The sequence below is a fragment of the Lycium barbarum genome, chromosome 6 (assembly GCF_019175385.1).
Source record: "Lycium barbarum isolate Lr01 chromosome 6, ASM1917538v2, whole genome shotgun sequence".
Lineage (NCBI taxonomy): Eukaryota > Viridiplantae > Streptophyta > Magnoliopsida > Solanales > Solanaceae > Lycium > Lycium barbarum.
Window position 1 is genome coordinate 11,621,048 of NC_083342.1, and position 72,089 is coordinate 11,693,136.

The window sequence follows — 72,089 nt, forward strand, 5'->3', positions numbered from 1 at the left end:
AATCTAAGTATGCTAAACATCCTTACAAGTCAATTGAAAGGAATTCAAATTCTTTAGACTAAATCACACAGATATATGTGACATGAAGTCAACTCCATCTCGCGGTGGAAAGAAGTATTTCATTACTTTCATTGATGACAACACTCGTTATTGCTATGTTTATTTACTTAATAGTAAAGATGAAGCAATTGAAGCATTCAGGCAATACAAAAGTGAAGTTGAGATTCAACTTAACAAAAATACTAAAATGATAAGGAGTGATAAGGGCGGCGAATATGAATCTCCTTTTGGAGAAATTTGTTTGGAATATGGCATTATTCACCAAACAACTGCCCCGTACTCTCCACAATCCAATGGGATTGCAGAAAGAAAAAATAGAACATTAAAGGAGATGATGAATGCCTTACTGTTAAGTTCTGTTTACCCCAGAACTTGTGGGGGAAGCTATTCTTACGGCTAGTAGAATACTTAATCGATTTCCCATAGCAAAACACAATCTATTCCATATGAGATATGGAAAGGAAGAAATCCTAGCTTGAAATACTTCAAAGTGTGGGGGTGTCTCACTAAGGTACAAGTTCCTAAACCTAAAAGGGTGAAAGTAGGACCAAAAACCATAGATTGTGTTTTCATAGGATATGCCACCAATAGAAAAGCATATCGGTTTCTGGTTCACAAATCAGAAAATCCCGACATTCATGTTAATACGATAATAGAATTAGATAATGCAGAATTTTTTGAAAACATTTATTCGTATAAAGAGAAATGTGAGTCATCTAGTGAAAGATCTAAGTGACCTCGGGAAAAGACAAAGGAAAGTACTCCTAATGAGGAGAACCCAAGAAGTAGCAAATGTCAAAGAATATCTACTTCCTTTGGTCCAGACTTTTTGACATTCTTAGTAGAAAAAGAGCCTCAAACTTTTAAGGAAGCTGTCTTCTTCAGAAGCACAATATTGAAAAGAGGCAGTTAATAGTGAAATTGAATCCATTTTAAGTAACCATACTTGGGAGTTGGTTGATCTTCCTCCAAGGAACAAATCTTTAGGTTCTAAATGGATTAAAGAAAAATGGAAGATGATGGCACTATTGACAAATATAAGGTAAGACTTGTTGTCAAAGGTTTTAGACAACCAGAAGGCCTTGATTATTTTGACACATACTCGCCGGTAACGAGAATTACATCTATTCGGGTGTTAATAAGTTGACTGCTGTGTATGGCCTTTAAGCTCATCAAATGGATGTTAAAACAGCCTTCTTAAATAGAGATTTGGAGGAAGAAATATACATGGAACAACCTGAAGGGTTTGTGGTTCCTTGAAAAGAAAATAAAGTGTGCAGACTTGTTAAGTCACTTTATGAAATTAGACAAGCACTGAAACAATGGCATGAGAAATTTGATCAAACAATATTGTCAAATGGATTTAAGATTAATAAGTGTGATAAATATGTCTACATTAAGAACACTCCAAATCATGTGGTCATTGTTTGCTTGTATGTTGATGACATGCTAATAATGAGTAAAGACATTGCCGACATAAATGCTACTAAGCGTATTCTTGCTAGCAAGTTTGATATGAAAAACTTAAGAGTTGCCGATTTAATTCTAGGAATTAAAATCCACAGGACTCCTCAAGGCCTAGCATTGTCTCAATCTCATTACATCAAAATGGTACTTGAAAAGTTCAAACATCTGGACTTCAAGGTAGCATTGACTTAAACCATAACTTTGTGAGAAATAAAGGTCAAAGTAAGTCTCAAGTGGGGTATGCTCGGGTGTTGGGAAGTTTAATGTACATCATGAATTGTACACGGCTAGATATAGCTTGTGCGATAAGTAAATTAGGCCGATACACAAGTAATGTCGACCAAACTCATTGGATGGCAATGAAATGAGTTTTGGGGTATTTACAATACACACAAGACTTAGCTTTGCACTACAATTTGTATCCCGCAATAATAGAGGGATATTGTGATGCAAATTGGATCACCGGATCAGCTGAAATTAAGTCCACAAGTGGATACGTTTTTACCATTGGTAGAGGAGCAGTGTCTTGGAAATCATCCAAACAAACGTGTATTGCCCGCTCTACGATGGAGTCTGAGTTCATAGCTTTAGACAAAGCCGGTGAAGAAGTTGAATGGCTCCGGAATTTCTTGGAAGATATTCCATTTTGACACAAACCTTTGGCACTTATATGCATACATTGCGATAGTCAAGCGACAATAGGAAAGGCTGGGAGCGTTATGTATAATGGAAAATCTCGTCACCTACGACGAAGACATAATACCGTTAGACAACTACTCTGTAGTGAAATTATCACCATTGACTATTTAAGGTCAAAGGATAATGTGTCGGATCCACTTACAAAAGGCCTAGCTAGAGAGGCGGTTGAGAAATCATCAAAGGGAATGGGACTATGGCCGAGGACAAGTCAACATGGCGGTAACTCTACCTCGAAGACTGGAGATCCCAAGATCTAGGTTCAAGGAGATCAAAGAAAGTTATGATTGGCCGTTCAACATTGTCAAACAAATTTTTGGTCCATTCTCATGATAAAGACAATGTTCAGTACCAAGGATAAAACATTAAGGTTTTTTAATGGTTTCTAAGTTTGATACAGGATATATCAAATAGTGTTTCTAAAGGATTACACGTTTAGAACTCACCTATGTAAGTGTGAAGTTTAAGCCGCTTCAAGGAGAATTCTGTAAGGCCAATTCTCTATGCATTTACGAGACCAGACGCGGTTCATGGCTGAAACGAACACAACAATGAGAACCAAATACTGTTAAAGGGTTAATTGTGTGACATGTGGTTGTCTAGGTATACACCAAAGTTCGACGGTTCAAAGATATCAAATCTACCGATTGATCGAGTATATCCGACATGTGTTCACTATGGAAAGTTCAAGGGAAACCTACTTATCCAGATGCAATTAATCCTTGCTTGCAAATCACACAAGTTTTTCATGCATCATATAGCCATTCCCCATTCATGTACGGGATTGTTGCGATTTAAAGACATGAGCTTTAAATATGAATGTAGTGTGAATTGGAAAATAGTGGGAAAATAAAATGGAGGGAAATGAAATTCAAGTAAAGTTCACTTTGCAAAGGCAGGGAAAACACTTCTTGTGTGCTTATATATAGAATCATCTCTTCTAGCTCTTAAAGAGTTGAGAAGAGGGACTCCCTTCGCGCTGTCGTAGTCGCTCGGCTCGGCTTCGGATTTGGATTTGGTCAAATGATCTGATTGATTAATAATCTTTTTGGAACAAATTTATTTTCCAAAATCCAGTATTTATTTTCCTAAATTCTTATATTTTCCACGAAAATTTAATTTATTTTTGCGGAATTTAATTTTCCAAATGGTAATATGGAATTTAATTTTCCAAACGGTAATATACCGAACAGACACTACTGAACATCCATTAACGAACAGGCATGTTTTCCCAAACCGTGGCTATAAATTTCGAGGTTATGCCTCATTTTCCAGATACTGAAAAAATTTCCAGAACAAACAAAACTGTGTTTTTACTCCCCCTCTCTCTTCTGCGTTCTGCATAATTTTTCAAACCAAAAAATAAGTGTCCGGTGTGATTTGCTGCCGATCTTTGAGTTCGCCGAAGTTCTGTAATTTGCATTGCCGCTATTACAGAATAGTTTTCCGTTCTATCCTGGGAGAAATTAATCCAGTAACCTTGGAAACTGTGAGGGGATTAGATTTCTTAAGGACACATAAGAAACTTGTGGGCTTGAAAATTTCTACTTCTTCTATTTTCTATCCTTAACATTTTTTCAGTCTTTAGATTCTTAAAACAGAAACTGGTTTTGTTAAAATACTATCTTGAACACATAGAGATAACACTTCGCTTATGATCACTTGGTCAACAATGATGACTAATTCCTTAGAGTTTTCTCCCTCCGACGATATTTCTGACTGCCAAAATGATTCAGCTGCTTCAGCGGCCGCCTTCTGAATATCCCTGCGGCCGCTGAAGCCGGGACGAGCAACCTCCAAGCTGAGTCAGTAAAATTCAAACAAGCAGACCTGCCTCTCAAAGCTATTACCGCCACGTCTTGAGCTCTAGCAGCCATTTCTGGAGTTGGGAACGTGCCAAGCCAAATTCTTGATTTTTTTCCTGGTACTTACTTCGCTAACCCACTTCTCAGAATTTCTCCTTCTAACTCTCCTGTAAATTGGATGTCGAGTTTCGCGAAAACTTCTTCCTCCCTGCACGTCTTTTCGGGTTTTTTGAAGCTAGTAACATAACTTCCTCATCAGAGGATTTAGCTTTTCCACAGCTGCTATTATTAGAGGTTGATGTAGAAGAAGTTGGTACTAAAGGAAGTGGATCGAAATAGAAGTCTCCGAAAATGTCCATTCTTGTAAATGATGAATGAGGAAAGTGTAAAGAGTGGATGATTCAGCTAAGGTTAAGGTTCCTTGTTGAAAAAGAAGTGTGTTCTATATATATTGTGACATTTATGAAAAGTTAGGTACATACAGGGGCGGCTCAACGAAATTCGTGGACTAAAGTCAAACCTCTATAAGAGGCCTTAAATTTACCTAATAAAATTTTATATATATTTATTCTTTTTTTTTTTTTTTGGTATACAAACCATTTTGTACCTATTTTGATTATTCACTCAATTACATGCTAGCTTCACTATTAGAAATATTTAGTAGTTGTATTCACTATAATTTAAATAAACATTTGTATAAGAAACATATATAGATGGTTACTATGATATTTTTATAACTTCTCATAATCTAATAATTTCAATTTTGTATCACTGAGTAGATGTCAAATAATTTCATACATTTAAAACAATTCAAGTCTATTTTGAAGTTAAAAAAATTGGTTTAATCCACTATTAATAAGAAATAATCAACTCTAGAAGAGACTTCATCTTCTTAAAATTTTCAAAGTCGTGAGTTTGTTCACTTTTATATATTGCATAATGTTTATTACTCCCTAATTTATGTGAATGCGTTTGACTGCACACGTAATTTATGTGAATGTGTTTGACTGGACCCGAAATATAAGAGAAAAAGAAAGATTTTTTAAAAATCTTTTGGTTTAAAACACGCCACAAAAAGTTGTGGCTATAACAACTCATAAAGGGCAGAACGAAAATTATAAAATTAAATTTTTATCATATATGAAAAGATGTCATTCTTTTTGCTAACTGAAAAGGAAAGAATGTCACATAAATAGGGACGGAAAGAGTATAAAATTGAAATTATTTATTTCAATAACCTCTATCACATTTCAAGAAAAGAAGTATAAAATATAATCTCTTTTATTCATAATTTTTATAATATATAATGAATATATAAAATTAAAAAAATTGGGGCCTTCATTTTTGGGGGGGCCTAAAGCAATTGCTTTAGTCGGTTCCCCCTCCAGCCGGCCCTGGGTACATAGAGTGTTATAGTCTATAGATGATATAAGTGAAAGTGTTGGATATATAGTGAGTGTTGAATAAGGTGTAAAAACAAAAAACAAAAAAAGCTTATACGGTTGAGACGCGAAGGAACACGAAGTGTTATCGGGAGCAGGCTGCGTGCCTTGTGGCTTAACTTTGAAAAGGGAAAATTACTATGGGTCCTAGTTGGTTCTATTAGCCCATTAGTTAGGGGTAAAACTAAGGGGTCGTTTGGTAGCTGATTTAGAGGTGAGTTATGCAGGTATCTGCATAAGTAATATTACGTTTGGTAATTAGTTAGGACGTAAGTTATTCATGTATAAAATTAATTAGGTGTTTGATTTGCAATTTAGAAACCCGCATAACTAATACATGTATAAGTTACGAGTGAATCTATGCATTATTTTATGTAGGATATAAGGTGGAACAATTAATATATGAATAACTAAATCATGCATAACTTATCCCTGCATAAAATAATACGTAGATTCCCTCATAACTAATCCTAACTCTAACCAGCTGCCAAATGACCCCTAAAGGTTTTTACACAATTGGCCACTCGTTCAAAAATAATTACAACCACTAGCCAATATACAAGAAATACATATTAATTATATATAAAATATGTAGAATTTTTATATATTATAAATAATATATAATAAATATACATTTACTGGCTATTATTTAGCTGAGCGGCTACACAATGTAAAACTTCAAAAAACTTATTTGCATCTAGTGTTGACATATAATAATATTAACTTATTATTTTTAAATAATTTAATGAGGTAAAAATATATATGACTTGTCGTTAACTATGATTAAACAAAAGCTATATCTACAGTCATAACCTCTTTATAACGATATTATTTGTCCGAGTATTTTTTTATCGCTATAGCGAAATACAGTTATATATAGAAATAGGAGCAAATTTATGTATATAATTTGGGTCACGTGAACACATGGTCACTCAACTAAACTCGATATATTATGTGTATAATTCTGAACATATATCTAATATTAACTGAAGGAACACATGATCAAGATAGGTTGAGTGGAGCATTGGTTAGGGGATATGCTAATATCCTCAAGGTCTCGGGATCAAACCCCAACTCCTGCATGTTTTTTTTTTTTTTTTTTTTTTGCTTTTATTTTCTAAAGCAGCCTTTTAACCTTCCTTTTTATATTATTCTAAATCCTTTTTTTTAATAATTCTAAGTAACCAAAAGTAAAAAACGTGTTTCTTTATTATGTTACATCAGATGATTTTTTCCCTTTATTTCTAATTTACCAAGTCCCAAAAGACAAAAAAAAAATCAAAAAAACCCCATGGCGCTAAGCTGCAACGATGAAAAACAGCTTACTTCTCAAAAAAATTTAATTAATTATCTTTTGCTTGCCAAGTTGATGTCTCTATAAAATTTTATATCTTATCTTAAAAGCAATTGTGAACCCATCATTTTGAAATTCTAGATTTTTCTCTGTATAGAAACATATAACATAACATAACATAACATGAAAAAAATGTTCCAAAAAACAAAACTTGGTATTTTTAGTGAAATGCCATTATAGAAGATGAATATATATATATATACTAGTGTCATTTGGCCCGTGCTAAGCCCGGCCCCAAACCAACGTTAAAATTAAATTTATAATTTTTTATATTTTTCTTGCTCTTACTTTTTTTTTGGTAACATCAGTTGGGTTCTTTCTAAAGACTTCTAAAATCTTAAGGTACAATAAGGTATCTAAAAGTTAAAGAGAATATTTTTCTTAATTTATATATTAGACTTTTTAAAAACAAAAATTACATAAATGCATGCATGAAAGCTCTTATAATTTTTATTTTACTAATTTTTTTGAAATTATACTCTCTGATGATCTAGATTAAGCTTTATCATATGTAAAATTAATTTCATTTGTTTCTTTAAATTGTACTCATATTGGCTAACTTATTTTTTGCAAAAGCACAGTATTCAACTAATATCAAAAATATTTAATGCTACATTATTGTTGTATGATGAAATTAAAAAAGTTAACTTATAAACAAATATAAATAGTTAAAAGCCTTGGTATTGCAGGATACTTTTGTAGATTTCTTTCAAATTAAAGCCCACAATTATAAAAAAATGAAAAGTCAATAAAACTAAATTGGTCTTATGTTAAGCTATCTCTTTTTCTTTCAAAAGATGCATGTTAAGAAATAACATTTATTCCGCTTAATTTAATGAACCTTTTTATGAAATCGATATTGGAATAACCTTTTCATGTTAAACTTAACTATTTTATCCTAAATTATGTAAGCTATTAATTATCCATATTTTGCAAAATATTTTAATAATAAAAAAAGTGAGAAATATACTTTTGCAATTGTTTACTATTATTACTGTTTGGAGATTGTATTTTCATTAACAATAGTTTTTTTCAAACATCTGCAGAATATATATGAAAATAATCTTCTATAGTTCCTTTTTTAATATAATTTGAAATAAGTTTAATAACATTTCACACAAAAGAAAGACTCTAATATGTATGATTAATGTGCTTTGTGGGTCTCATTATCACCCTTTTGTATGTCATCATCACTTCTACTGATATGGAAAAAGTTCTTAAAGTTCTTAACATTTACCAAAATGTGTGATAATTTTGTAAGTCATTATAACTTTAATTAGGGGCAAAAGAAACAAAAAAAATCATGTGAGGACTATAAAAATTGGATATTCTCCCTTATATATAGTAGTAATATATATATTATAGAAGAAACAAAAAAAATCATGTGAGGACTATAAAAACACGATATATATATATATATATATATATATAAACACGCATATCTATTGATTAAATGTAATTACTCCGGGAAATTTTTACCTTACCCCAGATGGTTTTAACACAAGTTTAAAAGCTGGATTGTCTGTGCTTATGTGTTGAACACGTGTGCGTATTAGGCTCAGCTGATGCGACAACTTGTGAGGTCGTTTCCCACCTTCTACTTTTCTTCCTTTCTGGGTTTGATGATTTGACACCTTTTTTTTTTTTTTTTTTTTTTTTAAAGAAAAATTTATTACATAAGGGTAGGGGAAGGAAATTGTAAAGTGAGAAGTCGAACATTTACCAACAAGGTAAAAATTCAGGTAGCCAGTCAACTGAGCTACAAGATCCCGCACCTTTTGTTTATCACCCGGTACTTGGTAAAAATTCGATTAAATTGAATTTGTACTCGTGTAAGGTTTATTAAAAAGAAAAATATTTCTTATTAAGAATTTTTTCATATCTAAGACTTGAACTCGATACTTTTAATTAAGGATAAATAAATTTTATTCGTCCTATCGTAATCCTTGATGATGATTCTATACTAATTAGGGTACATTACTACTACTCAAAGAACACAAATAAACAAGACTAAGGTAGGAAAAGTACAAACAACAACAACATCCTGGGTAGAGAAAGTATTGCATCAATTATTTATAACGTAAAATTTAAAATTATTAAAATAAAATCTATATATTTAAAACTTACATAAAAATACTTTTGACATTTAACAATTATTAACAATTCTAAGAATTTAAAGAGCATATAAAAAAATTGTGGTCAAAGATAAAAATTGATTCTCCAAATAACAATTGTATCACATAAAATAAAACAGATAGAGTAGTTATTTTTCATACACTTCAACATTCAAACAAATCTGTATGTAATTCAAAACAATAATAATTTGTGTAAAATTCAATCGAAAGGATATATAATTAAGAGAAGTTGACGTTTGATGTCAAGATCAAGGGGAAGGATTAGGAGTAAAACATCAATCTATATATAATATAAAATTAGGCACCTCTATAACCTCCATTGACATTTATCTTTTTTTTTTAAATTTCCTTCATTTTTTATAATTATCCACAGTCATTGCTCAATTAAAAGGGAAAGACATTACAATTAAGCAACTTTTAACGTGAATGAGTAATGGCTTCTATAACGTTCAGCTCATGGAAAGTCATACCCAAAACTTTTAATGTAAATGAGTACCTATTTTTGCAACTTAAAAAGAGATAGTAATGTTTTTGCTCCTGAAAAGTTATAGCCAATTAATTGCTTTTATCAGGATTTCAAAAGAATACGGTCAGGTGAGGCAAAAGACTCAGTTGGACTCAAACGATGATGATCCAAAAAATTCCTCTTATCTTTTCATTCTATATATTTAGGTTCATTACCCAAATATATAGTTGATTCCTCATTGAAAAACTGTTTACTGTTTATTTGGGACATTCCAAATTCTTCAGATTAAGGATTTGAAATCTCATTAGATACTTTAGGAACACGTAGCTTAAGACGTGGAAGGTTATTTCATCTAGAAGCCACGAGTTTGTCAAGGAATCTTCTGACTCATTCTTCATGATTTTGCCGTGGTTCGTATCCATAATTTTTGAATGACTAATTTTGCTTCCAAGAGATCAGAGATGAGATGACAAACAAGCTGGTTTTAAATTATAGGGTATACAAAATATTTATACTCCAATATTTTTGCCCTTCCAATTCCCAAATCAAATATTAAAAAGGAGTACTCTTAAATTCAGACAACAATAGGTAATACGGTTTGCACATCTAATATCAATATGGTTTCAGACATTATATCAAAATATACTACAGGTTCTCTTATTTTATTTATTTCTCTTTCATCCTCCTCCAAACAAGTCACAGTTATGTCTATTCATTTGAATTTTGTAGAAAGACAATTGACAATATTGTTATGGGATCATAAAGATACAATTCGGCCTTGAAATGAAAAGGTCAGTTATACCCTTTCTTATGACAACAATAACAATGATTATGTCTCAATCCCAAATAAATTAGAGCCGACCATATATATATATGAATCCTCACTAGCCATGTTATTCCAAATAATTCATCTAAAGAATTGTTTCTGTTAAACGTAATAACATTTGATGATCCTATTATATTGTCAAAGATTTCTGATCGTTTGCTTCAACAACTAATAGGGAAACGTATAAATTGTATGTGAAGGATATCAATCGCATAATATTGTAGTCATTGATTTCTTAGGGATTATTTAAATGCAAACTTGTTTTATTATTGTTATTTCTCCTGTCAATCAAGATCTAGCAATCTCAAAAGCAATGTAGTCAAGAGTTCTCCTTAAGTGGACTCAAGTGCTTAGAGTTTAAGTTCACTTCTTTTCTTTTAGCCCTCCCTAATCATGTAATATTTGATCAACTTGAATTAGTGGTTTAGCGATTTTTGGTGCAGGTTGATAAAAAGTAGGGAATTTGATTCTGTCGATGGAATACATAATGAATTTCTTCTTCTTCTTTTTTCCCATTAATTTCTTTTTGTGCTTCCTTTCCTTTTTAGTAATTTTTGTAATTGTTATATGAGAGAAATGAAACGATGTCAATGAGTTGTTTCTATGTCTAATTTGTAGTGTTTCTTATGGATTCTTTGATCAGCCGCTGTACAACTTTATCATTACATCTCTCATCTTTGTGCGATTTGCTATCTCAATTGGTTGGATAAGAATTTGGAAGAACCTATATAGTATATACATGTATCTACACTTTTTAAGTTTTTTAGAGTAATTCTTTTTTGAAATAATCAATTCTCATGCATGTAGTAAATATTGCAAAATCTAAATATGAATCACCATTTTGAGTGATATATACATGATAATATGACATTCTTCTATCAGAGTTGTTTCAGATGTTGTTCTCTAAGTTAAATATCATATTTTCTTTTCTTTCTTGATAGAGAGCGCTTCCCTCCAAATGGGGCCCTATGCGGCGCGAATCCGGATATAATCGGGCTCCAATGCGGGTACCTGACACCGGGTGAAAAACTAAAAAAATAAAATATCATATTTTCTTTTCTTTCTTTCCGCTTTAATTTTCTCTTTGGAGTTCATACATTATACTACTCAACAGATAAAAGATAGGTATATTATTTGTTATGTCAGCTTTTGTTTTCAAAAATTTATAAAATATATACGGACTTTCGTTCAGAATGATTAGCAATGGAGTATTTTTTAAAAAGATTCTTGAAGGTATGAAGCTATATGTTATTTCCTGTGGATATCATACAGATGCTTTCTCATGTCACCAAAGTCATAGTTAATTTGCATCCACTACATGTCAAATTTCTCACAATGTTTATGTTGAACCATGCTTGAGAAGGAAAGAGTTCCTAATTAAAGAAGAAAGATCCAGCTATTTATTTTGACATTAACTTCACCAAATTGCATTTTCAAATTTTAATTCTTTCCGAAAAAGCATTACAATCTATCAAATATCAATATCAATATTTACGTAAAAGAAAGAAATGTAAAATTTCAATGCATGTCCTAATTAAGAAGTCAATGTAATTGTTATCAAATGTAAGATTTCACTGTATATTCTAATTAAAACTCAATGTGACTGTTATGAATAGAGAAATAAACTTGAAAGTATCATTTCACCTCCCTTCCCAAAAGATAAGGGAGATGCAATAACGTCAGGTTCATTTCACAAACAAGGTTACTACACGATGACTTTACAAAATATCGTCCAATTCAAGTAAATGACAATGCAAAATATTATTTATTTTTTAAATTAATTAATTAATTTTCTTTCCACAGATCCCGAAAAACTTTGTTATGGATTTGAACCCTTCAAATCGCCCAGTGAGTGTCTTGTCTCTTGACAACAAATGTTATGATCCAAGTATTAAAAAAGAACTACATGCTGTGAAAAGCATTTTAAAATGACATAACATTTATCGATATAAATAAATACTTCCTTTAGATAAAAAAAAAAAGTGTCTGCTTAGCTTTTCTTTTCTTGGGTCAAAAAGAGTGTCCACTTATCAAATCAAGAAAGAATTAACCTTATTTTTTCAAATTTGCCCCTATTAAGTGTTATGTGATCAAATCTCAATATCTATTTAATTAGGGACAGTGTATTCAAATTACCTATTTTTGTCTAAAAGTTAATATTTTCTTAACGGGCGTGTAAATGGCTAAGTAGATACTCTTTTTGATCCGGAGGGAGTAATAGTTATTAGAGCACGACATAAAGTCGAAGGTTTAATGCTTGACAAGTATGTTAAAAACACTTGAATATTTTGGAAAGAGCATCTTCATGTTCATTTTTTTTTTTTTGTATCTCGAATAAATTTATACAAAAAAAAAAAAAAGTATTCATGTATTCACTAATAACTTTATGACCGCGCAAAGCACGGATATGTGCACTAGTATATCTAATAAAGTTAGGCATAGACAAGGTGATGTGACACCTCTCTATGACCTCCATTGACATTTATCTTTTTTCTCAAATTTTTGACTTTCTCCTCTTCATTTCTCTATTTTACTAAATAAAGTAAAATATTAAAGATTTCATCCTTCCACCCATAATAAAGACTCACTCACCATTTAATAAAGCATTATATTTGCCTTCACTTCCCCTACAATTATTGTGATTACTTTATATTAAATTTATTAAATAAAAGCAATGAATAAATAAAAGCAATGAATCTTCCCTCATTCTACTCATTCAATTAAATTAAACTCAATTTTAAAGATGCAAAAAACACACAAAACAAACAACGGTTCCTTTTAGTAGCACCGTGCAAAAGCCTCTTCACATTTTACGTTGTACTAGAAAGTCTAAAAGGCTAAATTAATTTGAAAAACCAAAGGTCACTCTAAAGAAACGTTCCTTGATATTAATATTAGTAATTAACAATTAACGATAAAAGCAATAAAAATGACACTTCACAACAACATAATGCAGATATATATCTATATAATGGATCTTGGATATTTGTGTTTTGGGTATTCATGCATAATGTTTGGTGCATCGTTATTCCTCTGTCTGTGTGTATATATTATTAGGAGGAGGTTGAGAAGCGGGGAAAGAATTAAAAGTCAATTTGTGAGCAGTGAGCGGGAGATTATTGAGGATTCCAACGACTCTATTTATTTACTTTCCTATTTTTTCATTTTAGTTTTCGATTGTTTGAGTGTAGTTCCTTTGTCGAATATATTAATGCTTAAATTATTAGTGATTTAATGTTTCTCATCTAAAATGATTGGACAACATGATTATTGAATGATTTTGTGCATTTTGCAGTTGAAAGAGTGATTCAATTCCTGAGGATAAACAAAGCAGTTCAAGATCACTTGATGTTGTCATGTGTAAGTGTTTCTTGAAGAAAAAGAAGAAGATAATTTGTATGCGGCAATAACCTCAGTTACAAAATGCGGGCGAAATCTTTTATATGTAAGTATTCTCAAAAAGCGAATCAAATATAACTCAAATGCAACTATAGATCTCCAACTTATGTATACTCAATGTTGATCCTAATTGGAACTGATTTTAGAATGACAAAATGTATGTTGTATATGAAGTCGAAGTCTTTATACTTTTCTGAACATATTAAAATAGAGAAGATAAAATTAATCGAGAAATAACAATTCTCTAATAATTCAATATTATTAGAGTTTCTAATTGAGATATGTGCGACAACACTAAATCTTTTATCAAGAGCGATACGCCTATAATAATTGATTGGAGTTCCTTGAGATACTCCTGACAATGCCAAATTTTGTAACTCAAACATATATTCATAGATTATATCACTATAAGTTTCACTTTTAGACGGAAATATATTTTCATCTTATCACAATTTTACGTGGTGTTACGATCCTATTATTTAATTTACATTGAAATATTCTTCATATCTATATTTATATATATCTAACTTTTTGTTATTTTTTAACATTCAAATATTAGAAAAAGATTATTAATAATTCGTTTCCTATATAAATTTAAACAATAAGAGGAATTTGTTCTTCCTTTTTGGTTATTTTGGAGAAAATTTTGATGAGTGAGGAGTAATTGGAACCAAAAGTATCTATTTTTGTTTTAATTTACTACTATAATTTAGAAGCTTTTTCATTTGGCATTATTAGTTTAAGTATTTGTCATGATTTTTTTTTTTTTACGAACTAATTTATAAATTGATCAATAAATGGATCACTTAATAAATTTATTGATATTTTTTTATGACCGCGCGAAGCGCGGACAAGTTAACTAGTTATTGAATATGATACTGGGAAGTGAGGATATACTGGTCTGCTCAAATTTTGATGAATATTTATTCTATATTTATAAAAATAAAAGTTAATAAGTGCCAAATGAGATTAATCAAAATACATACAAATTAATCCAAACATTACAAATATTAAAAAGGAGTTTACATGTAAGACATTCTTTGACTATAATGGTGGTAAGTGAGGATGAGTTGCCTTTGGGACCTGAGGGGTTGGCACGAATAGCCACCCCAACTATCGAGTCCAATGAAATTTAACAAACAGACAAAATAACTGATTTTTGTCATCAAATTGGTGACCAGACGCTGAGTTCCAGCACACGGGATTGACTTTTAGGCAACTTGTCATTTCTTTCCGGTTTTTTATTCGATGCTCGGTATTTATATCGGATCAAATTAAATTCGAATTTACGTCGGAAAATTCCGCATGACAATATAAAACTCTTTCTAATAAAGGCCACTCCGTATCAAGAGGGCTCGAACCTGAGACTTCTATTAAGAATGAAGGAGTATTTACCACTCCATCACATCGACTGTCGGTGGCAGCTCGTCCTCACTTTCACACTCCAAGACTATTGTTTATAAATGAAAGAAAGAAGCTAAGGTCGGTATCATCAGGAGATGGTCAAAATTGAAATGGATAGACAGCGACAACCGACAAGTCTAAAATACAACATATAATTTAGGTAACTCAATAATTTTTACTCAAATCAGGTATGTTCATCATATATTAATAAATATTTGATAATGTTAACTTGTGATTATTACATGAACTCATAAACTTCAAATCTTGAATCTGTCTCTTTGTAAAATTCTTCTATCTTTAATTATAGATCTAGTATTCAAACCTTGAAAGTGAAAAATTTCTAGTAAAAAGTGTTTTCACGTATGGACTTTATGCACCTTGAATCTTAATAGGATTTCTCTACTTTAAATCAGAGATCTTCGGTTCAAACCTTTATAGTATAAACGGAAAAGGTCCGGATGTGCCCTTCTACTATACGAAATTGCACGAATATGCCCATCGTTAAAAGGTGGTCTCACATATGTCCTTAACGTTATTTTTTGGGTTACTCATGCCCTTGATTTAACAGAAACCCGACAAAAATATTGGAGGGCAGATTTGTGCAGTTTCGCATAGTATAAGGGCATATTTGATCCACTGAAATTCCTAAATATTATGGCAAAAAAAAATATGGCACAAAATATCATTGCATTCCAAAAAATTAAAAGTATTTGCAATTACAATCCATGCATCCACCATTACATTACATCTAAATTATACAACTAAAAGATCAAATGCAATTACAACAATCTTTTAAAGATTGTTTTCACAAACAAGAGCACCATTTCCCCTTTTCAAAAGATTTGTTTTACTAATGATAATATCATTTTTATTTTTCAATTTGTTGATGATCTGGATAGTTTTTTCTGGATATCTTTTGTCTTCCCAGTTCCAATATCTACACGATAAAGCATGTAACAACTGCCGCACAAAATATAAACATAAAAAAAATTCATTACAGATCTGTCACCAAAAATAAAAATAAATAATCACAAGTCTAATATATCATTACAGATCACAAAAAAAATCACAAGTCATTACAGATCTACTAAATTTCTATTATGCGTGGAATTCGCAAAAGGGCCAGACCACATTGAATTTCATGTAAGACCGTATATATGTTTAAAATGTAATATTCTCTCTATTATTGTTATCAAAGTTTCAGCACTGCGGGAGACGTTTTTTCAGGTGTCATAAGTCTAATGTAAGTTATCTCTTTTTCCTTGTGATTTTATTTTCTGGCAATCTATAATGAATTTTTTTTATGTTTATGTTTTGTGCGGTAGTTGTTGCATGCATTATCATGTAGATACTGGGACTGGGAGGACGAAAAATATCCAGATCATCAATAAAATGAAAAAGAAAAATGATATCATCATCAGTAAAACAAATCTTTTGAAAAGGGAAAATGGTGCTCTTGTTTGTGAAAACAATCTTTAAAAGATGGTGGTACGTAGTTGCATTTAATCTTTTAGTTGTATACTTTAGATGTAATGTAATGGTGGATGCATGGATTGTAATTGCAAATGTTTTTTATGTTTTGGAATGCAATGATATTTTGTGCCATATTTTTGTTTTTTGCCATAATATTTTGAAATTTCAGTGGATCAAATATGCCCCTATACTATGCGAAAATGCACAAATCCATATTTTTATTGGGTTTCCGTTAAATCAAGAGCATGACTAACCCAACAAGTAACGTTAAGGGCATGAGTAACTCAAAAAGTAACGTTAAGGGCATATGTGAGACCACCTTTTAACAACGGGCATATCCGTGCAATTTCGTATAGTAGAAGAGCAGATCTGAACCTTTTCCTTAGTATAAAAACATCTATAGTAAAAACTAATGTCACCTTAATGGACTTTACGTGTCTTGAATCTGGATAGAATTTCTCTATTTTAATCAAAGATCTTGTGATCAAACCTCGAGAATAGAAAATATCTAATGAATAGTGTTTTCACTTTAATGAACTTTACGCAACTTGAATCTGAATATGATTCTTCTATTTTTTAATGGGTGATATATGGTTCAAACATTGGGAGTGAAATATCTGTAGTAAAAAGGTGTTTTTGTTATGTATTAATTATATCTCATACATTAATGAGTTTATAGGCTGAATAGACTCAGCTTACCCAAACAGACTACGTCTTTCGGGTTGGTCTTTCCTGTCAATCGACAATAGTTGATATCAAAACATGTCGATTAACACTTGAGGCCGCAACTCAAAGCGATGGCGTGGACCTGGTAAGGGTGCTTGCCATGACCAACTTGGACCAAAGGGGGGTGCCAAGAGTAGTTATCTGTATCAAATAAGTGCTGTCAATCGTGACCAACGAGATCGTAGGTCCTCATGCGAGGGTGATTGTTATGTACCAATCATCCTTCATTTTTTGAAAAGAGAAATACTGGTGGCTTTCTATGTTGAATAGACTCTCTCATCTAATAGGATAGTTTTTTTCGATTGGACGCTCAATAGTTAGTAATTTTTACCTTGATGGATTTTATACAGCTTGATTATGAATTAGTCAGATCAATAAATTATGAACACTAAAACCAAAAGAAAGTATGATGAAAAGTGTCAATTTTCCTATGGTTTCCCCACGGGGAAGTGGGTACAATGTGCTACTAATTATTTTCATGTGCAAGGTCCAGGATCTTTTGTGTTCCCTTTGCTTCTCACTTTCTTATTTTCTTCAAATGTCCCCTTCATGGGCTTACTGGCCTTACAGAATTTGGTAACAGGTACCTTTCATTATCTGTAGTTTGTTGACTAAATTATTTTAAGTTTGCATGTAATGTGATTCTTTTCTTTTCATTGCAAAACCGTACCTAAATATTCTGAACGTCTCCTTTTCGGTGAAGTTTTTGTGTAAATAAAAATCTCTCTTTTCCGTAAGTAGCAGTTGGTAAATGTGACTTGCAAGTCTCAATTTCAAAAGCAATTTATAAGTCGCAAACTAACAGCTGTCAAATGCGAAACAACACAATTTATAAGTTGTACTTGTCAAATACGATTTATAAGTCACAATCATCAAATACGATTTATAAGATAGTGGTAAATGTGATAGTCGCAATTAGTGACGGATCCAGAATTTTCACCCGGGGGTTAAAAAAATAAAAATAAAAGTTAAATTATAAAAAACAATGTTGTTAATGGGAATTAAATCTAGGATGCTGGAGACAATTTTGAACACCCTGAACCGCTTGAGTGCTACACCTTGTGGTTTTGCGCATCGAGATTCGTAGTACGTTGGTACTTAGTTTTGGACACCGGGATTTGTTTCAAGGATATTTTAGGTTGGACATGTTTAACTTGTGTTATAAGTGAATCGAAGCGGGAAGGTTCGTCAAAAGTTGTTTTTGGATAATATGGTGTATGGGTCGTATAAGTGGGATATGATCCGTATCTTAAGATATGGACCGTATTTAAGAATACAAAAAAATATTTAGCAGAAAAGTAGAAATTTCAGGTGGTATTATACGGCCATATTATACGGACCGTATAATATTATATGGCCAGTAAGGTGGCCGTATAATATTATAAAAAGGATATCAAATTTTACAGAGAAGCAGAAATGATGGTGGCATTATACGACCGAATTATACGGACCGTATAATGTTATACGGCCAGTAAGTTGGCCGTATAATATTATACGACCAAGTTATACTAATCGTATAATACAAGTCAGTGGAAATTTCCAGAATTTAAGTACGACGACCCCTCTTCAGTTTAGTCATTTTAAACACACTCCCAAGTTCAAGAGAGCTCTAGAAACTTCTCCAAACATATTCCAACACATTTCCAAGCCAAAATAACAGATCAAAGTGAAGATCAAAGCATTTAGGGTTACAAAGTGAGATTCAAACTTGATCCTTCTTCTTGTAAAAGCTTTGAAGGGTAATTTTTAAGGTGAAGTGACTTTGGAAGTTGAAGTGTTCTTGAATTTTGAGGTAAACTTTCATCTTAGTTTCATGCTTATGAGTTTATTTGGTAATTACGCTAAGATTTGGGGAGGAGGAATTGGAGAAAAAGTTCAAATATGAATTTGATGATATTTTGAGTTGTAAATTAACTTGAGCTATAATTATTAGCATGTTTTGAGCATAATCTTGTTATGAGGGATAATAATGATGTTAAAGCGGTGTAGTATACAAGTGTATAAGAGGTTGTGTTGAAGTTGTTGTTATAAATTGATTATGAGAAGAAGTTTTGGGATTGAATTGAGTTAGTTTGAATGAAATCTTTGATTACGGTATTGATGATGTTGTTATTGTCATTTGGGAGTTGTTTGGGAATTTGGTGGAAGTAGATAAAATAGGGGAAGTGCTGCCCAAATTCCGCTAGCTCACTAATTGCTCTAGTTTGAACTTATGAATGTTTTCAAGACTTAACTCTAGTATGAATCCCGTTGAATGTAGATTTGCGAGCTTGGAAGGAAAAACGTTAATTAGTTAAGGAGACGAAAAGGTATGTTAAGGCTAACCCTTTCTTTCTTATGGCATGATCACTTCGATATGAACATATATACAAATGTCCTCCATGATGACTCCATTTCTAGAAATACTAAAGCTTATAGTTCTTGATGTTCTTATGATATTATTGAACTTAGTTTCATGATTATTGATCTTGTTCATTGTTGTTGATCTCATCTTATGGTAATTTTTCTATCAAGGTGAGATATGATGATGATGATAGTTCCATAATGAAATTCGGAGGTTTACCGACCTTACGTTACTCCATAGAGTTATAGCTTTTATTTGGGCTCTCATGCATGCTTTATATAGTTGTAGCTATTTTCTCACATCGAGCCGTGCTATAATCGGCCTGGTACAGCACGTAGATGTGCACACCACTGCAGTGGGTACGTTATGATGATACCCCGGACGCGGGATGATGATGATATGTTGATAACACCGAGCCTATATATCCAGGTACGGTATTATATATGTATGTATGAATTTTTTTTTTTTTTTGAAAGAGCTAAGCATGCCTGACATCCACCTCGAGAGGCATTCAGAGGTACAGATTGATCATTCTCTCTTATGTTATCTTCATATTTTCTTTATTTTGTTAGTCATGCCTTACATACTTGGTACATTATTCGTACTGTCGACCTTTTTGTTTGTGGACGCTGCGTTCATACCCGCAGGTAGATAGGGAGACGGACCAGGCCCCTAGGCTGCTTCATCAGCGATTGTACAGGAGCACTCCATTTGTTTCAGAGCTGCGATTCAGCTGGTATTATTCTTTTGTGTACATATATGGGCATGGCGGGGTCCTGTTCCGTCTTTATGATGTTATACACTCCATGTAGAGGCTCACAGACAAATGTGTGTAGTTAGATGCTCTATAACCTCATCGGTTCATATTTTGTATATCATTTTTGGCAGCCTTGTCGGCTTGCGCATATGGGCATAGTTGATGATGATTCTACAGATGTGCATTTATCTTTTGGACTAAAGCCCTTACAGATTATGATAGTTATGAGTTATCTTTGTGGTCCACCTAGATATGATTATGAAATGTATGATAAGAGGTGCTCGGGAGGTCAGCTCCGGGTGCTTGTCATGGCCCTCTAATTGGGTCGTGACATTGAGCTAACCTTTTGCATATGTTCAGGGTGTTCAAAAGTTAATACATCTACCCTATATTTATACTGTAATTTTTTTACCGAGGGTGTTCGGGTACCCTCACCTCCATTTAAATTCGTCCCTGGTCGGGGTAATCAAAGATGATTTATAAATTTCAATTGTAAATGCGATTTATAAGGCACGATTGTCAAATCTATATATAATATAAAGTCAGACATAGACAAGGTGATGTGACACCTCTTTATGTCCATCAATGGTATTTATATATTTTTCTCTTTTTTTTTTTTTGAATTTTTCTTCCTTTTACAAGCTTTATTAAAAAATTCAATGGACACTTCTAAATATTATTAAATAGTAATCAATTTTATCCTATTGATTGAATCACTAATTAAAGGCTATAATTTCAGGTCCGTTACAGATCATTTCACCTCCGCTATCTTATCCTTTTCCAATATATTCACATAGTTTCATATACATGTTCCATATCTCCATTTCTAAGAAGTTATAATCGTTGCAATTAGTTTTGCATTATAGATATAGTTGTGGCTTCCTAGAGTATGAAATAGCAGTGTTCTTGCAGTTCTCTGGATTTCACTTATTGTTTAGGTACATCAATTATAGTTAGCTAGTGTACATTTTATTATAAAATAATAATTTATATTCTTGATGTAATTCTCTTCGTCTATGTTTCTATCATTTTATCCGGAATGTCATTCAAAGTTTGCTATGCTTTTATATTGTTTTTTCACAGAGGGTATCATCTGAATAAAAAGAAGTGTTTTCATATATGCGTTGTATAAATTTGATTTAGTGTGAGAAAACCTAGGTATATTCTTTCTCATCACCTAGCTACTTTCTTTTCAGTCTTTCATATTCTATTTCTTTATTGCTATATTTTTTCTTGGTTTTGTTAGTTGTATTTCTTCTTCAGTGATTCTAATACATACTAGATGGCCGCAGCACGGGCCCAACACTTTGAATTATATGTAGTTGTGTTTAGATAGTGAAAATATATACTCTCTCCGTTTCAATTTATATGAACCCATTTGACTGGGCACGACATTTAAGAAAGAGAGAAGACTTTTAAAACTTGTGGTTCAAAATAAGCCTTGAAAATTTGTGTGGTTGTAAATCATTCATAAAGTGAATTTGTTTCCAAATTAGGAAAGAGGTCATTCATTTTGGCATGGACTAAAAAGAAAATAGGTTCAAACAAATTTAAACAGAGGGAGTCTATATATATATATATATATATATATATATAGGTCATTCATTTTGGCATGGACTAAAAAAAAAATAGGTTCAAACAAATTTAAACAGAGAGAGTCTATATATATATATACTATGTTCAAAATACTTATTATTTTTTATCAAATTTTGATTTGGATAATTCTAATTCAAATTATTAAATTAATTTTACATGTTTAAAACTAAACAAAGTAGAAATTGATTTTCTATTTAAACGAAGAAAAAATGCTATTTTTTTAATTTTTGGTAAATATTCTCGGTTTAGCTCATTTTACTTGTCATGTTGTCTTTTGCACGGTTTTTTAAGGAAATGTGAATTAGAATTATAATTTGACTAATTTACCTTATTCATTATGTGATCTCCATTTGATATTAATCTCTTTTCACATTTATTAGAGTAAGAATAAAAATGAAAAAGTAATTAAATTCTATCTTATTTTAAAATATAAATATTTTAAGTATATTTATTTTAGTAAACATAACAAATAAATGGCATGACGGAATAGCAAATACAACAATTAAATATCTAGATTAGATCTAATGCTAATAGAAGAAAAGAAAGGAAATTGTATGTATTTGCCTACTTAACCTTTTGAAGAAAAGTAATAATATAGGGTCCATGTTTTTTACCGTGCAATAATTTCATTTGCTCCCACTAATGGGTTAATACGCATGTGACAATGAATCCACTATTATTGACTTGATGGGGATACTTTGGGAATTACATGAATATTGTTTGATTTTTTAATATATCGGATGCACGTTTTTTTTTGAGACATTGCTTGTTTTTTTTAATACGGGGTCCACTTTTTTTTTCATGAGTTTGGAGGGGTGGGGTCCGATTTTTTTTCATGAGTTTGGAGAGGGTGGGGTCCAGTTTTTTTTCCTTTTTTTTTAAAAAAAATATTGCTTGGCGTTTTTAGTATGGGGTCGACACTTTTTTTTTTTAACAGTGACTGACGACGAAGCATGGATAAACGATGCTTCTATATAGTAGAAAAATAGAAATATAATAAAGTATTTCTACCTACTTTTTAGAAGAGTAGGTAATATAAAGTATAAAATGTCATTTTTTTGCCCTTAAATTAAAAAGGTGGGGGAGGGGGGCACAAAGGATTTTTTTGCCCTTAAATAAATAAAAAAGTGGGACCAAAGGACGGACGACGATCTTGCTTATAAACCGGCTCTTCTATATAGCAGTAAAGTAATATATATATATATATATATATATATATATATATATATATATATATATATATATATATATATATATATTATGTTCAAAACACGATTAATATAACATTATAGTTTGTGCTCCGTATCCAAAACTTTATTATATTAGTGTTTGCTGCGAATACAAAGTTGGCAAAAAGTTATTAATACTTTTTAAAAGAGAAGACTTATTTAAAAGGAAACTATTTTTCTCTCTTTGAGATAAAACAATAGCAATATTTAAGCATCAGTTGATACTTTGAATTTTGATTCGATTAATTTAAAGATGTAAAATATTCTATTGTTAATGTATGTAGATTGGGCCTAAACAATAACTATTATTTTTTATCAAATTTTGATTTGGATAATTCTAATTCAAATTATTATATTAATTTTACATGTTTAAAATGAAACAAAGTAGAAATTTGATTTTCTATTTAAATGAAGAACTTCTATTTTTTAATTTTTGGTAAATATTTTTGGTTTAACTCATTTTACTTGTTATGTTGCCTTTTACACGGTTTTTTAAGGAAACGTCAATTAGAACTATAATTTCACTAATTTACCTTATTAATTATTTGATCTTCATTTAATATTATTTTTTCCTTTATGCCATTTATCTCTTTTCACATTTATTAGAGTAAGGAAGGAATGAAAAAGTAATTAAATTCTATCTTATTTTAATATATAAGTATTTTAAGTATGTTGTTGAACAATAATTTCATTTGCTCCCACTAATGGGTTGATACGCATGTGGCAATGAATCCATCATTATTGATTTAATGAGATACTTTGGAAATTACATGAATATTGTTTGATTCTTTAATATGGGATGCACTTTTTTTTTTTTGACGTTGTTTGTTTTTTTAATATGGGACTCACCTTTTTTTTTTTTTTTTGATATTGCTTGATTTTGTTAATATGGGTTCCATTTTTTTTCCCTGTGAGTTTGGAGATGGTGGGTTCCACTCTTTTTTCTTTTTTTATTTTTTTTTATTTTTAATATTGGTTGGTGTTTAATATGGAGCCCACACTTTTTGTTTTTAATATATTGGTTGTTGTTTAATATGGTATTTTTGGTTTAACACATTTTACTTGTCATGTTGTCTTTCGCACAGTTTTTTAAGGAAACGTCAATTAGAACTATAATTTCACTAATTTACCTTATTAATTATTTGATCTCCATTTAATATTATTTTTTCTTTTATGATATTAATCTCTTTTCACATTTATTAGAGTAAGGAAAGAATGAAAAAGTAATTAAATTCTATCTTATTTTAATATATAAGTATTTTAAGTATGTTGCTGTACAATAATTTCATTTGCTCCTACTAATGGGTTGATACGCATGTGGCAATGAATCCATCATTATTGATTTAATGAGATACTTTGGAAATTACATGAATATTGTTTGATTCTTTAATATGGGATGCACTTTTTTTTTTTTGACATTGTTTGTTTTTTTAATATGGGATTCATTTTTTTTTTTATATTGCTTGATTTTGTTAATAGGGGGTCCACTTTTTTTTCCCCGTGAGTTTGGAGATGGTCGGTTCCACTTTTTTTTTTTATATTGGTTGGTGTTTAATATGGGGCCCACACTTTTTTTAATATATTGGTTGGTGTTTAATGTGGGGCCCACACTTTTTTTTTAATGGAACGGACGACGAAAAAGTGAGCCAACCGGCTCTTCTATGTAGTTATAAATTCAGGTGAATCAACGAAAGATATTTCTCAAAGAGACTGAAGCTTGAAATAATTCTCCTCTGAACTTTTGTGGATACTCTTTGCAACTTCTTTTGTGTGTTCAATTTATAGGATAAGCTTCCAACTGAATTTTATATATTTTGAGAAGTTTGAGTATAAGTATATAATTTGAGGATGAAAAGAAATTATTTTAGAGTGGAAGGATAAGTATTATGGAAGGTGATAATACGATGGAGAAAAATGAAAAGAAGGGAAGATAAGACATTTTCATTTTAAACAAATGAATAAGAAGGGAATAAGCATGGTAAAGGAGTTAAGGGTAAACAGAAGGAAAAGGATGAAAAAATAAGCGAGAATTATAACACAAGATACATACAATTTAATTTTGAGGATTTGGTGCAATTCAATTTTATCCTTCTTTATTTTATAGCTCAGTTAGATTTTAATAATTATTTCTAATTTGAGGGAAATATTTCTCCTGTGAACTTTTGTGGATTCTCTTTGCAACTTCTTTCGTGTGTTCCATTTATAGATAAGCTTCCAAATGTTGTATATTTTGACATTTTGAGAAGTTTGAGTATAATTATATGATTTGAGAACGAAAAGAAATTATTTTAAAGCGGAAGGATGAGCATCGTGAAAGGTGACAAGACATAGAGAAAAATGAAAGGAATGGAAGATAAATCATTTCTTTTAAAAAAAATGAATAAGTAGGGAAATAAGCAGGGAGAATAGAGTGTTAAGGGTAAATAGAAGGAAGAGCGATGGAAAAATAAAGGCGAGAATTATAAAAAAAGATGCATACAATTTAAGTTTGAGGATTTGGTGCAATTTGATTTTGTCCTTCATTTTATATTCTTATTTAGATTTTAAAAATTACTTTTAATTTGAGGGAAAAATTAATACTTATATATGTACACATTAAATTTACAAAGTAATAAATTTATTTTAAAATTGTATACATATGCACGTAAAGAGATTAAAATTTTGTTAAATCTTTCATTTATTTACATGTTTTTTAAGAAACATTTAAATAGTTTCACCTTTATTAATTTATTGGATATGAAGGCTAGAAAGAATATTTATTTCTTGGAAAATATATTACAGTATTTAGCTATTACAAAAAAATAGTTAATAACTTTATGATGTTTTTATTACTACGCGAAGTGCCGACAACTTCCTTGGTGATTTATAAGTAGAGGTTACCTAACACAATTTATAAGTCGCAATTATCGAATGAAATCTTTAAATCATATTATAAGATACAATTATCGAATGCTGTAAGTGCAATTGTCAAATGCGATTTATAAGTTGCAATAAATGCTATTATAAGTTGTATTTGTCAAATGATATTTATATCTGATAACGTCCAAATCCACTCCTCAAAGAGAAAGTGTACACGGTCGTATGTAATATAATTTACCCAACTATAAGTCGGGGTCGATCCCACAGGGAACAATATACTAGACGATTAAGAAAGTAAGGAACTTTCACCAACTAAGCTAAAGCCAAACGATAGATAATATTTTGGGTTTTGTTTGAGAAAATTATAACTAATGCGGAAATGTAAACTAACCTAGAAAGCGAGTAAAATGATCAATGGCCACAAGCATGGATAATAGGAGATTACACTCACGTAACGATCCAACGTATTTTACGATTTTACAACTAAGAGCGGGTTTATGTTAATAGATAATGGTTTCTACAATCTCATTGAAAGTCTTCCAACCAAATCAATGAATTTCACTCTAAGCTTTTCCAAGCCTTAGAGTGTGATATCAAGCACAACCAATTGAATCTCAAGTAACTTTCCTATTCCTAACTCAAGTTATTAGATGGGTTTAATGACCCAAATTCTTGTTAATCAATCTTTCCCAACTTAGATTTCCTCTTCCGAGCTCAATCAAAGTAAATGGGTGAGTCCTAGGGTTAGCTAATCCCTTTGGAAATATTCAACAACGAGATTAATGAAATCAACAAAGACCCACTTCAATAGCAATAAAGATCATTCAATACACAAGCATAACAAGAGGTTTCATCCAAATTTGCAAATGAATATTTTCATAAACAAGATTAAAGTTATAGAATAAAATTCTACACACTTAGATATACAATACGAAGCAAGGAATTGAAGAAATGAGTGAAGGGTTAAGAAATGCTCAACCAAATCTTCAAATCTTCAATCCCAAAGTGTGGTATAGAAACCTAGTCTCCAAAACTTGTAAAAAACTGCCAAAGATGTCTATTACAAACCCTAAAAGAGTATTTATATCATTCCAAAAACGGGAACAAAATCTGGACAACAATACCCTCGTGCACAACATGCTAATCGTATGTTGTGTCGCAGGTGCAACATGCTAGTCGCATGTTGTGCCAATTTCTCTGTCACCATGTGCTGCACCAAGTGCTACTCGCGGGTTGTGTCGCAGGTTCAACATGCTAATCGCAGGTTGTGCCAATTTATCTGTCACCATGTGCTGCACCAAGTGCTACTCGCGGGTTCAGCATGCTGCAGCATGTGCTATTAGCAGATGCTGCCAGAAAGTGTAGATTGTTCTATTTTTGCTCTATTTTGGTCCGTTTTGCTCCGTTATGCTCTCCGGGCATCTAATCCTACAAAACAACATAAATACACAAAAAAGTAACAACAAAAGTGCTTAAAGAGTCACAAAAGCTTAAGGAATTAGCATCGAATATCCCGTAATTTCACGGCTCATCAATATCCTCACCTTCAAATCACATTGGACATATGCTTTTGGAGAAAATGACAAAAATGGTCCCTTATAGGTTCAACTAGATACCAGAGCCCGTGCCAGCACGGGCTTAACATATATTTATAATTTTATTTTTATGCAATTATAAAAAGAATTGATATATTCTACAACATTTCTTGAAAGTCACGTATGTAAAGATAAAAAATTTTGGGAGCACGGGTTCAATAATTTGTTCCATGATGTTATTTCTTTGTTTCAGTTTATATAACTTTCTTTAAGAAAAAGGCTAACAGACTCTTTTTAAATTACGCGTTAATCAAATTTGAACCAGAATTTCAAAACTTATTGAATTTTTAACTACTTCAAAGTACGGAAACGTCATTTGAACTACCATTCCCCTAGGCTAAAACGTGAAACTTTTTATACATATGGTGATTATGTATATTATGTCAAATAACATTGGCATAGATGCGGTATAAGATTTCTATCCTTTTTTTTTACTAAACCTATCATAAGTATGTACTAATAAATTATTCTGGCTATTATGGTGCTCCGTATATAATTAGAAACTTAAGACATTGGAAAATGCCTTTTGAGAATGTAATACCCATCTTAGTTTCTTTTAGGATATTAAATAGTGCTGCAATAAACATCCGAGTAATTTATTTCATCAATTGTAACAATATTCAATTAGTTTGATTATAGAATTACAGTTGGTGAGGTAAGATATCACCCATGAAAATACAAAATGTAATAAGTTGTAATAGTAACTTTTAAAAAATGAAGCTTGATAATAATATATTCAGAACTACTTTTGAAAAATTAATCCTTACCTGTACTTTCTCTATCTATTGAATATTAGTACTATAGGAGTACAAAAAAGGCTCTCGAGATTGGAGGGAGAGATGAGTAAGAGATTGCCACGTTAAAGTTTAACAGGGGCCACTTTTTTTGGACAGTCATTCAAAAATGCTGCAAATGCAGCGCGTGGTATAGAAATTTAACTGAATGAATCCACCATTATTGACTTAATGGGGATACTTTGGGAATTATATGGATATTGCTTGATTTTTTAATATGGGGTCCACGTTTTTATTTTTTTTACATGAGTTGGAGGTGGACGACGAAACCACCTCCAAACTCATGCTTCTAATATAGTAATAATCTCTTAAGTATCAATCGAGTACTTTTGGTCCTTTAAGTCTGTATATTTTAGCACTTTTGGTCTCCTCAAATATTTACGAAGCACTGATTGTAAATTTAACTGAAACGTGAAAATATTTTTTCACCCATAAATACCGTAAATTTTCCTCGAAATTACAAAAACCACAACATAAAGAACTACACCAAACAAAAATATAGTAAAAAAAATAAAAAAATGTGCATCTCAAAAAGTACATCACACTCGTGAAATAGATGAAAAATAACCTAAACTACATATTTTGTACTTCCAAACGAACTTCCCGTGAAATATTTCATATTTTCATAGTTGCAATTAAATTTAACAATCAGAGTTTGATAAATATCGGATGTAGATTGAAAGTGCTCATTTTTTGACAAACTTAAAGGACTAAAACTATTCAAGTGATAGTTAAAAGGACTATTTTGAATGTACCACCTAAGATAAAGGATCACTTTTATCATTTTCTCTATGTTTTTGGGAAGAATTAGGTATAGATGACCTTTTAGTTGTAAAATTAGTATAGGCGACTCATGGGACCACTTGAAAGCAAAATCCAATTAAATTTGGGATTAATAAAATTGGGGTTCAAAATGTATTTTTTCAAACTTCTTAATCTTTTACAAAATATAAAAAGACCCCAACTTAATCCAAAAAACCCACCAACCCCCTTTTCCTTCTCCCACCTCTCCCCCCGCCCCACACCCCCCCCCCCCCCAATTTTATTTTTTCTTCGTTGTAAAAGTCTTGATTTTTTATTTGCTTTTTCACCAGCCACCCCCCTCCTCCTCCCACCTCTCCCCCGCCCCCACCAATATTTTTTAATTTATTTTCTTTTTTACCAGGCGCCCCCTTCTCCTCCTCCAACCCCTCCCCCCCCCCCCTCAAATTATTTTTTTTTAAAACAAATTGATTTTCTTTATTTGTTTTTTCATCTCCCTCCTTCTCCTCCCAACACCCCCCCCCCCCCAATTTTTTTTTTAACCAGTCCCCACCCCTTCCCCCTAATTTTTTTTTTAAATTTTGATTTTCTTTATTTATTTTTTCATCCCCTCCTCCTCCTACCCCCTCCCCCCCCCCCCTCGAATTTTTTTTACCAGCCCCCACTCCTCTCCCCCCCCCCCCCCCTCCAAAAAAAATTTAAAATTTTTTGAAAAGTTTTTCTTTTTGTTTTATTGCCCCCCCCCCCCCCCCCTACCCTTTCGGAAAAAAAAGTTTTTTTTTTTTTTAATTTTTGCACCACAACCCCCCCCCCCCCCCCCCACCCCCACAAAATGATATTTCTTGAAAAGAAGTTTTGAATTTTTTTTTTTTTTGGTTTCTTACTTCCCCCACCCACCCAAAAAAAATAATTTTGTTTTTTAAAAAAAAGTTTCGAAAAGTTTTTATTTTTGGTTTTTTGTAACCCCCCCTCACTCCAAAAAAAAAATTGAAAGGAAGTTTTGATTATTTTTTTTGGTTTAGGAAAAGTTTGGATAAAATTGTTGTTGTTGTTGTTAGGTGTTTGTAGTGAAACAGATGATTTTTCTGTTGTTGTCCTGGTATGGTTCAGGGTTTAGGAAAATATATCCAACAGATAGTTTTTTTGTTCTTGTCCTGGTATTTATCTGGTTCCACTTGTAGAAGATAACCAACAGATTTGTAGTTGTTGCAACAAGTTCTACACTTCTTGCAAAAAGTAAACAATCTGTTGCAACGACTCACTAATCTGTTGGACATAACTTCAGTTATTTGCTTCTGTTTGTAGAAGATATCCAACAGATTTTTAGTTGTTGCAACAAGTTCTAGACTTGTTGTAACAAATAGACAATCTGTTGCAACAACTACAAATCTGTTGGACATAACTTTAGTTATTTGGTTCTGTTTGTAGAAAGATCCAACAGATTTTTAGTTGTTACAACAAGTTCTACGCTTGTTGTAACAAGTAAACAATCTGTTGCAACGACTCACTAATCTATTGGACATAGCTTCAGTTATCTGGTTCTGTTTGTAGAAGATATCCAACAGATTTTTAGTTGTTGCAACAAGTTCTACACTTGTTGCAACAAGTAGACAATCTGTTGCAACAACTACAAATCTGTTGGACATAACTTCAGTTACTTGGTTCTGTTTGTAGAGAATATCCTACAGATTTGTAACTGTTGCAACAAGTTCTACACTTGTTGCAACAAGTAGACAATCTGTTGCAACAACTATAAATCTGTTGGACATAGCTTTAGTTATCTGGTTCTGTTTGTAGAAGATATCCAACAGATTTTTAGTTGTTGCAACAAGTTCTACATTTGTTGTAACAAGTAGACAATCTGTCGCAACAACTACAAATCTGTTGGACAAAGCTTCAGTTATTTGGTTCTGTTTGTAGAGGATATACTATAGATTTGTAATTGTTGCAACAAGTTCTACACTTGTTGCAACAAGTAGACAATTTATTTATGAATCAGCAAATATTGAGGAAAGATATAGTTAAATTGGCAGCCAAACTGACAATCAATCCTCAAAAAGAGATGAAGAACAGAGCCAAGAAGCAGTATATACAAACAATTGCTTAAATTATTATAAAAACTAAAAAAATATGTCGCAACAGATGAGTTAATTGTTGCAACAGATCATACACTTGTTGAAGAAGTTGCAACAAGTTACTAATCTGTTTCAACAGATGGATCAGTTTAAACAAGTCACTAATCTGTTTAGACAAGTTGCCTAAATGATTGCAACAGATCATATGGTTGTTGAAGAAGTTGCAACAAGTTACTAATCCGTTCCAACAAGTAACTAATATGTTTAAACAAGTTACTAATCTGTTTAGACAAGTTAACTAAATGATTACAATAGATCATACAGTTGTTGAAGAAGTTGCAACAAGTTACTAATCCATTCCAACAAGTAACTAATCTGTTTAAACAAGTTACTAATTTGTCTAGAAAAGTTGCCTAAATGATTGCAACAGATCATACATTTGTTAAAGAAGTTGCAACAAATTACCAATCTGTTTCAACAAGTTACTAATCTGTTCCAACAAGTAACTAATATGTTTAAACAAGTTACTAATCTGTTGCAACAGATAGTACAATTATGGAAGAAGTTGCAACAAATTACTAATTCGCTCCAACAAGTAACTAATCTGTTTAAACAAGTTACTAATCTGTTGCAACAAATCATACAGTTGTGGAAGAAGTTGCAACAAATTACTAATGATTTTAGTAGATATATATATTGATCACTAAATATGGTTGATTTCCATTGTTTATCACTAAATATGGGTGAATCAAGTAGTTCACACCAATTCACTCTAATGATCACTCCATTTAGTGCATATTGGATTTAGTTGATCATCTATCCTGACTCAAAACACCATCAAATTGCTTAAGTATATATATTGATTAATAAATATGGTTGATTTCCATTGTTTATCACTAAATATGGGTGAATCAAGTAGTTCACATCAATTCACTCCAATGATCACTCCGTTTAGTGCGTATTGGACTTAGTTGATCATCTATCCTGACCTAAAACACCATTAAATTGCTTAAGTATATATATTGATTAATAAATATGGTTGATTTCCATTGTTTATCACTAAATATGGTTGATTTCCATTGTTTATCACTAAATATGGGTGAACCAAGTAGTATTTGTTGCAACAGGTGTAGTATCTATTGCAGCAAGTGTATTATCTATTGGAACAACTGTAGTATCTGTTAGAACAACTGTAGTATCTCTTGCAATAACTGTAGTATCTGTTGCAGCAACTATGGTATATGTTGCAGGAACTGTTGTATCTGTTCTAAGAATACACTTAGAATTGCCCATCTAATCCATTAAGGATGTTAGTAGATATATATATATATATATCGTTGATTTCATTTGTTTAACACTAAATATGGGTGAATCAAGTAGTTCACATCAATTCACTCTAATAATCACTCGATTTAGTGCATATTGACTTAGTAGATTATCTTTCCTGACTCAAAATACTAGAAAATTGATTAAGTATTATATATTGATCACTAAATATCGTTGATTTAATTTGTTTATCACTAAATATGGGTGAATCAAGTAGTTCACATCAATTCACTCAAATGATCACTCGATTTAGTGCATACTGACTTAGTAGATCATCTTTCCTGACTCAAAATACATCAAATTGATTAAATATTATACATTGATCACTAAATATAGTTGATTTCCTTTGTTTATCACTAAATATGAGTGAATCAAGTAGTTCACATCAATTCACTCTAATAATCACTCGATTTAGTGCATACTATCTTGGTAGATCATCTTTTCTAACTCAAAATACTATCAAATTGATTAAGTATTATATATTGATCACTAAATATTGTTCATTTCATTTGCTTATCACTAAATACGGGTGAATCAAGTAGTTCACATCAATTCACTCTAATGATCATTGGATTTAGTGCATATTCCTGACTCAAATTACCATCAAATTGATTAAGTATTATATATTGATCACTACTTATCATTAATTTCCTTTGTTTATCACTAAATATCATTGATTCCCTTTGTTGATCACTAAATATGGGTGAATCAAGTAGTATCCATTGCAACAACTGTAATATCTATTGCAACAAGTGTAGTATCTGTTGCAACAACTGTAGTATCTGTTGCGGCAAATGACATAGTTGTTGAACAAATCCTTACTCTTGTTGGATAAAACACAACAAGTTACCCACTTTCTACAACAAGTCACTTGTTGGGAAAACCCCAACATGTAACTTAGTTGCTGCAACAAGGCCTGTCAGTTGTTGCAACAGATTGCTTATTTACTGAAAATCTTTTAGCAGTTGGATAAAACACAAGTTACTAGTTGTTGCAACAGGTCCTGTTACTTGTTGGATAAAACCCAACAAGTTACAGAGCTGTTGCAACAGATTCATTACTTGTTGAAAACTGTTCAGCAATTTATTAACAAAAATACACACATTTGTGATTTGAACACGATCAACAAATCATATAAACTAAGTTCACAAGCACCAAGAACAGAGATTACCATTCTAAAAAAGAATAACATTAGAATATCATAAAATTCCAACAAATAACTATTATTACAACATAGTGCAATTAACAATTATGAAGCATTTCGGCTTGGACAACAACTACAAATCTGTTGGATATTTTCTACAAACAGAACTAAATAACTAAAGCTATGTCCAATAGATTTGTAGTTATTGCAACAGATTGTCTACTTGTTGCCATAAGTGTAGAACTTGTTGCAACAACTATAAATCTGTTGGATATCTTCTATAAACAGAATAAGATAAATACCAGGACAAGAACAAAAATACTATCTATTGGATATCTTTTCCTAAACCCTGAACCATACTAGGACAACAACAAAAAAACCATTTATTTCACTACAAACACACTACAACAACCTGAATTTTATCCAAACTTTTCCTAACCCCCCAAAAAAATCAAAACTTCTTTTCAATATTTTTTTTTGAGTGGAGGAGAAGGGTGGTGCAAAAAAAAAAAAAAAAACTTTTCAAAACTTTTTTTTGGAAGGGTGGGGGGGGGGGGTGGTAGGTGCAAAAAATCAAAAAGAAAAAATTTTCAAATTTGTTTTTAAAAAAGCAATTGGGGGGGGGGGGGGGGGGTAGTGAGGGGTAGGAGGAGGAGGGGGGCTGGTGAAAAAATAAAAAAAATATCAATTTTTTTTTTTGGGTGGGGGAAGGGATGGGAAGAGGAGTGGAGACTGGTAATAAAAAAACTATTTTTTTTTAAATTTGTTTGGGAGGGGGGGTTAGTGAGGGGTAGGGGGAGGGTTGCGAGGAGGAGGAAGAGGGGTGTGAAAAAATCAATTTTTTTTGGGGGGTGGGGGGTGGGGGTAGTGAGGGGTGGGAGGAGGAGCAGGGGCTGGTGAAAAAATAAAAAAAAATTATCAAAACTTTTTAAAATTTTTTTTGGGAGGGGGGGGGGGGGGGGGGGAGGAGGCTGGTAAGAAAAAATCAAAACTTTTTAAATTTTGTTTTTGGAGGGGTGGGGGGAGGATTGTGATGAGGAGAGGGGGGGGGGGGGGCGGAGTGAAAAAATAAATAAAGAAAATGAAAATAAAAAAAAATTGTTTGGAGGGTGGGGGTTGGGTGTGGGGGTAGGGGTGGAGGGAGGGTTGCGAGGAGGGCGGGGTGAAAACACAAATATATTTTTTTTTTTGGGAGGTGCGGGGGTTAGGGGTTGGGAGGAGGAGGGGGGTAAAAAAAAAATGGCGGGGGGCATGGGGGTTGGGGGCGAGGATGGGTCAAAGTGTTAAAAATAAAACTTGAATGTAAAGTGTTAAAAATAAAGTTGAGGGTCAAAGTGTCAAAATAAAAAATTTTGGACAACTTCTAAACCCCTTGATCACTAATAGAAAATTATCACCTCCATCTAATAATTAAAACTTGAGTCAACTCTCCAAAAATTAAAAATTAAAGAGTCATCAATAATTAAATGCCCATGCTTTTGCATAGTGCAAATCTTGGTTAAAACTCCTTAAACCGTACGACTGAATTAATCAACTTTTAATTGGGATTTTCTCTTTTTATCCCCTCTTGTTTAGTTTGATTTTAATTAGTAAGTTATTGCTATTGTTTATCAAGCTAGGTTTCTGTTTTAGTTGTTTAATTTGTAGAGTTAATTCTTTTTTAAATTGATATTATCAGTAAACGTGTCCACACCTAAGATATGTAAAGGTTTTTAACGGGGTTTATAACGTTTGTATCCGTTGTTTCTTTTAAGTTAGATTATCATATTATTTTGTTGTAATTATTGTTCCTTTTTTCATAATGCTTTGTCACACTTTCTATAGTATTTTGCCATGACTTTTTCATTTCCTGTACTCCCCCGTCTCAATTTATGTGGTACCTTTCGAATTTCAAGATTCAAATAAGTATTTTTTTTACCGTACTTTTTTCATATATCTTTTAATTATATTGAGTTGTCAATTATTATGTCTTATAATATTTTTTTATGTAGTTTCTAAATATGTAAATTTTATTTTAAGAAACTGAAAGATTTCATGCCTAAATTCACGGTTAGAATTAAACTGTTTGACTGTCGAAATTTGAACTGTGTCACATAAATTGAGACAGAGGGAGTATTTCTTTTTTCGAACTGCAATGAAATGCTTTTTCTTGAGCCAAGGGTTTATCGAAAACAACGTCTCTACCTCAACAAGGTCGGGGTAAAGTTTGCGTACACTTTACCATCCTCACACCATACTTGTGGGATTACACCGGGTAAGTTGTTGTTGTTATAATGTTACTCATTGCAATGAGATTTTGGGTTTGATGTTTAGATTCTTTCACATGGTACTACAACCAAATTATGATAATCTCATTTTCACTATCATGCTTTTTTAGTATTTCGCCATGGCCTTTTACACTGCTTTGAGTTGCTTGTCCTTGTGTCGAGGGTATATCGAAAACAACCTCTTTACCTTCCAAGGTAGGGGTAAGGTCTGCGTATATTCTACCCTCTCCGGACCCCACATTATGAGATTTCACTGGGTATGTTGTTGTTTGTGTTGTGGGTATGTTGTTGTTTGTTTGTTGTTCCTTTTCACTGTCTTATCTCTACATAGTCTATTGATATCTGCCCTCTCTCTCAATTCAGTCCATTGTTGTAATTGGTCTCGACTTCACCTCTTGTTTGGCTTGATTTAATTAGTAAGTTATTACTGTTTTTCATCAGCTGGATTTGTGTTTTAGCTGTTTAATTTGTAGAATTGGTTCTTTTTGAAGGTGATTTAAGAGGAGATATTGTCAGTAAATTTGTCTCCACATCTTATATATATAAAGGTTTTGTAATGAGATTTGTGTTTGATGCTTAGATTCTTTTACCCTTTTCTCTGCCCTTTTATAATAATTTTACCCCGTACAATAATTTTTCTTTGTAATATTGTAATCTTAATTTATTCTTCAGATTTATTGGTGAGTGACATTGTGAAATAGTACATTCTATCCGAACGCTGTATTAATCAAGACAATATGGTATAATACAATATGAAACGATATGTAACAACCATCAAAAAAAGGTGTTAGTGGTACTTAGTTGGGATTTTCTCGACATAGCCCCTTGTTTGGTCTGATTGTGATCAGTAAGATTATTGTGATTGTTCATCAGCTAAGTTTCTGTTTTAGCTGTTTAATTTGTAGAGTTGATTCTCTTTGAAGGTGATTTAAGAGGAGATATTGTCAGTAAACTTGTCTCCACATCAAATATGTAGAGGTCATTGACGTCGAAAGGATCATGGTGCTTTTATCAGGCCTGGAATATGTGATTTTGGAGCTTTGCAGAAGCAGGGGAGTATGTTCGATTGCTTTTGATTTTGTTCAGTTCTTACTTCATGTTCCTCTTTCGCTTAGTGTCATTGTTGTTTTAATTGGGATTTTATCGACATTGCCTCTTGTTTTGATTGTAATTAGTAAGTTATTACTGTTGTTTTAATTCTGCTACAAGTTTACTGTTGTAACTTGTAGAGTTCAGATAGGTAGAGGTTTTTAATGGGGTTTCACAACCAGTTTAGGTAGAAAAGATTCCATATTCTATGCCAATAGATTCATGACATCCATGTACTGTGTCATCAAATGAGCCACGTTAAGAAAGCCCAAGCTTATACACATTGGAATACAAGGTGCCCCAATAGGGCCCAGATGAAAGACCCAAGCCTACATGAATGAAATGGAATTTTGTCATTTTGGTTTATCTTTAGTGCTTACATTGTTAAACCGTATTTAAAAGTTCGAAACTTCTCCTTTCCTTCGAATTTTCTATGTAATCACATATTACTTACAATAAGATAGGATTACGGATTATTAATAATAAGTTTTTCAAAGATTTGAAATGATTTTTGGAGATTATTTCAAAAAAGTGTTTGTTTATCAAATTTGCCAATTATTTCCCCAAACTCGATATATTTGAAGTTTGAAAAACAGGGATTTGCATTTTTCAAGGTTTCCTTACGAAACTTCAGTTCTGTTTTCTTGTCCAAACACAACTTTAACTACCAAATACCTTTTTTCAACTTCAAATACTATTTTGTTTTCTGATTTCAGCCAAATGATGTCTGCATGCTTACTTAGTTAAATACACGTTCAGTTGTAGAATTTTTATTTTATAAGGGGCTTAATTTTTATTAATTTTAGAAAAATAAGGATTTTATAATGTTACTCATCGCAATGAGATTTTGGGTTTGATGCTTAGATTCTTTCCCATGGTGCCATGATCAAATTTTGATAATTTTTCATAACCGTCTTCTCTCTACATATTCTATCTCAGTTCAGTCCATTGTGTTACTAACTCTATTGCTTACTTTTCTACCTGTTGAGTTGTTTCATTCTTCTTAAAAGAAAAACAAAGAAAAGAAAGAACTATAAAAACAAAGAAAAGAAAGAACTATCTTCTCTCTACCTATTCTATGGTCTTAGGCCCTTTTCTTACTCTTGATTCAGTTTATTGAGCCATTAACTCTGCTTAATGCACACATCTTAGCCTGTTAAGTATAATCGCTCTACTCGAAGCTCATTCTTCAACTTGTTGAGTTATTCATTCTTTAAAAGATTAGAAAAGAATCGAGCTACAGGTGGAGAGGATGTAGTTAGCTGCGACGTCGAGATTATTTTATATATGAAAACTATAAATCTCATCTTTTCTAATTTATAGGAACAGTCACATCCGACAGACTGCCTCTTCGTTGGGCTCCATTATGATCATTTTGCTTGCACTGTAGTCCCTCCTAGTTTTCTTGATCTGAAGAGATGATTATTTTTGCATTGCTAACCATATAACCCTACCATATCTTTGGCTTTTCCCCTGTTTTTCCGCAGTTGCTTTTTATGGTGTCTGCTTGCTATGTTGTCCCATCTTATCACGTCTATCTTCCCAAAATAGATTATGTTTCTAAAGATAGTAACTCTGTCCAGTCTGCTGCTTCAATTGTTGCAGAGTTCAGGGGTGACATCAGGCACATGTTTAATGGTGATGATATCTTTGAGGGGGACTGGGTTCTTTGGTGCTGTTGGTAGCAGCATAATCTTCGGCAAACTGCTCTAGCACTATTTCCTAGGAGAACTCTGGAGAGCAGATGGACCATTTGGTCTTACACGTTAAGTAGGATTGTTGGTCCTTATTTACTTCTTAGTTTTTGCATTCTTATCCTTTTATTTTGATTGTCATACCTTCTTTTAAGTGGACTGGATTTGTTTATGATTATTCTCTGTTTCTAGATGGTCATGGGAATATTTTCAGAAACACCTTATCTATGTTATTTTGTTGGTTATTTGCTCGAGCCTTCTGTATTTTATCTCTAGTTGAACAGCACATATGGTTTTATTTCTTGCGATTTTCTCTTTTTTGCCTAAATATTTGCTGATTCTTCTTATATTCGATTGTCTTCTATTTAAGCAAAATCTTACATTCATCAAACTTTTGTCCCTGACATAGATAGTGTTGATCAAAGTCTGGAACACACTCATATTGCACCTCTTACCAGAATCCCTCTTCTTTGGATTATCTGTAATTTCATAATCCACCTACGTATATTTTTTGTCGCCTTTGCCAAGTTGATCTTGCTTCTTGTCTCATCCACATTAGCTTGTGGCTTAGTTTGTTTAGCTACATTAGGAACCAAAGAAACTTCAATTAATTTTAATTGAAGACCTGGCGGTCAAAAGGCTATTTCATAATTCAGTAATTTTTTGGCAGCACAGTCATCGGAAGCTTTACTTCTAATAAAGGAAAATGCGTCTACTGATTAGTGAGTTTCACTAGAATTTTCGATGGATAGATCAATCACCATTTCCTCCATTTAGTAAAGAAAATATAACCACCCTTTTCCTTGTCGCCATCAATATTGCCGCTCACCCCTCCACTCTCGTGGTCACCACCAGCCAATAAGCCTTCCTCCCCCCCTACTGTTGATCCCTTTTTTTTTTCTTTTTCTGTTATTGATTGAATTTTAAGAATAGTACTGATACATATTTGATACGCTGATGTTTTGTCAATATTATGCAAGTCTGGTCAATATTATAGTTGGAGCATTCTTGTCTAGTTTCAGTATGGCATAAGATTCAACTAGATGAGTTTTTTTTTTTTAATTTTTTTTTTTTTTTTAATGGGATCAGCATTTGAGTATAGAAGAGTTTAGTGTTGATCTCAATAGAGTGCCATTGCTGAGGTGGCTGACGAAATGCAAATTCAATGTGTAATTTATCTATGAAACTAAAAGATGCAGACTGTAGTGATAAATTTTTGTTATTTATTAAGGTCTTTTGTCAATATTGCTTTATCAGATGGACTTTAGCTTAGGATTTTGGTTTGCAATGTCTTTTGTGTAACCATTTTATCTAAAAGTGTAATCGTTAGAGAGCACATTTTTATTTACTTGATCATGTTTTCAACAATATCATTACAGAGATATAATGTGAAAAGAAAAGATGCACCAATGAAATTCAGGTAAGGTCAGACACTGTACTTATAGGACATTTTACTTCAGTTAAAACCATTATTAACTTAGACAACAATCAAATTAAAGGGTTATCGAGCAAGTGATTTTAATTGGAAGCCATAATCAACTAGCCAACCATCAATTTAAAGCCTTACCAAAAAGAGTATAAATTGGATACCTAGCTAGCCAAGTCTTTCACAGTGATGTTATAGCTTTTACAAGCCTGTTAAGGAAAGCAGTTTAATAAAAACTAAAACTGAAAGACAAAGAAGATGAATGGGTGTCAACTACAATAGGTAGTGGAGTAGTGGATGTTGAAAACTATAGGAACATAATTACTAAAAGGAATCTTAAATTGCTAATGTAATGAGTATTCTAATATGGAAAGTAAAATCTAGTAACATACCAAACTTTTAATGAGAGTATAAATTGTAGATTTTCTTGCAAATGTATTCACACTTGATTGTACCAGTGGGAGAGGGGAACATTTCTTTTCCTTTTTTTTGGTTCGAGGGTGAACATCTGTAGATCTGACCCGTACCGCTCTGAATAAAACCATCTAGAACACCTGCGGCGATTGCCATTATTCATTTTGACAATATAGATCTTCATTTACATCGTCATTATTCAGTTTGAAAAGATGAGGATTTTGGTGGTGGATGATGGTGTTGTTGCTACGATACTAAGGACCTGTAACTACCAAGGTACGTGTACCAAATCTTTGGCGATGTCGTCGCCGTCTTCCTCTTTTTTCATCCCCTGATTTGGTGTGGATTCTGGCACGCATGAATTGCTTTTTTCTTTCCCTAATTTTATATACCCTAGATTTTTTTATTTGGCGAGAGTTTGACATGCCCTGAGTTGAAAGTGGTAAGATTTAGATCTTCAAGTAACATGATATATGAATTCAATTTACTTATCAAATGTACCAAAATTGTTCGTACTTCCTTTTTAGGAACAAGAAATGGAACAATTAACTTAAGGTGCCACTTTACTTAGTTAGATCTTCTTTGGATCCGATGTGTGTGCGCCTTGTTGAAGAATGAAAGGGGAATCACAACAATTGACCACTTATTGAGCCGAGGGTCTATCGGAAAGAACCTCCCTACCCTCACAAGGTAGGGTAAGGTCTGTGTGCACTCTACCCTCCCCAAACCCCACCTATGGGATTATACTAGATATGATGTTGTTGTCGTGTTCGTTGTAGTCAAAGACATAGAGGAGTCTCTCCATACATTGGTTGAAATGTCCTTTAACCAAGTATCCAATACTAATGCCAATATCAGCAAATTAACATTCTTTTGTGTTTTTCAAACTCCACATATTCTTCTATTGTTAAAGGGCCAATTATTTCAGACCAACGAAGGCCTTGCCTGCCCTTCTCAAACTCCCCCACTTAACTAATTTCTATATAAGCTCATGATATTGTGCGAATTTTCAAGACACAATTTCTTTTCCTTTTCCGGTTTGTAGTAAGAATGTTTTTTTAGATTCACGAGAAACAGAAGAAGGAACTTAATGAACGAACTTTAAGTACATCCTTATTTATGGAATTGTCTTTATTTACGATAACCACAATAATAGATCTAAGATCAGCATATGTTTGGAAAATGTAGTTCCCTTGATTTGGCTATTAATCCTGATGTCAGAACTTATAAGCAACTTAGCAGATATTGGTATTTCGATTTTAAAATGTTTCTTTATGGAGTAGTTGTCATTTCCTCTTCATAATACATCTAATCAATAAACTATTTTGCTTTTACTCCAGTTACGACTGTCAAATATCCAATGGATGCTTTGTCTACACTTTCGCTCAAAGGCGATTCTTTTGATCTCGTTGTCACCAATGTGCACGTGCCTGATATGAATGGCTTTGATTTCCCACAAGTGATAACCCAAGGATTTGAGCTACCTGTTGTGTGTGAGTTTGGTTCTTTTTTCTTTTTGCAATTTCTTTTTCTCCATAGAATGTTCAGTATTCTATTAATTGGTCTTTAAAAGAAAGGTTTGTGATTTAAGTTTATGTACTAAATGTCAGTGAACTCAGCTGATAACAAAGATGGTTCCAAATTGAAAGGACTAAAAAAGGTTAAGGTTGAGTGGACAACGTCACTTCACCACAAATTCCTGGTAGCCATCATAGAGATTGGGTTAGACAGTAAGTTGTTGCTAGCATATTCAAATTAATAAAAGAGTTTCTCTAAGGTGTCAAACAGAAAGGAACGTTAAGTTTCCAATATTTTGTTACCTGAATTTTCACGCAGAAGTTACGCCATTGAAGATTCTTGATCACATGAAAGTCCCTGGATTGACTAGAGACAATGTAGCCAGCCATCTGCAGGTTTACTTCTAAATACATATGTTTAACTATAATCAGTATGGTTTTTGCTTATTAAATAAGTGAAGTAATGTTTGATTCCTGTATTGCTTCTCTTGAACTAGTGCATAATCTTATAGAATAGGAAAACTCAGATTTTCGTATTTGTTTCACTTCAATTATTAAGATGTTCTTGACTATCAATATGCAATATTAACCATCAATTAGCTTTCTATCATTAGAACCTCGCTTTGATTTTTATATATAATGACAATGTAATACCCTTTAATGCAAGTAATACTAACCGCTTCTTATTACAGTACATTACCTTTTTCTCTTCAGTTTAGAAATAAATTTAGCATCAATTAATTTTTAAAATGGACAACTGTTCACTCTTAATAGGGTCTTTTTTTGGTAATCAACTGTCAGAATTATTACCAAAGAGTTGTATGTACAGAAAAAACTCAAACCTACTTGGACAGAATTCCCAAGTTAGCAGTAACAATGTTCCCAGCTTCTATTCAACTAGCACCCCTAATGATAGAAATTTAATTGTCTAATTCTTCCTGCTAGCTTTGGCTGCATAGAAATTCTACTGATGGATTCTTGTATTATCAACCTAATGATCACCTCAGGGCTCCTCTGCTTCTGTTGAAAGACTCTCAAATTGCCAAATGTGGATGGGTGCGTGTCAGATCCTCCAAAAGTAGTGCATTTTTGGAGGATCTGACACGTGTGTGACAACATCTTTGAAGAGTCCGAGAAACATAAAAATACAGTAAATGCTGCCTGCCAAAACTGTTCTGTAGACTTCATCCTTTGCTTTTTTGTCCTTCAGCGTGAGTGTCAGCCCACCTCTTCTCTTCAGACCAGCTGATTGATTGTCTATGGTACCCCTGCCAATATAGGATATTGGTCCATATAGCAAATGTGGTGGAGCACTTGAAAAGCAAATGGTCCACAGTTTCATTAATCCACACCACATAGAGGGCACACCCTATTTTCAATCATTCCTCAGTGGTATAATCTGTCTCTGGTGTATAGTTTTCCAAGATTTGCTACATATAGCATGAGTATACCTTGGTGCTCCTTGGTTAGTGAAAATCATCCTTCTCCAAGAAACTTTCTGGGAGGTTGCCTCTTAGTTGGAACTTGGAAGAAATCAAAACCAACCTCTTCCATGGTTTCTTTGCCTTGAAGATCTTTTGCATGAGCCATGGTGCCTGCTTAGGAATGATCTCCCATATTTGCTGATCCTTTTCATAATAGATGTGCACCCACCTTACCTGCAATTTGTCTTTTTTATTGCGTAGATTCCAAAGCATTTTGCATACAGCAGCCTTATTCCATGTGCCCAGGTTAATAATGTTCAAACCATCAGCTGCTCTGGGTAAGCATAATGTCTCCCAGGCTATCATTGCTTTTCTTGATACATCCTGAGAACCTGTCCACAGAAACCTTCTACATAAGGCTTCAATCTGTTTCATTATCTTCTCTGGCGTTTATGAAAATCTGTGACCAATAGGTTTGAATTGAATAAATCACAGATTTCAGCTGCAACCTCCCTGCTTAAGAAAAGAATTAGTTGTCCAAGTTGTGATTCTATCAACAATTTTGTCCAGTAAAGGTTGATTTTGGATAACAGATTTTTTTTTTCCGTGCTAAGTGGTACTCCTAGATATCTGAATGGTAAGCTCCCTTTTGAGAATTCAAGCCTGTTTAGGATAATCTGATGAGTATCATGAACACCTCCCAAATAGGTGGATACGACAACAACAACAACAACCCAGTGAAATCCCACATCGTGGGGTCTGGGGAGGGTAGAGTGTACGCAGACCTTACTCCTACCAAGGTAGGACGGCTGTTTCCGAAAGACCCTCGGCTCAGTAAAAGCATAAAAGAAGTCAGATAAGGTTAAAAGATTCGGATAAGAGATTCAAAGCGATATGGAAATGAAATAATGCAAGCGTCACAGATTACACGGGATAATCAAAGCACAGGAAATAACAGATAATAGCAGAAATCGGAGCAGATAACACAGGATAATCAAAGCACAGGAAATAACAGATAATAACAGAAATCGGAGCACAAGAAATTATATTGCAATAATGCGACTACTAATAAGAACGGATAATGAGACTATCTACTAGCCTTCTACCCTAATTTGGGTCCTCCAAACCCTCCTATCTAAGGTCATGTCCTCGGTAAGCTGTAGTTGCGCCATGTCGTGTCTAATTACCTCTCCCCAATACTTCTTCGGCCTACCCCTACCTCGTCTGAAACCATCCATGGCCAACCTCTCACACCTCCGCACTGGGGCATCTGTGTCTCTCCTCTTCACATGCCCAAACCATCTCAATCTCGCTTCTCGCATCTTGTCTTCCACCGAGGCCACCCCTACCTTATCCCGAATATCCTCATTCCTAATCCTGTCATTCCTGGTGTGGCCACACATCCATCTCAACATTCTCATCTCGGCAACTTTCATCTTTTGAACGTGAGAGATCTTAACTGGCCAACACTCCGCCCCGTACAGCATAGTCGGTCTAACCACCACTTTGTAGAACTTGCCCTTAAGTTTTGGTGGCACCTTCTTGTCACATAGCACTCCGGAAGCAAGCCTCCATTTCATCCACCCTGCCCCAATACGATGTGTGACATCATCGTCAATCTCCCCGCTATTTTCCCTATATTAGCCACCAACCCTGATGCTTTAGAAAACAGTTGGAAACAGTCATACAACATCACTGATTTTGCATCTATGGATACTTGGCACATTTTGGATGAAAATTGAACTCAGGATCCTTTCCAAGTTGTTTCAGCATTCTACTAAAATATTCCGTAGCCATTACAAAAGAAAAGGGGATAAAAGCTCCGCTTGTCTCAACCATTTCTTTGCTGGAAAATCCCTTTTCAACTCTCAATTGATAGTAATTCAATAGGAGACTGTTGTAAGACATTCCGTGATTCACCCTATGAACTTTGCTGGAAAGTTCAAGGCTGTGAGAACCTGCTTCATAAATTCCCACTCCACTGAATCATATGCCTTCTGCACCTCCTCCTTGAGCATGCATCTTGGAGACATCCCTCTCTTCCACAACCTTTGATCATCTCATGACTTAATATTATGTTATCTGTAATCACTCTTCCTGGAACAAAAGCTGCCTGGCTACTATCAACTATCTGAGGCATGACTTCCTGTAGTCTAGTTGTGATTATCTTTGATATAATTGTGTACCGGATAGTACAACAGGATATAGGTCTGAGTTCTCTGACATTGGTTGGATTTCCTTACTTTTGGTTTGAGTGTCACACTTGTCCAATTCACAGGTTTGTAAAGTTTCTGTCTTACTGAAAAACTCCAGTACTGCATCTATTATTTCTTCTCCAATAATTGGCCATGCCTTTGTGATGAATAAGGCATTAAATCCATCATGTCATAGGGCTTTCATGTCTTCTGTTCCTCTTACTGCTTGGAGGACCCCTGGTGATAGGACAGAGAGGGCTCTGGTGGTAGGACAGATCAGCTTCAACTGCTGTTTCCTATTCAAAATATGTTCCTCTTTCATGACATTGGGTTGAATAGCAGGAATACTGGTAGCTGCTGATCCAAGAAATCTTTATAAAAGTTTATAATCTCCTCTTTTACATCCTTTGCGCAGTAGTTTTCCTTCATTATTTATCAAAGATCTTATCTTGTTATGGGCCCTTTTATTCTTCAGACTTGCATGGAATTAAGCAGCATTTGAATCCCCTAGTTTTAACCAGTGACTCTTGATTTTTGCTTTAATGCACTTTCCTCAATCACTGCCCACTTCCTCGGGTTCTTTTCATGTTCCAGAAGTTCCTGATGATTCCAATCTTGCATTTGTCTTTGTACTCCTATAAGCCGCTCCCTTACATTTAGTACTCTGGTTGTGATTCCTCTAAACTCTCTGTTATTTTGCCCCTTCAATCCTGTCTTTACTTTTTTCAATTTCTTCCATATCTTGGTCATGCTGGATCCATTGATGTTACGTCTCCAACCTTCTGAGACAACCAAATTGAAATGTTTATGCTCAGCTAGCCAGTTGAAAAACTTGAAAGGTCTAGCGACCTTCCTTGGATGTCCCTTAAGTTCTAAACAAAGTGGGGGGTTATCAGAAAAGAGAGCTCCATCAGTATAGCATGCAGGAAAGGTAATCTCATCATCCACTCAGCATTTACCCTAGCTTTGTCAATCTGACTAAAAATATGGCCATTGATCCATGTGTATTCCCTTTCCAGTATCTAGCATGAAATTCCTGAAATCTCTCACTTCGACCTCTTGTACACTATTCCATTGGATCTTCACGAACATCTGTTATGGCATTGAAATCATCCATCAGAAGCCAGGGTTCTTCATGCTACTGGCCAGCAATTTCGATCCTCTCCATAGTGACTTTCTGTCTTCAATTGTATGGAGACCGTAAATAGCTGTAAACTTGAACCCAATACATGAATTACACCATGAATAAACTGATCCTCTATCATCTCCTCATTAAAGGATATATAGGAAGGATCCCATAACAACCAAATCCTTCCTTTCCCAGTAGAGCTATCATTAGAGCACCATTCCCAACCTTTTACAGGCTTCTTCATAATTTGGTTTGCTGCTCTTTTCTTTACTCGATTTTCAACTATGGCTATCATTGCCACTTTATTATCTCTTAGGAACTTAATCAGTTCCGTTTGTTTTATAGGCTTGATTCAAGCCTCTTACATTCCATGTCACTATTTTCATCTAGGAATGAAAGGTAATTCCACTCCCTCCTCGTTCTCCCCACTACATTGGCCATTGTCCTGGTGCACCTTTTGTTTATTGTATGGGGTCTTCCCAGTAATGTCTGCTAAGGGACCAAAGCCATTCACTAAAGTTACTTGATTGCTTTTGATTATTTGGCTCCCTTTTGCTGCAGCTTTCTTCCTTACCTCACTCTATTCCTCTCCTTTATCTTGCTCCTTTTCAATTGTATTCTGAGGTGGCTGGGGTGCATTGTTCAATTGGACCTCCTCTGGTTGGTCCTTGATTGTGAGAAGGCCTTTTGATTTCCATTCCTTCTTTTGTACCTTTGGCTTATTTTGTGTCTCTATTTGTTTCTGATTCCCTTTTTTGCAATCATGACCCAACTTCAAGCTGCTACCATAGTAGATAGGCTTCTAGTCATACAGAACCATTTCATCAAAACATCTACCATTTGGTAATTTATTGAACCACAATCAAACAAGCAAGATAAGATAACAAGGATATGATTAAAAAATAGAAATGAGGGGCAATATACTTTAGAAGAAAAGAAGGGATAATCTAACAATTAGAGATGAAAGCAAGATAAGATAACAAGGATATCAACAAAAAATGTTGTTGTAAGGATTTATCTCTGACAGGTGATGTCCAATCTCCATTTTTCGTTGGTAAAGTAGGCCATGCATCTTTCTTTCCTGTGTCCCCGACCAGAATTTGGCCTTCTATTACCCCTTGCGTATTCTTCCCACTGTCCAGCCCATTCAGATCTGCCGTCGTCGCTTTCTTTTGCAGCCTTCCCCTCCTCATTCCAGCCTAACTTGCGCTCTTGTTTTCCAATGTAATAGTGTTAACGTGCGCCGAGAGAGAGAACTTCAGTGACTACTTTAATGACATTTCAAATCATTCCACCCTGAATAGGGGCTATTAGTTTCTAAAGCTCGTGTTATGAGATGATTGCCATTAATGTTATAAAACAATTTGAACTCTTATGAATAAAAAATGAAACAAGAATAAATGAAGGAGCTTAAGTTCTATGCATTGACGGTGTAAAAAATATTTACATAATCAGGTCGCTTGTAAGACCATTACAGTTAGATCTTATGATAAGAATTGCTAATTGGTAATATGGTAAAATGATAAATAACCTGCTATCATAGGTTAAACTATACTAATAATGAACAAAAATATACTATCATATGTTAAACTTTACTAATTGTTTAATTCATTCTAAAAAAAAAACTATACTAATAATTCAAAGATATTTAACTCAAGTCCTAAACAATATAGAAAATTCCGTGCATGGTTTGAACTCCACCACTATAGAAGGAGCTTCAGAAGGTTCCTTTTATATCTTGTAAGAAACCACCACTATGTTAGAAACTTAAGAAAGTTCCTTGTATATTGACTTCAGTAAGTATATAAAACTAAAATTATTAGAAATTACGCTGAACTTGTATAAGATTTTTACAGAATCAATAATAAAATTCAAATTTAAAGAGATGAATTTCTTACTAATAATGTGAAAAGTTCTTACCTTAGTGTACTTTCTGGTGCCATTGGTGTACTTTATGTATGAGATTGTAGCATGCTATATATCTTCTTTTACAGGTTACTGGTTCACCTTTATTAGTTACCTCTAGTTGACTTTAAGTAACCTTTTATCTAAGTTTTTTATATTATAAATCAGTGTACATAACATAAATTCAAAAGATACGATGATGCAATGGCTTTAATCTAGCTACTCAGTTAGCATAGTGTGGGGGAAAAGTAATTCTACATTAATAATTAGCTTAATTTAGGAACTTGGTTTGCTGATGACGGAATTGCTGACTTTAAATCGTCATTAATAAAATTGAGGTAGTGTTTTTATTTTGTTCTGTCCTAATCATCAATTCCTCTATTCATTTCAAGCAATTTGTTCTAATTTTGCAGAGATATCGTATTTTCTTGCAACGAGTCACTGATTCATTCTGTAAAACCCAAGCTGCTGACAAAAAATTAGCCAGTAAGGCTGTTCAAGAGAATTGTGGACTGGATGAACAGTTCTTTGAAAACACTCGTAACCCTAGCTCATCGCTTCACACTTCAACAGGTTATCTGACAGGCAATCTACAACATCTGAAGAATAAGTACGTATAATTCCACCAAATAACGACTTTTCTGGCATTAATCTGAGTTTTAAGGCTATATCTATATTTGTTAATGATGTTTGCAGGGGGAAAGAAGTTGATGCTGTGCTCGATCCAGTTTGCAACTCTTCTGTGTTTCACAACATTAATGCTACGCAGCAAGCACAACGCATTGGTGATCTTAGAACTTCTTTCATGAATCAAGGGAATGTTCAACCTCATCAGGTATGCATTACTTGAGCATTTCTCCTTGTCTGATAATTCACATTTTTTCAAGGTTGAACTTGATCTTTTCTCAACTTGAAAACAAATTTGGGACGATTTGAAAATAATCTCTAGATATTTACATCATATTATTCATGCAAGTAGAACTTTTCTCAGAGTTTAATATGCTTGTTGAGGCTCATAATTGAACCTCGTAACTATTTGGTGGATGATACTTATTGTATGAATTTTACTTTGCAAACTCAACCACATCATCACCATGTATGTAGCTAAACAATGAAGATGAGATGAGTGTCAACTTCGATCGTGGTATTAATCAGGACATGGAGGAGAAGGACCCTTTGCAATGATTTGATCAAATACCATCCAAGGCAAGTTTCTTTCTCATCATCTATATAAAGAATACGAGTGCTGCAATGTGTTGGTTTGTTCATTGTAGGTTCTCGTTTGCACGTACATTTTATAATTACCAAGTACCATCATATTTGGCATTTCATTGAAACTCGCCAATGCTTAGAATCAATTTTTGTTAAAAAGAAACTGATTCATCAGCAGAACTAAAGTTCGACAGACAAGAAATAAGTTAAAGTAGTTATGCATTTTTGCATCTATTCTCTTTGTACTTTAGAGTATGTCTAATCCTAGCCTTTGTACCATCGAACTGAATGCATTTGAATCCTAAATCTCTTTTTGTCAATGGACTTATAGTTTGTTTGGCCAAGCTTCTGGGAAGATAAAGTGTTATTATTATTATTTTTTTTAAAATAAGTGCTTATTTTAGAGAATTTAAGTGTTTGGTCTACAAGCTTTTAGGAAAAAACTAAGTGCTTTTGAGTAGTAGCAGAAGTTGTTTTTCAGAAGATGCAAAAAATAGCTTCTCCCGAGAAACACTTTGAGACTAAAAGCACAAATAGTTTATCTAATATTGACAAAAGTGTTTTTCAAATTAATTAGCCGAACACAAAGTGTTACTCTCTAAAAGAACTTTTTTCAAAAGCACTTTTGGCAAAATTACACCAACTACGTAGAAATTTACTCAATCTACGGAGGATAGCGTGTCTCAATTTCATAATGTCCTATCATTGAATTCTTCTGTTTTAGTTAATTTTGTTTTGAACATTGAATTTATGGATTATTAGATGTTAAATGTAGACTAACTAGAAATTTTCTGTTACATTTTTCCAGCAAAGGAAGGACGAAGAATTTTTGGTTTTGGTGCTTGCTTCAAGTCCTTGTGAAGATGAGCAAAGCATATTTAGTTCAATAGAATATTTAAGAGACAGTTTTATAGCAACAAACAATGTTGGTGCCAGAGACAGATTAATGTTTTGCTTTAGTATTTCCTTTTGTGACTCTAGAGATAATGATATGTTTTCAATTTTCAGAGATTAGTACTTTCAAATTTTGATGAATCAATGTGGTAACAGGTTGCTTAAGCTAGTATTTGGTATTCATCGGGTTTTAGTTACCCGCTTTTAGGCTCAACTAATTCAGATTCACGTCAAGAAGTTTCACTCTAAACCGCTCCTTACTAAAGGCAGCTCCATTAAGAGGGCTCGAACTTGAAGCACCCGGTTAAGGATGGAGGGGGTACTTGTCACCCCACCATAACGTTTGGTGGTGCTTCCTTTAGCTATTATAGCATATTATAACGGATATGGGAAGAAAATATCTTTCCACAATTGTTGCATCCTAATTTTTTTGTGAGCCGGTGCAGTAATTTTCTACTCTCAAACTAATTATTATCCCAGGATTACCTATCCTGGCAAATTTTACATCTACTACTCTCAAACTAATTTTTAAATTTAATCTATGATCATGGCTATGTATGATATATGATACCAAATCTGATACGTCCTCGTAAAAAATTGACGCCTTGTTAAATTTGAAAACAATAACTTTACATTTTCTATTTTACACTTATATTTTTTTTATAACCAAACAAATGTTAAGGCATATTTTGTCTGAAGTTTAAAAAGTTATATAGCCACATAAATAATATATCATGTTTAAAAACAAATGTTTCAAAGTCTTCATATTTTTCTTACACTTCATGTTGAGTCAAATTATATCATATAAATTGGTCGTGTTCATCCAATTATCTAAATATTATTGCATAAAATTAGACGAAAATTATACAAATTAATTTTAAACTTACAAGTTACAATTTAAAAAAAAAAAAAAAAGGCAGTACAACTAAAGAGATTACAAAAATAACAAGAATTTGGTAGAAGATACATGAATTTTTCAATTTCAGTCTCGTAAATCTGGAGCGGCTAAACTTATAAAATTTGTATAATTAAGTTATGGCTTTAATATATCTGAAGAGGTTAAACTTACAAAATTTATATACTTGAGATATGACTTTAATGGAGGTGCTCAAATCGACTTTCTATGAACTTGCCGCAAAAATTATTCTGGTGAGTAACTAATAATCAATAAAACAACATAAAGGAAAAAAAAAAAAAAAACGGAGGGACAAGAAATATGTGTCTTCAACTACCACTAGTATGATATATTAGTCAAATTTTCATTTTCAAAAAAAGATATATTGCTCAAATTTAATAACTCCTACTATCAAACTATTTTTCAAAATTTATCTACTAATATTTTATTCTATTTATTGCCAGTATGTAAGATATATTCTATCAAATCTAATGCTCCTAACTCCGTTTAAAAAGGAATGACATATGTTTATATTTGAAAATAATTTAACTTTAAGCTTTTCATTTTATCCTCAATGATAAAAAATTTATACCCAACAAATATTAAACCATACATAAGATCACAAGTTACAAAAAGATTTCTTTACTTAATCTTCGTTTTTAACTAAATATGTATCGTATGAAATAAACGAAAATTATACGATTATTTTAAACTTACAAGTTACAACAACAAAAAAGGGACAGGACAACTAAAGAGATTGCAAAATACCATAAGATTATTTTGTTCAAAACGTAAACTCGCCACTGCTGTTTATAATATTAACTAAAGATAGCGTCAAATTAAAAGTATGCCGAAAAAGAGGTTTTGCCCGTATCTCGACTATTTCAGCTTATTTTCCTATTCATTTTCACTAGCGCGTGTAATGTAATTTTATTCACTGAGAAATAGAGTGTGAGTTTCTTGACCATCGGGTCATACACACTTAAGAGCGAGACTAGGATTTGAACATGATCTCTCGTTATGTTTTATTTCGCTTCATTGATATATCGCCAGGTCACACACCTTTAGTGCGATTTTGTTGATTTAATTGATGTTTTATTGCTAAATATCAATAAATTCAAGGCTAGAGAACAAAGAAAGCAAAGACTTTGAAACTACATGAACTGTCACAGGTACTTCCTTGGAAGGTGATTTAAGGGATAAACTGAATGGCAAGAAGGCTGGTAAATTAACAAAATGTAATGTGAATGTTGGTGGAAAAGCTCAAGTTGGTGATTGCGCTGATCAACAAGCTTTGGTCGAAAATTCGGTGTTACGAGCAGAGGTGGAGTGTAATTCTGTCTGGTTTGGGCAGAATCTAATAGCGTTATGTCAAATCCTATATTTGTATTTAAAAAAATTATTTAATATGTATAAATAATTTATCCAGAACTCAATAAGCTATCCTTATAGTATTTGAAATCCATAAACTCAAAATTCTAATTGGACCTCTAAGGCTCTAACTACGAGTGATTTTTTGAATAGAGATCAAGCTAAAGTTAATGGTGTTCATGATCTTGATAAAGGGAAAAGATATGCCAAATAATGGGAATAAGGAACAAGTTTTTTAATTTATAAAGTTGGCTATTATGGACCATATGCAAAAGGTGTTGAGTGTGGCGAGCAAACTGGGTTTTATATGTATTACTAACTTTTAGTATAATTATATAAAAAGTCATGCTAAAATATTTACTCATACTTGGTGTGTAAATCAAATCAAGCAATTTAGTTATAATAATTAAAAATTAAAGGGTCAATATTATCACTATATATAAGGGAGAACCAAGGATTTTTGTAGTCCTCGCAAAAGTTTCTAATTTAATGTGAAACTTTTCAATTAATTACTTTTAGGTCCTGACCTTATTTTTTCAAATTTACTTTTTGTTCTTCTGGTTTACTTTTCAAAAGCTGCCGAACCTCCTACTTTATTTCCCCTGTTACTTTCTTCTATTAATCTTATCTATTAACTTAAAAGACAGTCATTTCTTTGCTAGATATTCTTGCTTCTTGTTGCTCTCTCATTTTCTCCTTTTTCATTTATTGCTTATTATTCTCAGACTTTTTTTCTCATGTTGTTGGTTCGTTTGTTAAAGATTGTTACATGTAGGCATTTCTTTTACTTTATATTTATATTATGGGATTTAGGAATTTCTGAATTTTTTTAGATTTAGGAATTTCTGAATTTTTTTTACTTACATGTAGACATTTCTTTTACTTTATATTTATACTTTAATGAGCTTGCGCGTGTTTAAAAAGATTTTTACTAAAATTATTTTCAGGTATACTGATTTATTTATCTAAAATATTTATTATTTTAGAAAATCAAGATAGAATTAATTATTTTTTCACCTTTACACATACATTGATAAATACGGAAAGAGATTAATGTGGTGAAAGAAAGATTAGTATTAATTGAGATTAAAAAATATATGTAAGTTAATTTAGTTAAATTATCTTTTAGTTTAAATTTCAGGATTGTAATTTTAACTGTCTAAAAAAAATATGGACAATTTTATACGTCGCCTTTGAAATTTCTATGATTTATCATAAAAACATAAAGGAAAATTTATTAAATGATGCCATATCTTTTTAAGTATAAAGTATATGTGAAAAATTAAATGTTATTATTTCTTCAGGTTCATTTTAATAAATATAAGTTATTTCTTGAATTTCGTCTAAAACTAAGGTTAAAAAATACGTTTAACTAGCATAAATCGTTACACACAATATTGAATGAATTTTAATAAATATCAAAACAAATCTCTTTATATCTATAAATAAAAATCACACACTTACAAATTCACAAAAATACGAAAATATGTTTCAATTTTTTATCTTCGCAAGTTGTAATTATCATACTTTATCATGTTAGTATAGGATATCGAATCACTTATGTCCCTTTGAGATTTGCTATTTTCCTACTTAACTTTTTTCCTCATAAATAATTTTTTCGTTAAAAATCATCTAATTGTGTGACGAAACAACATTAATAATTATAAAACTTATCAATAAGATATCGGCTTAATACCTAGATAGACCCCTAAACTTAGCATGTTTTGTAAGTTAGACACTCAAACTTGTCTAGCGACCAGATAGACACTTTAACTTGGCAAATATGTATTTGTGAACCCCTGCTTCCACAAGACCAAGTGTGTGAAAAAAACTTGCTAATGACGTGGCAAGTGAACCTATTTAATGCCACGTGGAATATTTAAATAAAAAAATGACAAGTGTAAATAAAAGGTTTTAAAAAATAAAAATTGGAAAAAGGAAAACAAAACCCACTTGTTCTTCAACCCCACCCTAATCGTTCCCCCTATCCCCATGTCGTCCACTCTGTTCCCCAATTCCTTTTCAATTTCTATTTGTCCCATTTTTGTAAAATCTTCTTCTTCATTATTTTTTCTCATATAATAATCAGGTCACCACAATATTTCTCTTTTATTTATTCCATCATAAAATGATGTCAAGTTGTCGACAATAGGAAAAACTTCAGAGGAATTAAACAATTAAATTTGGACCTTTCATTCCCTGGTGGAGCATCTTTGCAATGCAATCGAATTGCAAAAGTTAACCTGAAAGCCATCAATTCATTTTAATTTGGATTTTCATGTTTAAGTTTGAAATTTGATATTTTGAGATTCCTATTAATCCGGCTCTTTGAATCTGAAGTTGTTTTGTGTTTGAGTTTTTGAAATTCGATATTGTTGTGGTGGATTTTTTCTTTATGTAGCAGTCGGTGGGGAGAACAAAAAACTGGTGGAGGAGTTCGGCAGCAATTGCTTATTTTTTTACTAGTTTAGGCGGAGGTAGCCATTTTTCCCAACTGCCACAGGTGAATGGAGATGACCAAGATTTTAGGGGCCTTTAATCATTTATATAAAAATATGGATATTTTCCATGTCAGCTAATTTTAATAGCATCTCACGAGCTTAGAATAACTTTTCATGCAAGCAGTTCGCCACATCAGATTTTGTGTTTAATGAGTACATATTTGTCAAGTTAAAGTGTCTATCTGATCACTAGGCAAGTTTGAGTGTCTAACTTGCAAAACATGTCAAGTTTAAGGGTCTATCTAGGTATTAAGCCATAAGATATCATTAACCTGCAAATACATTAAATTAATTATGCAGTAAAAAATGTGGCAAGTTATGTCTATTTAATAATTATTTTAAATTTTGAGCTTGGGCCTGAGCTTAGCACGGGCCTTCCGTAACTAATATATATACACACATACTTGGTGTAAATGTTGGATAGGGATATTTAAAAAAAAAAAAAAAAAAAAAAAAAGTGCAACCCTAATGGATTCTGAAGCCAAACGTAATAATGATTCTCAATTTTCATCAAATTCAAGATTTAAGATTTAACAGGATCTATGTTGTGCCAGCAGAACTCATCATTGAAATCCTCTTAACGCTTCCGGTGAATTCTCTCTTGAAATTCAGGTGTGTTTCAAAATCTTGGGTTGCTTTAATCTCTACCCTGAATTTATCGAGACTGTGGTTTGATCATTTTGGGAGCACTATTAAGAACTATTCCCTTAGTTCTTTACTTTACGACTATGTTAGTGAGGCATTCGACTTGGATTATCCTATGGAAAGAGACCGAACACGTCTTGAGGTTGTCGGTTCTGTCGGTGGATTGGTTTGTGTCAACCATTAAAGAAGAAAACTTCTTTCTCTGGAATCCATCAATTAGAAGTTCAAGAAATTGCCTACAGCTACATTGATGTCGTTTACATCGATGTCAGATTGTGTATCAAAACCTTATGCATACATGTATGATTTTGGGTATGATGAGCTTCATGATGATTATAAGGTAGTGATAGGTTTCAGAATGCGTGTTTATCCGAATTCATATTATAATATTGAGGTCATAATATATAGTCTAAATAGTGCTTCTTAGAGAAGTACCGATGCTATTCATAGAGGGGTGATGTCGAATAAGCTGGGTGATGAGCCAAGTATGCTTTTGAATGGGAAGCTTCATTGGCGTAGTAGTTGGGACATCATATCTGTTGATCTGGTTGACGGAAAATGGGGAAAGATGGAGCAACCCTGCTATGCAAAGGGAGATTTTAATTCTAAGTTTGGAATTTTGGGAAGCGATCTTTCTATGTAGATGTGTGGGTTATGAAGGAGTATGGGAATAAAGAATCCTGGACAAAGATCTTTACCATCAATCGTCCTAAATCTCCTGTGGCGCATTTGTTTATTCCACCCTTTTGGATGTCTAACAAAGGTGAACTTATGTTTGTTGTTTGAAGGGATTCTTATCATTTACAATCCAAAGAATGACTTGACCAGGTATCAAAAGATTATCGAAAATTATCATAATAACTAGGAAATTTTGCCGCGCCAAGAATGACTGATTTCATCAAACTTATAAAAGATCCCTTTCCAATATTTGAATATTACAAAAAATAACAAAATGATAGATCTTGGCAGTAGAATATTATTTCGAGCAAGTACTTTCACACACAGAATTGTGGAAAAATAGAAAGAAAGTAAAAAATCAGACCATTCTTTTACACAATCCATAAACAAAAAAACAAAAAAAATGTTTCTTACAATTTGAACTTGAAAATATCACTTCGCAAACACATAAGCTGAACTAAAACAAAAGCTCACAAAAAATTAGCCTACAATCTTGAGATTCTCTTCTGAGTGGAGAATGAACAACAATTATAGCATTAGAAAATTCTCTTATCACTATATATCAATCTATTCATTCTTTGATTCTGTCTCCCTTTTCTTCTAACAGCAAATTACCTCCCTTTCCATTTTTCTAAATGCTTCATCTAATGCTCTGAATCACAGCCACAGGCAGTGGCGGAGCCACATAGAGCCGAAGGTGTTCATCCGAACCCCCTCGGAGAAAAAAAATATTATTTTTACTAGGTTAAAATTATTTTTTATCTATATATAATATCATATGCACGACAACGGAAGCACCAAGTTATAAGATATCAGAATTAACTAAATTTTGATGTTCAAACTTGATTTAAAATGTGTAAAGACTTTATTAAACAGGGAAGGGAGAAAAGAACCATAATATTTGGAGATGTATTCACAAATGCTCTTGGACTAAATCGATTTTTTTTTTTGAGAATTCAACTTTCAAAGTCCCCTTGTTTTGAAAAATAAAGAATTTTCTTTACCAAAGTAATATTTACAATGCAAAAAGACAACCATCCGACCAGTAGTTGGGCACAGGCCCCTGCTATGGCTAACAACTTCTAACCATAGTCCTTTTTCCCTATATTTAAAAAAGGAAGTTATTGCTTTGAAGAAGAACAATCGTGACAAGCCTTTCATGTTCTTAACGACATTCTCAGACTCTTATTTCGTCACAAGACCCATTTCGTTCTAATATTTTGCCATGAAAAGTTCAAGACAAAATGGTTTTTGTCGACAAGCAATCTGTTGTTGTTTGGTTCCAAACCCATACTTACAGTGTAGAAACCAAATTGGCTTTCAGAAACAAACAGTCCCAGGGGTGTTTCCATAACAAAGCTAAGATCCATTTAATTGTCAGTCCCTTCCTGACATGAGCAATTTTAAACTCCCTGCTACTATTAGGCAAATCTTTATAATCCCAATATGTCTTCACAGACCAAAAGCATAAGGACGACAACTCAAGAACCAAAACCTGACATACATTTGCCATGTTCAACCAAGTGCAACGAACAAAATTAACAAACCACGTCACCGGACATTTATCCTGCAATTATATATTTATATAGATTTGCCATGTTCAACCAAGTGCAACGAACAAAATTAACAAATTCATAGCGGCCTTCAACCAAAAAGATATATACTCTGAAACCTTTAAATACAAGGCAACAGAAATTTGTTGCTTAATGACCAAACTTCTGAAGTTAAATCGGGGACAAGTGAATGAGGTTTTTGGTTCTTCCAAGTGAGGGATTAGAGAACGACTGTTTTTTTTAAGAGGGACGATGGTTAGGTTTGATTAGTTGTGACTTTTCGGCCTTTTGGGTATTAAGTAGTAGCACGGTAAAAATTTAGGAAAAAGCCTAAAAAACAACAAAAAAGATAAATAGGATTTAAGGCCATAGAGGGCACCACATCACCGGGTCTTTGTCCTGCAATTATATATATATATATATATATATAGATATAGATTCTGACAAATTTATCTACATTGAAAGCCTGGTTCGGCCCTTTTCTGCGAAAGGTACCACAAATGCGACAACAACAAAGGCTGAAAAGTTCAGATGAAAACAACAGTGTTTTAAAAGGCGGGGGCGTAAGGCGGGGCGTTTTACATACGCCTCGACGAGGCGTGAGCCTCGAGGCACGGGGCGTAAGCCCCATGGGTATTTAATTTTTAGTATTTCTTAAAATAATATAATTACAATAAATATTTTTAAATAGGTAAAATTACATAAAAAAATAAAATAAACTGTAAATAAATGATATATATATATATATATATATATATATATGTATGTATGTATGTATGTATATGTGTGTGTGTGTGTGTGTGAGCGCGCGCGCGCTTGATCCTCACAAAAAAATGATCAAAACAATCCATTATACACCGCTTATAACTTGTAATTATATATAACATAATTTTACAAGTATAAAAAATACAATGAAATAAAAGCTATTATGAAATGCAAAACAATTCTAACATTTTAACTTTCAAACACGGAAAAAAACACAGTTTCTTAAAACACTATTACTATCATACTATTCATTTTATCTCCCTATAAGCAAATAATCAATAAAATTTATCAATATTACAATTAAAACATAACTTCTTCATGAACAAAAAATAAAATTATATGATAATTCTGATACATAGGACTTATGATCAATGACAAGTGAAAATGTACAATTCCGCTATGTATTTTTTTTTAAAAAAATTAAGTGATATTCACCCTCACGGCGTTCTCAAATAGTAAATATCCAATACTACAACTTGTTATATGAGTTACACCCAATCTTCTATTTCTATAGATGAAAAACTATTAAGTAGCATTATTTTGTTAAACAATTATGAGGGTAAATGATTTTAATTAAGGAATTTAAAATATAATTTGTGTAAGAACTGTTAGGCGAGCCCTAGGCGTTGGGCGTTAGGCGTGTTTAGGGCGTACGGTTGGACGCTTAGGGCGTAAGCCTTATAGGAACTAAGCCCCGCACGTTAGCCCCAAGGCGTTTTGCCACTGTCCTGCCCCGAGGCTCCTGACACTGCCTTTTAAAACAATGGAAAACAATAGTGTAATTTAAGGTTATGTATGCATTATTTTCAAGTGCTGTTAAATTCTGTCCTTTTTTGTTTTTGGGTTGTCAAAAAGACAACAAGACATTGCATATTTTGGACTTTTTGTACCATATCTGCTTCGATACTGTGTTAATTCTCTCTCATTTCTACTTCATGATACATTTTTTAATTTTATTTTTGCAAGAGCAGTTCTGATCGTCATGTATTATATAAGAGTGAATATGCAAAACTTAATTGTCAAATAAGATAATATTGGAAACGAAGACATAAGACAACTTGTCACAGAAAAGTTACTTCAATTTTTGCTTATTATGGAATTTGTATTTTGTTTTAATTTTCAAAGACTGTTTCGACCAATTTTTATTTAAACAAACAAGGAGTATAGTGTTTGGAAAAGCTTGTGTGCACCTCGACTGAGTAATTGCTCTCTAAATCTTAGGTAGATGGGCAGAAATCACCTAATATTTTGTCTTCATTAACCTGAAATCTCATGATTCTTCCCACTTTATTGACCACTACAACACCCTTGGGTATGAATATGATTCCTGCTTCCATATTAATTAAGTTTTACTTCTAAGAGGACTAGTAATGAAGGCCCTGGATCAAACAACAATCCTAGCAAAGGCAATGCGTCCGTTCGTTCCAATTGATGCGACACTTTTCATTTTTCAAAAGCCAATTTAGTTAATTCTCGAAGCTAAATTAAATTAGATCAACTCAATACTTAAATTAGTTTCTTGAGCCTTTTGCAACGGACTATATTAGCTGACAGAAAATTTCAAAGCCAAGTAGCAGAAAGTCGCCAATATGTATTCAATATTTTGTTTCATATGTTAAAAAGTAAAAAAAAAAAAAAAAAAGAAAGACTCACAAAAGAACTAGAGTTTGGGAAATTTGTTCAGAGCTCTTACAAGTTGTTGGTTAAATGACTGGAAAAGAAATCTAGCTTGCTATTTTAATTCTTTATTTCCCGTAGATTACACCAAAAAGTCTACAACCATAAATATTGGAGTTTTGTACGATATCTGTTTTCTCTTCAAAACATCTGGTTTTCCTTTCCTTCCATAAGTAGTAGAGGGTAGTATCAATTGACACTCTTTCGCTAAAAAATTACACTGTGTGGATAAGTAATTTTTTAATGTATAAATACTATATGTTCAATCTCCTTGGCTTCTTAGTATGTTTAATGTTTTATAACTTCGACTCCTTTCAGTTAAAATTCTTACTCCTCCGCGAGTAGAGGGAAATTACATACAAAAGAAAATTGTATGCATTTCCCTGGTTTCACTGTTCTGAAATTTATTAATAACACTCTGTCTTTTCTGCATGCTACATTATCTTGTAAAAGTGCTTGACCATTCCACAACGTTGAACCGAGAAAGGCTACTATTGTGATGCTGATGCTCACTTGAAGATTCTATCTTCCAGATCCATATCATTATTAACATACACATTCAAATCTCTCTATAATGGCAGCGTTTGTCCAAAAATTTCATGGCTGCTATAGTCAGATGTTATTTTGTATGTATATTGTCATTTGATGTTTATATCTCATTTAGCTATTATAAACAAAAGTGCACAAACAATTATTTTTCTGTACTTTTTATGTCACATATAAACGAAAACAATATACTTGTTAAGTTTTAAATCTCAATTGATTTTCATATTTCAATAATTAAAAATTGAAAAGAGTAATAAATTACTAATAAATTCATAACTAGTTGTACCATACGATAAAGAATTAAACATATGTGTTTAAAATTAATTTAGAATTTAAATATTTCAAGTTTGACGTAATAATTCTACAATTGTAGGTTGTTTTGTAAATTACAGTCTCTTAATGACAATATAACGCTTGAATTGATGAAGTATTTTGTCCAAACTTTCAGCAAAAGGGAATTCAATAGATTTACCTTGAAGGTTGTCTAAGAGCTTAACAATGGATCTTCTATCTCAACCCAAGTAACAGTTGACTCTTAACGAGAACTTTTTATTTTATACATAATATATTTCTTCCAAAATATTATTACGCAATATTTGAGTATGACTGTTATAGAGATGTAATTTTACAAAGAATGTACCTCTATAATGAATGTCATTGTTGTTATAGGTAGAATGTTGTTATAGAGAAGTAAAATATAACATGAAAAATCGATTCCGAAAAAAATCAGATTGTTACAGTAAAATGCTATTATAACGAATGACAATGATAAAGAGATTTGACTGTGTGTTGATACATCATACAAAATCCTTTTTTTTTTAATTGAGAAGTGATACAGAATCCTTGAATGCATTAGAGATCAATGCCAAGGAGGAAATTTGAGGAATAAATAGCTGCTCAAACTAATTACTAGAGTAATTTTGGTTCATCATTCAAATAGTTAGGTAAGAAATAGCTGGACTAACCGTGGCATTTTGCACCCTTAATGTGTGTTTTTTTTTTTTTTTTAAATTGCGCCTTATTCTATTTTTTTTTTTATAATTTAAATCCCAATCTTTTTATTTCCTTGCAAAACAATAAAAACACCCTTTTTATAAATTTACCATGAGGGTAAAATAGGAATATAAATAATATATCTTTTTTTACTTAAATTTATTTATTTATTTTATTAGAAGATTAGATGAACTAAAACTCTTCCCGCCAGTTATAATTAGGTTAAGTTCTCCAAGCTTTCATCAAAGAAACCAGCAGTTAAATATTTTACTAAAAACAAATTTCAACACCAGTACATCGTTGATGGAGCAAAACAAAGGTCGATTGAAGAAGGAGAAATTGAAAGGTAAGAACTTCAGGATAAAATATATTCCATTTGCTTCAGCAACGAGCTGGTAGAGGCGACGATCAGCTGGAGATCCACTCCAAGTTGATGAATCGGTGGAGAGGAAGAAGATGGAGCGACGATCTGTACATCTAGCTGATTTTCTTGACAATTTTTTTTTGGGGGAAAGAACAGCAATTGAACTTCACATTAAAAACCCCTCCGAAAAGCAGGATTATAGAGAGTCCATCAATAATATCGCTTGACAGGCCATAGCCGAAAATGATCACAACAATCTAATGAAAAATGTTGCTTGCTACTATAGGTACTTTAAAAACTCGAGGGTAAAATGCAATACAAGCCGAACCAAGACTTCGCCTTCATAAAATATTTGAAGATCAAACCATCAAAAGTTTAACTCATGAAGCACTTCCTGACTCAAAGTCTCTTTGTTGATAATTTGGGGTTTTGCTTATGTGGGTCTTAGCTTGAAGAACTCATTTTAGAAAGTAATGATATAAAAAGAGGAAAGCACCTTTAGATGTTGTGCTTTGAATGGAGCGAGAGAAAAATGTAATTGATTGAGCTCTTTTTACTTTCATATATTATTTATTTTTTAAAGATATATTATTTATATTCCTACTTTGTCCTCATGGTAAATTTATAAAAAAAGTGTTTTTATTGTTTTGTAAGGAAATAAAGAGATTGGGGTTTAAATTATTAAAAAAAAATAGAATAGGGTGCAAGTTGAAAAAAAAAAAAAAACACACACACATTAAGGATGCAAAATGCAACGGACTCTCATTCAAACTGGAAATAAACACTGGTCCCGGCTATCCGAAAAATGTAGAGATAGACAACTTAGTACAAAACGGGAGGCTTGCTCTCCAGGAATAGAGGTTGTGCATCTTGCTGGTACGCGTTACACGCGGCCTAGTTAGCCTTATAAAATGTAGCTGCAATTTATAGAAACCATAAAAACAATTAAAGGGGGCGGGGGGAGAACAAAAGAAACTTCTACTAGCATTTGCTTTATTTGTTTATTCGGTATTAGCCTAGCCTAATTAATCAAATAAGTGTTTTCTGATATCCTACAACACAACGCTGAAAAGATCCATAAAAGGTTATTTGGGAAGGTTGGAGAGGATAGCTGATTGTCTGACTAAGAGCGTTACAACTTGAACAAATCATGACTAAGATTATCATTAATATAAATCGCAGATGAATTATAACTTCTATTTCAGATCAAGGGAAGGAGAAGCTTGTTCAACCTTTTGCTACAAGGAACCTTGATTTCAAGCCTTACTTAAATAGGATATGCCATTAATGAGCATAGGTAAGTCATGCTCCATGGACAGAGAATGTTTAATCATAACACGCAGTGAACATTGAGAACATGATAAACAATACTTCCATCATTTTGATCTGAAGGAGATGAAGGCTCCCATCAACACCCAAAATGGAACAAACCCACTAACCATTCCCAGTTTCCATCAACTTCATTGCAAGATTCAAGCTTTCAAATCCCTGTTCTGCCAGCAGAGCTCATCAATGAAATACTCTTAATGCTACCAGTGAAATCCCTTCTACAATTCAGGTGTGTTTCAAAATCTTGACTAGCTCTAATCTGTAGCCCTGAATTTGCCAAGACCCACCTCAGTGAATTCGCTAATGACAAGGACTTTTACCCACCATAGGCTTATGCTGACGTTAGTTTACAATCTTAAGGATTGTTCTTTACTTAATATCTCAAGTTACTGAGGCAACGGACTTGGAGTATCCTATGGATAACACCCGTAGATCTATTGATATTGTGGGATCTGTTAATGGATTGATTTGTCTGGTCATTGCAAAAAAAATACTTGTTTATCAGAAATTCATCAATTAGGAAGTTCAAGGGACTGCTTAATTCTATAGCTATATTAAGTATGTCTCCTTTCCATTTCATGTATGATTTCCATATGAGTTATGACAGTTCACATCTTGTTGTTAAGGTTAAATTGTATAGTCCAAATAGTGATTCTTGGACAAGTATAGAGTGCTAACCACTAAGTCGGGTATGTTCGTGGATGGGAAACTTCATTGGGGTAATAGCACTTTTTGTCATTCTGGTTGGGACATCATTTTTGTTGATTTTGGCTGATAGGAGATGGGGAAAGGTGGAGCAACCCTACTATAGAGAAGGAGATTTTATTTCGACTCTAGGAGTTTTTGGAAGTGATCTTTCTGTGCTTTGCAATTATTGAAGAATTCGCGCCGACATGTGGGTTATGAAGGATTATGGGGTTAAAGAATCTTGGATAAAGATATTTACCATTTGTTTTCCTTCCGCGGGTCATTGGTTTGGTCCATTCTTTTGCATGTCAAATAAAAGTGGAATGTTATTTCAGTTGGGATCATCTATCATGATATATGATATTCTGCACGACCTAATATTTATCCTTGTCACGCCCCGAACCATGGTCTGGACGTAACACGACACTCGGTGCCTTACTGCATGTGATCCAGCGAACCACATGGCTTGCTGAATCATCATGAGGCACAACATGAGCGGAAATATAACGTGAATGCATGATGAGCTTTTATAAAATGTAAAAAGTCATAATACTTAATAAAAATACTTGTTTAAACATGAATGCGGAAATAACATGAATAGGCCAAAAATGGCTATACGACTCTGAAAGTCTGACATAACATAACTGGCTTGTCTAGTCTATGAAACCTCTATCATGAGTCTGACTGTAAAACATACTTGCCGGGACAAGACTCCCAACATACCTTAAATGCATAGCTAATCATAAAATAAAGAGTTGACTAAACCCCGAGTGAGATGGGGCTCATATATAAGCTGATACGAGCAATGTCTTACAAGTAAATCTGTTGTCCTGTGAATCAATACCTGCATCGTGAAATGCAAGCCCCCAGGCAATAAAAGGGGACGTCAACACATTGAATGTACTGGTATGTAAAGCAATTGAATGAAATAAACATGGGACATGAAGTAATAAAGATAAGAACTGAACGTGAAACTGAAACCTGGTCATGAGCATGAACATGAACGCATATATAATATAAAACATAAGTAAAACATGGTAAGTAAGGAGAACATTTCATAAACCGACAACATGATATCACCACGTGGGTACATGAAGTCTGGTACCTTGCCGGACTAGCAGAGCCCCCATACCTTGCCAGGGTATAAGGTGGTAACGTACCTGATGGATCCATTCAATGTAAAATTGAGGAATCATCCTAATTGGGTGGAGCGATCCTTGTCCTACGTGGCTATGTAGTTTCAGGCTATCTGAGCCTTCTCGGTAATTCATGCAACTCCCAAAAACATGAACATGATATAATTGGCTAAGAAACCCATGATTTTCGTGAATTAAATTGTACTTGACTTGTAATCATGATTTCACGAAATAACTTGTAAACATGGTTTCATGAAATAGCTTGTATTTAGCATGTATGTATCTTGTATCATGGCATGAAAATAATTATATAATATAGTTGCACGAAAACTTGTAGGCATCTAGGATATTCATGAAATAATCATTTTTAGTTAAAAAACATGCATGCAAAAACCCATGGAATACAGATATGGATTTTCATTGATTACGGACTGATTCTCAATAATCATATGGAGTTATTAAGAACACAATGATAGAATAATAGCAATTCATACATAATATAATCATGAACATGGACCTAGGGTTGTCATGAGCATTGTTGACACCCAATTTTGTCCCGCCTTCCTCTAAATATTTATTTACACTCCTAATATTTTGGCAACTTAAGAAGTAATTATTTATATTTATATTTTTTTACTATAATTATTAACACTGGCGTTTCATTATACTGTTGTAGTCACTACTGTTCTTATCTTTTATTTTATTACCGTTATTACCACCACCATTATTATTATTATTATTATTATTATTATTATTATTATTATTATTATTATTATTATTATTGTTGTTGTTGTTGTTATTATTATTTTGCTACCAGTATTATTATAATTCACATTTTTTTTATCATTTCAGCATTTTACCAGCTTACGCACACGCATCGCATTTATCTTTGCATAATTAATGTAAATAGCGTTTATTTACTGTTGACTTTTAAAATATTATCGCTGGGCTATTACGATATCGTATAATTTTATTTTTTTATCTGAGCACCGATAATTATGATTTTTATATTAAGTAATATTTTAGCACACGTTGTTATATCATTAATTGATGGTCTTTTATTCAAATTTATAAAGCCCCATATTTTAAATCCATCAGTCAAATTTTGGGCTCATCCGTTTCAATTAATCCACAAGCCTTTTTGAACCAGTCCATTAATGACCAGCCCAACATTTTAATTCAACTCAGCCCACACTCATTTTTTCATCCGCCCAGCCCATATCCACTAACTTAACCGACCCGACCCGACCCGTTTATAATTTAACAAAGGAAACCCTTTTTTCCTTCATCTTTTTCCTTCATCCCCACCACGCCGCACACCCCCCCCCCCCTCTTTCTTGCTCTCTCTCCTCCGCCCGCCTCTTTCTCCCCTTCTCTCTCGCTCCTCTTTCCCCCCACTTCGCCCTGTTCCCCGCTGTCCCCCACTCCCTTTTGTCCCCCGCTCCTCTCTCTCTCCCGCTCCTCCTTCTCTCTTTCTTCAACACAAAGCAAAACCCTATAAATATTGGCGGATTGAACCGTTTGAGGACAAGTTTTGGAAAGCCTGGGAATCGCAAAAATTCCTTACAAAACCAGAGGTTTTTCAGCGGCCAAAATCCCCTAAGCAATATTAGTGCATCAACTTTATTTCTGAATATCGAGTCAAAATCCAGTTATTTTTGTTTTCGTTTGCGTCGGTGGTGCTTTAAATACCAGATCATATTTTGTCCCTCTTTCGTCCTTGGGTATTGTTTCAAATCCGAGCGTCGCAAGCCCGAATTTGATAGTGTTCGAGCGTGAATCGAAGGCCCCGTACCCACTTCGCTGCACCCGAAGAAGGTAATTCCCCATTCCCTCTTTTATTTCTGCTGCATTTTCTGTTGCTCGGTGTTATCTTAGTTATTGTTCCGTGATTTAAGCATGTTAGTTAAGCTATTTTAGTTTGATTGATAAGTCTGAGTTGGTCTGTTTGTGCGATTAAACATGTTTAAGTATGATAATGTAGTTTAGTGTGTTTATGGGCTAAGTTTGATTCATGTTTAGTTAGATATGCTTCTGCGTTATGTTGATTCATTTTATACAGTTTAAGCCATGTTCTGCGTAGTTCAGCTAACTGTTTTGGTATGTTGTTGTTTAATTTAGGTAGCTTAGCATGTCTATGTGTGTTACGTTAGTTCAGTTGTTTTAGGTATGTTAGATACATTTTGTTCAAGTTTAGTTTTATCAAAAAAATAGAATCACGTATGCTAGTTTGATTGGTTGTTAAGCATGTGTGTTACGTTAGTTCCTTGGATTATTTTAGTTGGTTAATCATATCTTATCTTTTTTTAGTTTAACTAGCCCAAGTTAGCTTGTAATAATCCATACTCTGTTGAACATATGAAACCAAATACCATATTTTCCTATGTTGCCTGTTCTGAAGTCATGCTTAGTTTTGTCAAGCGGCCTGTATTTCTAAATTGAGCATGATTACTTGCCTGGTTGTCTCAAATACCTTGCATGAAATTACTAAAGTCTAGCATTTGTTTTCTTTCTAAAAGTTGTTTAAAGTCTACTCAATATGGCATCTGTTCCTGCTTGCATAAGTTCCTGGATTTGTTAAAATAAGATCGCATGCTAGAGGTTTGTCCAAGTTGGTTCCTTTATTGTTTTCTTTCCCAAATATAAGTGTTTCTCAACATGTTTCCCAGAAAGATTTTCAAAGCTTAAATAGTTAAGCATGTTTGAATTGGTGATAGTGTTGGTTAGAATAGCTTAAATCTGTCCTAAAATCCCATGTTGAGATTAAAAAAGGAAATATGCACTTTTGGGTGGAAAAATTTGCTTCCTTGATATGCCTCCAGTTCCCTCTTCTTGCAAATGTTCCAGATATGGAGTTTCAACATGGCTCAATGCTGTCCTTCATCGATTCTCTTATTTGAACTCTATTTTATTCTATCACTCGGCCTGCTGCTTTGTTCCCTATGTTTATGGACAGTCTTATAGATGTTAAAATGTTTCCCGTGGTTCTGTTTCCGAAGTATAAAGCTATGATGTGAGTTCAATTCGATTTGGTTTGGTTTCTAAAATCTCAGAGTGTATGTGGAAGGATTTAAGGGATTTTGAAATGCAGCCTGTAGAATCTGTGAATTCAACTGGTTTCTTTGAATCTTAAGTGTTGTTTCCAAAGGAGAGTTTAGGAATTTCAAGTCATTTTAGCACTTCTCTTTTGGGATTAAAGAAGGATTTTAAAATAGTAGTATTGAATCTGATTGGAAATATGCTATCCCTGTTTTTTTTTTTTTTTCTGAAAATCTGCATTAGTTTACATATTGCATTGGCTTTTATTTCTTGGCGACTCCGCTGGGGAATATAGGTTCTAACCACAACAGACTTAGGTTAATTAATATTTTGATGGGTGTTTTGTCTGTTTGTTTTCTTTATTTTTGCCTTATATGTTTTCAAATGTCTTTATTATTGTTTTATGCCTTATTTGCCTTTGCTATGTAATATATATGTTTTTGCTTTTATTAAATTGGCATTCCGTTCATATTTCTTCCACTCCTGGAAAACTCACACATATTCACACACTTAAAGCGGTTTCGCGGTTCGCGGCCGTGCACTACTAAATTACCCCTTTAGTCGGATTGATCTAGTGGATTTAGTCGATCGGCGGTGCAGTCGACAGCCACGGACTTTCCACTCCCAAGTTGTCCATTTGGGGGAGCCTTGTGTCATAGGAAACAACTCCTAGTCGGCCTAAGATAGAGCTAAGCCAAAACCCTCTTTAAGAACATGCATCACGCAAACCTAGGAGGCTTAATACCCGAGGTGTATTAAGTCCATTAGTCAACCTCGTCCAAATGTCCGAGTGGATCTATGACCCCAAGCGACTATTATCACGTTATGTGCATTGATTTGAAGGATAAACGTGTGTATTATGTCGACCATGTGCAATTTAGGTAAAACTAACCATTTGTGGACGCAGGCAGCCATGAGTCAGTACACTACGAGCAGCAGGCACTTAGTTACGAGCAAAACATGCAATAATTAGATACACTTCTAGCCCAGCAAGAAGAAACTGGTATCAAAGAAGGCATCAAAATAGGAGGACTTCCAGCTATGTCATACCTTGTCCAGAATCGCCGAAAGATTGGTCAATCAATCCAAGCAACCAAGAGGTTCAGGAGCGACGAAGGACCTTCCTCATTTTAATTAGCTTATGAAAGTCAAGTAGCAATTGTAATAATTTCTTTTGCATCAGGATTTAAACATTGTATGTTTTGGGGCCTTCAATTAATAGCACATTGGGATGACATATAATTGCATATTTTATCCTTCAAATCCGCATTAGGCCTACCTCTGACGCAAAAGAGGTCCCTCGCATAAATAGGTCGCGCTGAGTTTGCTATATCTCCCTCTTTACTATGTGATTTGTTTGCTATACAATATGTGTTTTGTTTGCTATGCAATATGTGTTTCTTTCAACGTTGTTTGCTCAATGTTCGCATTATTTTAATCAGCAATCATTCGCACTATACTAACGCAGTTTTCTTCATTGAAAAGGTTTTTCCTTTTATTTTGATTATTTCCCCAAACGGTTGATTCGCGTTGACTGCGAATTGACAGACCACCCGTACTTTACAAAATCAAAAGCACGAGCATCCAACGATATGAATGATTCAGGGGCATCCGAACAGACTGGCTTGGGACTTGTCACTATTCCACGAGACGAACCCGAGGCTTCGGGAGGAGGAAATGATGAATTTATCGCCCAACCGGTGCAGCAGATGGAAACATGCAGAGTGAAATTGAGCGACTGCGAAATCTTACCTCTCCATTACCCTCAACACGCCTCACCATGAACAAAGAACAAGCACTACCAATTCACCCCCTATCCCACAACAAACTTGCCTGCAACAAACCATCTCACAACAGTCAAATCCGCAACAAGCCGACCCCCATCAAATAAACTTCCAACAAACCAATCCGCCATCTTTCACTACTCCGTACATTCCTCAACCTGCAATTACCCAAACTACCCCACTTACCCAAAACCTAAACATTAAGTTGTGCACCGCCCCTTGGGAATTTCTGCAAAAGGCTGAGCCCCGCCTTCTATACATTGCATTAAGTTGTGCACTACCTATTTGAAATTTATGCATAAGGCTGAGCACTACCTTCTATATATTGCATGGGCTAAGCACCGCCCATTTGGAGTTTCTGCATAAGGCTGAGCACCGCCTTCTATATGTTGCATGGGCTGAGTACCGCCCGCTGGATGTTTCTGCATAAGGTTGAGCACCGCCTTCTATCTGTTGCACGGGCTGTGCACCGCCCCTTTGGAATTTCTGCATAAGGCTGAGCACCGTTTTCTATATGTTGCATGTGCCGAGCACCGCCCTCCTGATATTTCTGCAAAGGCTGAGCATCGCCTTCTATATGTTGCATGGGCCGAGCACCGCCCTCCTGATGTTTCTGCAAAGGCTGAGCATCGCTTTCTATATGTTGCATGGGCCGAGCACCGCCCTCCTGATGTTTCTGCACAAGGCTGAGCATCGCTTTCTATATGTTGCATGGGCCGAGCACTGCCCTCTGGATGTTTCCTCAAAGGCTGAGCACCGCCTTTTACCATAGTTTGCACAGATTGAGCACCGTCCTCTCGATGTTTCTACATTAAGGGACTTCTTTTCACCTCTAAATTTGAACTACGCTTGACCTGATTCCCTTAGCGGGATACGTAGGCAGCCTATGTCAGGCTCGGTCTCGTCATTTGTAAAAGCTCAACATTCCCTTATGCCAGAAACTGGGACAAATTTTAAGGGCGTCATCGCAGCTCAACATCCTCCTGTGCTAGAAACTGGGACAAATTTTAAAGGCATCGGCGCAAGACGACATCGAGAGACATGAAAGTTGTGGTCAACAGAGTCATCAGACAAAAGAAAAAGGGGCATTCGCTTTGTTTCACAATGTGTCACAGTTCCAATTGGCCAAGACTTAGAAATGGGCGGAGGTGACAAATCCAGACAAAGTTGGAAGCATGAAGCGTCAAGAGCCAGATCTTCAAAGTCAACGCGAATCAACCCCCCCC

At 33.4% G+C, this 72,089-nt stretch overlaps 2 protein-coding genes, 1 long non-coding RNA gene and 1 pseudogene across 10 annotated transcripts; 3 read left to right on the forward strand and 1 right to left on the reverse strand.

Annotated features, from left to right (window-relative positions):
* Positions 1-3,807: 3,807 nt before the first annotated feature.
* Positions 3,808-4,387, reverse strand: LOC132643801 (dehydration-responsive element-binding protein 1D-like; annotated as a pseudogene).
* A 14,463-nt stretch (positions 4,388-18,850) lies between these two features.
* Positions 18,851-21,233, forward strand: LOC132599553 (uncharacterized). The gene is made up of 4 exons (XR_009566873.1): positions 18,851-19,045; positions 19,514-19,562; positions 19,880-20,026; positions 20,245-21,233. It is a non-coding gene; the product is annotated as an uncharacterized LOC132599553 (long non-coding RNA).
* A 13,917-nt stretch (positions 21,234-35,150) lies between these two features.
* On the forward strand, positions 35,151-51,069 carry LOC132600783 (putative two-component response regulator ARR21). Of its 8 annotated transcripts, none has more exons than XM_060314169.1 (11): positions 35,151-35,988; positions 36,925-37,057; positions 38,696-38,860; positions 40,828-40,900; positions 41,965-42,117; positions 42,244-42,354; positions 42,461-42,537; positions 49,208-49,404; positions 49,491-49,629; positions 49,899-50,000; positions 50,815-51,069. In XM_060314169.1, the coding sequence occupies exons 4-10, from the start codon at positions 40,837-40,839 to the stop codon at positions 49,977-49,979; spliced, it is 822 nt and encodes a 273-aa protein (XP_060170152.1). In that variant the 5' UTR covers positions 35,151-35,988; positions 36,925-37,057; positions 38,696-38,860; positions 40,828-40,836; the 3' UTR covers positions 49,980-50,000; positions 50,815-51,069. The 8 variants fall into 8 exon arrangements, with proteins under 8 accessions (XP_060170152.1, XP_060170149.1, XP_060170155.1 ...); XM_060314166.1 differs by having other exon boundaries at positions 35,155-35,988; positions 42,235-42,354; XM_060314168.1 differs by lacking the exon at positions 35,151-35,988 and adding an exon at positions 36,053-36,417 and having other exon boundaries at positions 36,907-37,057; positions 42,235-42,354.
* A 1,733-nt stretch (positions 51,070-52,802) lies between these two features.
* Positions 52,803-56,955, forward strand: LOC132643802 (uncharacterized). Its single transcript, XM_060360331.1, has 5 exons — positions 52,803-52,848; positions 52,968-53,139; positions 56,280-56,478; positions 56,533-56,652; positions 56,740-56,955. Exons 1-5 carry the CDS (start codon positions 52,803-52,805, stop codon positions 56,953-56,955), a joined length of 753 nt encoding a protein of 250 aa, XP_060216314.1.
* The last annotated feature ends 15,134 nt before the right edge of the window (positions 56,956-72,089 follow it).

Coding starts and splice junctions, on each gene's coding strand:
- LOC132600783 (XM_060314166.1), top strand. CDS start 40,837: ATGAGGATTTTGGTGGTGGATGATGGTGTTGTTGCTACGATACTAAGG. Junction 42,538..49,207: donor ATGTAGCCAGCCATCTGCAG/GTTTACTTCTAA, acceptor CTAATTTTGCAG/AGATATCGTATTTTCTTGCA. Junction 49,630..49,898: donor GGAATGTTCAACCTCATCAG/GTATGCATTACT, acceptor CCATGTATGTAG/CTAAACAATGAAGATGAGAT.
- LOC132643802 (XM_060360331.1), top strand. CDS start 52,803: ATGATCTCTCGTTATGTTTTATTTCGCTTCATTGATATATCGCCAG. Junction 53,140..56,279: donor GTGGAGTGTAATTCTGTCTG/GTTTGGGCAGAA, acceptor CTTGAAATTCAG/GTGTGTTTCAAAATCTTGGG. Junction 56,653..56,739: donor AGCTTCATGATGATTATAAG/GTAGTGATAGGT, acceptor AGTGCTTCTTAG/AGAAGTACCGATGCTATTCA.